The sequence below is a fragment of the Rhamphochromis longiceps genome, linkage group LG14, assembly GCF_057381845.1.
Source record: "Rhamphochromis longiceps isolate RC_006_pf linkage group LG14, R_longiceps_female_GT1.1, whole genome shotgun sequence".
NCBI classification, from domain to species: Eukaryota; Metazoa; Chordata; class Actinopteri; order Cichliformes; family Cichlidae; genus Rhamphochromis; species Rhamphochromis longiceps.
In genome coordinates this window covers 2,907,259-2,979,347 of record NC_140570.1, presented here as the reverse complement: position 1 = coordinate 2,979,347, position 72,089 = coordinate 2,907,259, and the positions used below count along the sequence as shown (strand labels likewise).

The 72,089-nt window shown below is 42.6% G+C and overlaps 1 protein-coding gene across 2 annotated transcripts; it reads right to left on the bottom strand.

Annotated features, from left to right (window-relative positions):
* Positions 1-26,702: 26,702 nt before the first annotated feature.
* On the bottom strand, positions 26,703-71,213 carry brip1 (BRCA1 interacting helicase 1). 2 transcript variants are annotated; one of them, XM_085379385.1, is made up of 20 exons: positions 71,125-71,213; positions 70,697-70,795; positions 69,813-69,924; positions 67,443-67,637; positions 65,416-65,558; positions 65,128-65,265; positions 58,399-58,671; positions 57,040-57,261; positions 56,404-56,603; positions 56,189-56,321; positions 55,889-56,043; positions 55,609-55,783; positions 55,307-55,447; positions 54,802-54,963; positions 40,588-40,750; positions 39,857-39,978; positions 29,900-30,012; positions 29,738-29,820; positions 29,315-29,632; positions 26,703-27,693 (listed from the first exon to the last, which is right to left on the bottom strand). In XM_085379385.1, exons 2-20 carry the CDS (start codon positions 70,787-70,789, stop codon positions 26,963-26,965), a joined length of 3,672 nt encoding a protein of 1,223 aa, XP_085235511.1. In that variant the 5' UTR covers positions 70,790-70,795; positions 71,125-71,213; the 3' UTR covers positions 26,703-26,962. The 2 variants fall into 2 exon arrangements, with proteins under 2 accessions (XP_085235511.1, XP_085235509.1); XM_085379383.1 differs by lacking the exon at positions 71,125-71,213 and adding an exon at positions 70,889-71,035.
* Between the last annotated feature and the right edge of the window lie 876 nt (positions 71,214-72,089).

Sequence of the window (72,089 nt, the reverse complement as noted above, 5' to 3'; positions counted from 1 at the left end):
CAAAAAAAGTAACACAGGGTAGATCGCAGTGTGTGTCTACGTGGAAAAAAAATACAAACTACTTGATTTGTATCCAGTAAGGATGCCCAATATAGCCTCAAAATTATGTCACAATATTTCAAGGAAATTTGTGATTTGTGATATTTCTAATAATCCAGAAAAAAACAACATTTGATCATTTTGTCAAATCTATCAGAGCAGTGAGTTAAATATAAGAACAAAAAAAGCCTAGGTAGCATTTTTCCTGTAACTTGTAAGTTAAAGTATAACATAACTCAGTGGTGTGCAGTGACTTTTACAGAAAGCCACTCTACCCGAAGCTCACAGCTGATCTCAGAGCAGTGAAAGCAGAGCCAGCGGCAGCTTGTCTACCACACTAATCTCCCATCAGTCTTCCGTCAAAGACAGGAGGGTTATCCGCTACGTGCATGCGGAAACAACCAGAAAAAGCTGCTGGCCTCTCAGCTTGACAAGCTCAAGTGATTGTTAATGGGAGACGGGCAGGCCTGTGACATTGAGTCACACTACAGTTTCCAAAGGGATCCAAGGCAAGCGCGTTTCCAGCTACAATAGCCAGTTATGGCCACAAGATGGCAGTAATCTAAGAAAAGACACAAACAGGTGAGAAGCTTAATGACCGAATACTGTCTGAGACAAAGGAGAGAGGTCGCTTTCACGTTTGTATCTTTTAATTAATAATAATAATAATAATGACTTTATTTATAAAGCGCTTTCAAACAAAGTGCTGTACAACTAAAGGGATAAATAAAATAAAAGCGATACATAGCAATACAGGTAAGAGACACAATACAAGTTAAAAACAATAAAAATGTAAAAACTAAAAGCCATAGAATTAAGACATATAGGATAAGGTGAACAAATGTGTCTTCAGCTTAGTTTTAAAAACCTCCACAGAGCAGCCTGCCGAATATCTTGAGGGAGGTTGTTCCACAGAAACGGGGCATGAAAAGAAAAAGCTCTCCAATTGTCTTTTTTCTGGCTCTAGGAACTTTTAGAAGGCCAGAGTCCTGAGATCGTAGAGCACGAGATGGAACATAAAGATGTAAAAGGTCGGAGAGGTATAAAGGTGCCAGTCCATTTAAAGCCTTGTAGGTGAGCAGCAGGACCTTAAAATCTGCTCGAAGCTGACAAGGTAGCCAATGCAGAGATCTCAGTACAGGGGTAATGTGCTCAAATTTCCAAGTTCTTGTTAAAATGCGAGCAGCTGCATTTTGCACCATCTGTAGACCTCTGAAACTTTTCTTTGGTAGGCCAGAAAGAAGAGCATTGCAATAATCAATGCAGGAAGACACAAATGCATGGCCAAGAACCTCTGCAGTGTCGCTTGACAAAACTTGTCTGGCTATGTTCCTCAAATGATAAAAGGCGGTCTTTGTTATCTCTTTTACATGAGATTCAAAGGAGAGCACCATGTCAAACCACACGCCCAAGGTTTTTACCTTGTTCCTGCAATTTATGACACTGTCATCAATTTTCAAGCTGAAATTTTGGGACAAGTGCTGAAATTTGTGTGGCCCAATGACCATCAACTCTGTCTTATCAGTATTTAGGAGCAAGAAATTATCCGATAACCAGCCCTTAATTGCAGATAGACAACATTCTAGTTTAGAGACTTCAGCACAATTTCCAATGGTTAAAGGAACATAAAGCTGCAGGTCATCAGCGTAACAATGAAAGGTTACATTAAAAGAACGTAAAAGAACACCAAGAGGCAGCAGCTACATAGAAAACAGCAATGGTCCAAGTACGGAGCCCTGAGGAACCCCATGCCTCACTGCACAGGTCTCAGAGAGATCATTTTTAAAACTAACAGTCTGAGACCTCCCAAGCAGGTAAGATCTCAGCCATGATAAAACATTTCCTGTAATTCCAATAAAATGTTCAAGCCTATCCAATAAAATGCAGTGATGCACAGTGTCAAACACAGCACTTAGATCCAGCAGTACCATGTTCTGACTGAGATATTTTTGAAACTAATTCAAACGTACAGCTCTGCTACCACTTCCAACATAAATGAAGACAGAAACTAAACAGCAGTGACGTTTGTAGGGTTACTGAAGTTGGACTACCTGGTGTATAATGTTGTGCTACGTGATTGCTAGCGACACAGCTATGTTAGCATAACATTAGCACAGTGAAGCTGGAGGATGAACGCCAACTTTTTTTCCACTCGATAAAAGTTAACGTGAGGGATTCTGGTGGTCAGGGACAAATGCAATCGCATAGCAGGATGCTGTACACGGGCCAAACTTCAGTCAGGAGAACAACTGACATTATTCATCCACAATATGAGGTTAGTTATTAATATACTGCAATAACATGGGAATAGAGCAGCTGCGAGAGAATTCAACATTAATGAATCAATGTTACGGAAGTGGAGGAAGCGCAGTTTTTGGCTTTCCCCATATTTCAAAAGTGCTTCATCTCTTTGCTATGACTGTCGCCCGCCATAATTTGCAGATGATAATGGTTGTAGCCGCTGCGATGCTTTCGACCAAAACAGACGCAGCTTGATGACATCATGTCTGTCGCGATAGAGCGATATAGTCAAAATCTCTATCGTTGGCCAAACCTTTCACGATTTTGAAGGACAAATAAAATGTTTGGGGAAACTTTGTAAAGGTTTTGGATCCATACGAAGTCAGTCTAAACAGTTTTCAAAATTCATTATGCAGTATTTTGAAATAAAACTGCTGCTGTAACATGACTTTTAAGACCCATCCAGACTGAATTTAACATAATTTAACACTTTCAAGCTCAGTTGGTGTGCCCGTGTCTGCTGCACTTAAATACTGTAGAGAAAATAGAAATCAGAACTCTACACACAATCTTAAATATGAATGTGAAGTGAAAGTATAAAACTGAACTACAGTAAGTTAAACCAACAAAAATAGGTCACAAAATGTACATTTTAATCATCAGTGAGGTTAAACTCCTAGACTTTAAAATACAGGAGCTCTAAAAACTATAGCCTCTGTGAACTGGAATCAATACTAATACTAATAAACAGTGTGACTGAGTGTCTGTAGCAGCTGAAATTGTACAGCATTTCCCTGTGACGGTGCTTCGGTGCAGGTAAAGAGAATAAAATAAATCACATACAGTGTCAAACTGTGCATGACTGCGAATCATCAGCAATCCCTTTGGTCATCCGAGCAAGCATCCCCTGTGGCTAGAAAGCAAAAACCCAAGCAGAGCAGTCAGAAGTTATGAGTCTTAGTAAGGAGCTGTGCTGATGTCATCTGCGTTGGCATTTTTCAAAATAAACTCTTCGTGGCTTCTCTTCACCTAGTGGCACCCCAAGCAAAACACACCAGTCTGGCTGCAATCTATCTCCGCATGTTTATGTGGCAAGCTAAAGCAGTGCCATAACAGTAAATGGTTTAGAACAACCCCAGGCTCACACGGAGCCATATTCTACAGATCGGCTGTGACCAGTTCTTTTTCCTGCTAGGTGGTGTTTTGAATGGCTCATCCCCGAGGACGCCGCTGTTTGTTTAAGCCCAGAAATGCTCTGCTTGTTTCATTATAGATGGCGTCTCAGCCTGGGACCCTTGACCGCCTCATCACTTTCTTTCATCATTTTTTCTCGCCCCTAATTTCAGTAACATTAAAACTGTTTGGACAGACTGGCAAAACAAAAGTGACAAGATGAACTGAACAATGGTGATGCCTTATCTTTCAGTAAGCCACTCACTTTAGGGAGCTTTATTGGGACAGCAAATGAGCAGAATTAGCTTAAGAAACAGATGTCTCTTTATTGCTGCTGACACAATAGACAACAGGGTAAAACCTAGCAACACAAGCCCAACGCTGAAGCCTTGGCGGCTACAGCTCTATCCACAACTTAATCAGGAGGGTCTCCTCAGGAAAAGTAGGAAAACAGTGCCCCTCTCTGTCCACACTGAGTTACACAAACAGGATAGGCCTGTTCTCTGCAGGGCAGCGTGTCAAGGGCAATAAGGCTTAAAGACTCAAGCAGAAGGTGGGCAAAGGAAAAGACAGTATGTCTGTAACACCTTCATGTCACAGAAAAGGGATTATTAGGTTGGCCTGTGATCAGTATACACAGACGCACGCACACAAAAATACAGACTGCCCATTAACTATAGACGTAGCTATTAAAAACACACCAGGGGTGCGAGGGGCTTTGTCCCGCAAAACTGGGTCAAGATTGAAAATCACAAGAGGGCGGAATAAAGGAAACTGCATACAAATGAGTGGTGTGGGGGTGGGCTTCTCTTCATGGTCTCTGACACCGTCACCTGCCTACCCTCTTTGCACATGGCTGAAATTTCACACAGCTGGGATGAGACTAGCTTAAACCTCCCTTTGTGTTTCTGTCAATAATCATGTTTGCACTCTCATGATCCTACGGCTTTAGCGCTGGTAAGTTATTTGCTGCTGCACCTCTACCACCTACATGACTGACTGATGTATGGCTTCTCCGGTGCACGAGGATCAACATAGCAGTTACTGACATGTTTTCTTTGCTTTGTTTCCTTTCATCTCTTCAGACTGCCCCCAGTTTTACAGAGTTTTGATCAAACAGTGTCTCAAAAAAAAACCTGAATAATAAAAGAAGAGCTTGGAAGTTCAAGTCAGGATCCTGAAAACACAGGCGCTTTGCTATTATAATCACATTAGGAAACCTGCGCTTGTTGTATAAAATGAGAGAGACTTAACTGTGGGAACTTCTCAGTCTAGTTTTAGCATGTTAAACTACTTGTTGTTAAAATGGTGCTACAAAGACAAAACTGCATTCCTCATCAGTGAAAGCAGACACAATGAAGGATGGTGCAGTGCTGACCAGCCATGTTTCAAAAGGTATAACGATGTAATAATCAGGAAAAAGATATATTTCTATGACACCATGTTCAAGGTATAAATACAGTGTTAGGAGCAAGAATGCTCTATACAGAATTAGAACCAAACAGAAAATCTTGATTTGGGTCACTTATTGGCTAACTTGTAAATTACAAACCATTAGCCAATTAGCATATTATGGATAATCCTTTTTGGGTGGTCAGGACCATAAACCGATCAGAAATGTTTTCCTACAGAATCTACAGAATGACAAAGACAGCTAATGCTATCAGGGTGGCTTTCAGATAGTAGATAATAATGTAGCTTTATGGAGGCTCCACACTGGCTTCATCTTCCTGACCTGGACGCTACATCCTAGTTTTACACTGTCTATGGTGAAGACGGAGAGTGAAGAGCTTGGATGAGCACTTTCCAGATAGCGAATTCATTTGCAAATGTAGTGTGGCTCAAAAGAAAAACTACAAATATCTGCAGCATTTGGACCAAACAAGAATTCCTACCTGTGCTTACAATTTGATATGAAGTGTCTACCAGAATTATTGGACACTGTTATGTTTTGAAAACTGAAAATTTGACATATTTAACAAATAATAGTAGCAAAGGCTGGTAGAAGACTGAAAACATTCAGAATCTGGACGGCAGTCTTAGGACGACTATTATTAATTATTGGGTCCGTTTTCTTTTTGTACCCGGGTTGCTTCCCACAGTCTAATTGAAATTGATTTAAAACCTAACTGCTTATTATGGCTGATGATACTTAAGATGGTTCTCAGGTAGGCTGTTCCAAGCATCATGGACAACTTGGCAAAGTTCTAGTGTGGATTTAGGCTATCTCAGGGTATCATCATGTAATCCAAGAATGACTTAATGATACCGAGATCCGTGCAGGCCAGACCATCTGTTGGTTGGATTCTGCTGTCTGACTCACTGTTCTTCTTGTGGCAGAAGATAGTGTTTATCAGCCTGGATGGATATTTTTGGCTCAATGTTCCACTTTAAAAGAAACTTGGGACTGATTAGACATCTGCTTGAGTTTACTGAGTTGAAGGTATTGGAAAGAATTTGAACATAGAAAGTGCCTTAAACCTTTGTGCAGCACTGCATATATAGAGAAACTGTGACGGAGTACAGGTCATCTAATAACAAAGCGTGTAAGTACAAGGTATATAGAGTAACAAAGACACTGATGAGAATCTACTAATCCTTTTAAGTGAAAGACAAAGCTGAAGGAAGTGAGGCTGGAGGAAAGCCAAGTGACCTGGTGCAAGGCTGATCCAAGGCACTCTTCTTGTAGTTCATGTGGTGTGCCAGGAGGGGCAGGCTACTTCTGTAAGCTCTTTCAGCTCTTAACAGAAGCCACAACGTGCAGTTTTTCTAAACTAGCATAGATCTGACCTTTATGAAAAGGTTCTGTCTTTGAAAGGGTTATGCATGTCTTTATCCTGTCTTCCTTCTCTCACCCCAACCAATCACAGCAGATGGCCCCGCCCCTCCCTGAGCCTGGTTCTGCCGGAGGTTTCTTTCTGTTAAAAGGGAGTTTTTCCTTCCCACTGTCGCCAAAGTGCTTGCTCATAGGGGGTCACATGATTGTTGGGTTTTTCTCTGTATCTTTGTTGTGATTTGGCGCTATATAAATAAAATTTAATTGAATTAAATTGAATTGAAAGGGTTAGTGGATGAAAACGACTTCTAACCAGAGTCTTTAAATCTTTTTGTAAATCTCTACTGGAGTCTTGTCTGCAGCAAGACAGTATAAAACTGTATGCTTTATCAGCAACAAGTAGTTTCAGAGACAAATAAGCTGAAATGGTACCCTGAATACTTTATAGGAAGTCGTTTTCTGATGGAATGAATCCAAAAGAAAAAATAAAAATAGAACGTGAGAACAGTTCACCACTCTGAGTACAGCAAACAAAAAGAATCTAACACTAGACGGGCAATGACAGGAGGTTATTTAGAAAACCTGACTCACTTTGTAGCTTGAGGACAGGAAGGAACAAGCTAAAACGAGCGCGTTGAACAGGCAGTAGTATGCTCTTTATTGTGGCCTTCTAATATTTAAAAGCACTAGTAGGAGAGCGCTGTCTCACAACAGATCAAACTAAACTGCATTATCAGTCTTTTGGATTACACGTGTTTTTGAGCTGGCTCTGTCAGGTTGTTCTGTCTCTGCTACCTACGCTCTCACTTTTTAACTACCTACAGTCAATATTGACTCACACTGCAGTCAAAAACTCATTTTTGCTCATGAAGACTTCTAACACATTAATACTGAACTGTTGCAGCCCTGATGACAGCTAGTTGTTTCCTCAAAGACAAGAATAGGTGCAAGACTTCTGTACCTTTCCAACTGTTTACAGCAGCAAAGAGCAACTAACATACTTCACCTATTTTGAGTTGAATGAAAAGTGTGTATAACTAGACATGTCATCATTTGTTGTTTTTTAGCTCCAATCCCTTTTTCACTGAAGTGGTTACGTTTAGAAAACCATTAGTGTTAATGACACAATTCAGCTGGACCCGACCAAAACAGTGACGAGACATCGCTGCACTGTAACGGTGGAGTGTTGCATGTGCTGTATGTCATCTGTCTTTAACCATGAATGAAAAACCTAAGACTTGACATTTACTTGATGAAGCTGCCTATCCTAGCTAGATACATGCTACCAAGCTAAGCTGCAGCTCGCCAGCTAACATGGGTAAAAACTACAGGAAGCCGCTTTACTCTTACTATTGTTTATGTGCTGCCTGAAATCAAAGTTAGCAGAAGATGAATCAACTAACATTTCCTGGTTCATTTTCCTCCATTTTCTCTCAGAATGCATGCTTTTATTTGAAAGACCAGTGTGGTATTGGTATACCAATGACCTTTGACATTCCAGCAACTTATATAAGAAAGCCATATTGAGACCAAAATGAACATTGCAACAAAAATTGCAAAGAGCTGATAATACAGAACACAAAGCAAAAGAAAAAAAGATTTGGAATCCACACGTATCCGCTGGTTGACAAAATCTGGAACAGTTATTGTGATCGTGCTTTTTGACCTAAGACAGATTTCTAGCATTTCAGCTGGTAAATGCGTCGCTTCGTGCACGACCAACTTTCCAACGTTGACTCTGTTTACACGTCACAAACAGTGCATTCATACAAATCTGTACCTAAACACAGTGTACTGCATTTTAGAACAAAACTGGGAATCATAAATGTTTTGTGCACAACTTCTCTGAACATGTGTCACGTACAAGTTATGAAGGCTGGTCTGTCTTAGAAAATGCAAACAATTCATTGCAGGAAAAACCCTCGCAGGACACAGTGGGACTGTTGGTGGGAGCACGCCAGTGCTCATAATGCTATGGAAAGGAGCACTGAGAACATTTAAACCAGGCTGTGAGTGTTTGCAACGGGTCTCTTAACAATAGGTCAACGGACATCTTGGAGTGGCAAAGACGGGCATGAATATTGATGCACTTTAGCTGGCCACTCATGTTCTGAAACTAAGGGTTTAGCATTTGGTGCACAAGGATTTAGGGGGCTTTTCCCTAAAATAAACAGAGATGGCTGCTGTTGCGGGAAGCGTAGTAATCGTGGACCTGTCACTATGTGCATACACATATATAATCTCTATTTGCAAGCATTTCATTCAGCGTTATTTGTAGATCATTTTATTAGTCACAGGACTTCATAGTGACATATTTAATCAGGAAAATCGGAGGAGATTTTTCTATATATTATTTCCATTCTGAAGATGATTTCAGGGACATTTAAACAAATATTTGTCTCACACCACAACGGAGTGTGCGAAGCAGGGTAGAGCCGTGTCATTTCTCACAGGAAGTAGTCGTGTCCCTTCATTAAAATAGCAGAACAAACACGAGCACAAACACAATTGCTCACTTACTAAGCCATGCTTTCATTGTAGCACACCGAATAAAAGGCTGTAGGTTTGCTGAGTGCATTTAGAGAAAGTTACCTACAAAGTCAGCCAGGAGGGCACTTCTACAAAGAGATGGGCTTTTGGAAACGAAGGGACAATGAATCAGACGACCAGCTTCAAGCGGCACCTGTTATGGAGCAGAAGGACCAGGGTGGAGGATTGGAAGGAACAAAGGCCGAGCATTATGCTGCCGTTGTAAAGAGCAGGTAAGCCTGTTTGCTTTAGAGGTGTTGTCCCAGTTGCCCCAGCAGCTATGAATTGCGGGGACGCCCGTGGCCTTTGTTTTCTGACACGAACAGGGGGTGTTGAGAGCAAGCTGCGGACACTGATGCGTGACTGAATTCCTATTAGACTGGTAAAACTGGGTGAGTCTTCAGAGAGCACATTAATGTCCCGCTCTTATATGGGCAAACACGCATCAATGCATCTGATGGAGCATCCCCGATAGAGGCTTCAGAGGACGAATCATGTCACTCGAGTGTTTTGGATGACATAACATTTCACCAAAATGACACGAGAACCGTGTGTGTTCGCCTTTTACTCTTCACAGGATAAAAGAAAACGAAATGTGTCCGTCGTACTGCCACCACGTCAGTCAGTAACGCTCTCTATCAGAACTCAGGTTAATTACTGAAATCTCAGAATGGAGCGACATGCCTCATCATAACAGGAAAAGAAACAGGAACAGGGAAACAATCAAGCAGATTCGAGTTAAGCCACCAGGCTATTGTAGAACGATATTGCACACTGCCCATACACGTCTAACACAAATTACAGAGCAGCTTCCTGCTGCAGCTTTCGTAGTAATCATAATAAAAACAAAAAGTTTATTAGTATGACATTTATAGCAGTGTATTTTACAAAAAGACACAACTGTAAGCAACTGATGTAGCAAGAGCAGTGTGACACATGCATGCTCAGTAGCCTGTGGTAGCTGGGATGATGTTTGCAACTATTACACATACATACAACGACGATCGCAGATATGCACATGTGGACGCTGCAACCTGACTCATGCATCTGTGAGTGTGAAAATGCCAAAAGATATTATTAATGATAAGTGCATGCTACCACGTCACTGCACATTATAAACCACCTTTTCACTGTTTGAAGCTCGTCCCTCCATCCACAGAAGCACCTTTTTCTACGTTTTAATCTAACGTTCACACACTCTCAGCCTGCCAGGCCATCAACAATAAAACACAAATCACCTGCACTTGAAAGAGAGCAGCAGGCGCTATCGGGACACAATTAGGACTTTATGTTTTTGAAGTCTGAGCTTACGCATTCAGCTAGGGTTCTATTATAACTGGGAAAAGCTGCTGAATACCCGACGCAGAGCCCAGAGAGAAAGTGGAATCAACCTGTTCAAACAGAGATGGGCTGAGAAGTGTCATTCCCACGACGAGGTGTGCCAGCAAGCTTTGAAAGTATAATGAGTCAGGGCAAGCTTTCAGGTATGTTGCCACAGAGTTAAACACCGAGTGTGTCCTGTTTGATTTGAAGAGCTCCTGTTCTTAAATAGTCTTGTCTGTCAGCACCAGCAGATTCCACTAAGAGGCCAGAACAAAGAACTTTCCCGTCATTACTGCTTTGGGATTTCTCTCAATGCTTTGAATGGCTGTGTGGTGAAAATAGGTGTGAGATAACTGGAACAAGGAGGATATAGCGTGTTGTCAAAAACAGCCGTAGAGGGGCAAATGTTGGGTCGAGTCCCGCAACTGTCGGGAGCTCCTCTTTTCTTTGAAGAGCCCACATGTTGCATTTGTGAATCCTGCGATTTATTATCAGTCCTCTTGAAGCTGCAACATGTTTTGACACAGTGTCCAAAGGCTTACTTAATGTACACAGGCCCGGACCACCAACAGCATAGCGCTTTTCACTCCTCCGTTTCTCAACACATTACCTTGTAAATCTGTTAGTCCCCAACACTCACTTAGCTTTCTGACAGCTGTTAATACCCCAGCATTCACCTGCACTTTGTCAAAAGAAAGGCAGTCCATCATTCGGAGCAGAGAAAAGCAGAGCATTTAGCAGGGGATGAGTGAGAAGTTACATGTTTGATCTGCTGAAATATTTGCAGAAGGATTCCCATATGTAGAGCCAATTATGTGTGTCTGAGGGAGTTTCCCCACACCTGCCCGATGTGAGCTCCAACAGACTGCACAAACTCCACCCTGCCAGCACAGCCGTACTCCAAACACTTATTTTATCTGGCTTTATCGCATTGTGCTGCGAGCCTTTTTGCCCGAAAGCATGCTTATCGTGGATGATTGCGCAGCTCCCTGCATTACTCTCAAACTAAACTGTGATCACAGTAACTAAACACCAAAAATTACACCAACGCAGCCCATCACAAATCAAAAGTCACATCATCATCATCATCAGTGTCGGTGCTTTTGAACTTTCTGCTTGCAAAAAGGCCAGACGTCCTTTAGCCTTTTAAGACTGCAGCACACGGAGTCCGTCGAGTTTTGACCGGTCACAGCACAACACCTCAGTCCATCTCACACGAGCTCACATAAAGATAATTATAGATAACTAAAGCTAAAACTTACTGTAGTCAGCTAAAAGTAAAAGTACACTTCTAGGGACCTGAAAACAAATAATTTCTCGTTTTAGGCTTTGGCGATTTGGTGATATTAGATTAGATTAGATTAGATTAGATTAGAATAGAATAGAGATTACGTAAATGAAACGAACCCGAATCCCTCGGGTGGGTTCCTCCTGGAAATTCAGTTTCCAGTAGCACAGCACCGACAGAAGTTGAATGTTACAGACACAATAAAGGGGAATGAGAGTATATAAGCATAAATACACCATATATACAAACAATACAGAATACATAATCTGGATGAATAGGATTGCACATTTGAGTGAGTGATTATTGCACCGTCGAATATAAGAAAAAAATATTGCAAATATTGCACAGTGAAAAAAAGCACTACAGCTCAGTGGTTCCCGCCCTCCCTTGCCCCCCTGTCTCCCCTCCCCCTCCCCTCCAGTGAGGAGTTAAACAGTCTGATGGCGTGTGGGACAAAGGAGGTTTTAAGTCTGTTGGTTCTTGACTTTGGGAAAAGCAACGTGTCGCTGAACAGGCTCCTCTGATTGTTTACGACCGTGTGCAGAGGATGCCCAGCATTGTCCATAATGTCCAGCAGTTTCTTCAGTGTCCTTTTCTCTGCCACTGCCACCAGAGTGTCCAGCTTCGTGCCGACCACAGAGCCCGGCTTCCTGATTAGTTTCTCCAGCCTGGATGAGTCCTTCTTTGCTGTGCTGCTCCCCCAGCACACCACATATTAGTCAACACATTAACCATGAGGAGGCTTTGTATGCTTGTATATGTGTGTAATACATGTTAACCCCCCCATGCTTCCTACTTCATCGTCATATGGAGTTATGCTTTACATCATTGCCTTGTCAGTCTTGCAGCATTCACATGGTTTATCATGGCGTCATAAAACGAGCACAGGAGTCATGTTTACTTTGGTTAATTAAAAATTATTAGTTCATGTTTAAATGAACCGAGCTATAATTTCTTTCACCAGAATGGAAAATTCAGATCATCTGTTTGAGCCCTTCAGAAGCCAATAACTACGTCCATTATGGTGTTTTCAGCAGGACTTCTCGCCAGTGCCTTAAAACAATACAGCCTCCCAACACGGCTACCTGCAGTGATTTAGTCCAGCACTGTTTTTGTTACAATCCCTCCAAAGTCAAAGAGCTTGAGTCTCCATTGTAACTGTGAGGACTGCTGGGTAATTTACCATCTAATGGCAAATGGAAACGCACTGTTAAATAACATCCAACTTCTGCTTCTCCAGTATAAAAGTCTGTGACTAAGTATTCACAAAGCCTTTGTGCTAATAATTCAGTGCATCATAGAGCAAGATCCCTTTCCTTTGTGAAGCATGCCAGGATAATGGAGCGCTGTTAAAAGCTCGACAGGTCATCCGCCCTGACCAAAACCTCAACTTGAACCTGAGTCCTGCTCCCAAATAAGAAGCAAATGTTTTTTCTGGACAGATTTATGAGATACTGTCATTTAATGTAATGCAAACTATGCAGCTCAGTAAAACATATGCCGACTAAAAGTAGGACGGCGGTGAAAACAGGGTTGATGCAACGACCCACTAATCAAGCTGTCACGGAGAAAAGCTGCCCATGATGGTAGAATTTACCGTGGCGTGCCTGTGTGCACAGTTTACCAGGTTAAAGCTTTGTCAAAGAAGAAGCCTTATGTGAGCATTACCCAGAAATGTTGCCTGTTGTCCAAAGCTCTTGTAAAATGAGTAGTGTAAAAATTCTCTTTGGAAAACATAAACAATGCTACAGAGGGACCGTCTGGCTCGTTATCAGGGCTCATTTCAAAAGTTTGTCTTATGATGTGGGAGTTTATTCATGCCTGTGGAACAGACACACCACCAGAGTGGAGATGCTTTACACAAAACATGCGTTCCCACCTGGATGATGTCTCTATAATGGAAGGCCTCTCAAATTTCAGTAAAACACGGATAAACTCCATACTGTAGTTTCACAACACGGCTTAATCGTAGACAAACCCAAACCTTTGCCACATCACCGAACAAAAAAACAAACCACAACAAAGAAGACTCGGGACAGTTAAACTGATATAATCCTGTATCAGACAAGAACGGTACAATATTCCTCTCCCAACAGTCCAACTGGTCTCCTCAGTTCCCGGGCATTTTAGGACGGTTGTTAAAAGAAGAGGGGATGCTGCCAGAATTACAAAATTGGGATCTTTGTCCAAATATCAATTGTTGTGAAAGAAATTCCTGACAATCCAATTAAAACTGGAGATATCTGAGAGATGGACTGACAAAGAGACTGAGAGACTATGATGGTTAAAAAAAACTGAATCTGGGGTAGATTAAAGCTCTTAGGCCCATCAAATTCTTCCTCTCTGTTCACAGCAGATCAATCAATGCTATCAATAGGTTTATGTGGCAGAGTGAAACCTCTTATTACACCTCTAAATGAAGAAGTTCAACTGTATTGATTGGAGAGGAGAAAGGATGAGAACAATGCTACTCCAAAATCAATACGGGATGAAGAACATGGAGCTAGATGATTGTAGATGTTGCCATGACATACACACACTCACAGGGTGAAAACACAACCAGCGGCTTGTAATCGTGCATTGAAAACAAACCCGGTGATCTCTCCATTAATTATGCGTGTAATCATCTACCATTTTAGCTACTTACGGTAGTTTTTAGGGGGTTTTGTCAACATGGTTAGACTGGAGAGTATGAAGTTATGTGCAACTAGACAACAACTACAAAAACACTTCAACGTGATACTGCACAAAGACATTAAGACGTTTAATGGATCAGAGTTTCTTATCTCTGTCAGTGATCTACCATAACTAGGGTAAGGCTGCATAAATGGCTAATTGCCAGTACTTAATGGTCTCCTGCTGAGACCCCTTTACAATGTGCGCAACTAAAAAGGCATCAGGACGTCAGTTGACAAATGGTTGCCACAATCACACTTATAGCATTAACTGGCTTATGGTGTAAGCGCACTAAGATGAGCCCTAACAAAGGATGTCTATATCAAGATTAGTCAACTTATTAAACCACATAGGCAGATTAGGTGTCTAATTCCACTGACCCTCTGAAATAAATCTGGATTTTTTTTCCGAGGAGCTCCAAACCTCTGACCGAAGCCAAGTTCTAACAGCTGCTGCAGTAGACAGACCGCTAAAGAGCCTCCACAAACAGATGATCCGGTCAAGCAATCCTCATCAGGCTGCGCTTAAAGAAATCAATTTCATTAGCTTTTTGCTCTACGTAACACACTGACTGATTCCCTTTATTTAAAAGGATGTGTCAGTGAGTTTAATTTGACTAAAAACACAAAAGTCACATAAATCTTTCTGTTCAGATTCCTACACGTTGTACACTTGCATGTTTTTATATTTTAGACTTCTAGTTTAAATATTACTGTGTAGTTAGTAAAAGGATTGACACCAGAAATATGAAATGTTATATTTAATATACCTTTTTACATTCTAAGAAAAAACTGAAGCGGCTGATGAAAGGTACAGACTTAAAATATAATAACTTTATTATAAGTCTGTTAGAATTAATGAGCATGTCGGTACTTTAAAAGAACTCAAATTGACGCATTTTACAGATTTACAGTTGTGGTAAAAACTTCAAAGTAGCTTCTGTAAAAAGACAGTCAAGGGCAACGTTGGTTGTGTGGCCATGTGTCTTAGATGGTTACATTTAAACAAGTAACAGTTAAATATGTCACTTATGAAACTAGAAACTTCAGTGATTTTATGTTCAAAGGGAAATACTGAACAGAATTCATTTTGTACAATAAAAAAAATCACTCACATGAAACTAATCACCTTTATCACCCACTGGGCCGTGAAGATTGGCTTTTATGAAAGGTCATGTGCTTGGGAGCCTCCATGTATTTCTGTAAGGAACATTAAAAAACGACTGTGATGCATGCAGTCACATATATACTGTATGTATATGAAATCAACTACAGAGAGAAACAGGTTTAGCAGGGATGTGCACACGACAAAGTGATAAATGATGAGAAGGGGAGGGGCGTGTTGTCACAACAATGGCAGATTGAGATGAACAAATCAAAATGACAATAGCCAATGATGATAATAAAGTTGTGGAGAGTGTGTCTCGCCCCACGCCAAGAGTGTTGGGCCAGTTAACTTGGCTGCAGGCTAACTGGAGTCTGGGTGTCTGGCCATTGCACCCAGACAGGCTCCAAAGCTTCACGTGCAATATGGTGTCTGTCAGTTTGAACATGAAATGTCTCGTGCAAGTGTTCAAAAAGCAGTGAAGGCCGGAGCAAAGTGTGCCCTAAACCCCCTGGTTGCAGAGGGGGGCGTTTGGCAGATGGGCTTAGTGAGATTCACACTGAGATCCAGATGGCCACCGCTCAAGCTCTTTTACAAAAAAACACCAATATTCGAAACTTTGAATAGATACGTACACACAAATTAGTCGTGCACAGCCGAGATTTAACGCAACCTTGTTTTCAAAACGAGTCACAGAGCAATGATGGCATGATATAAGTCAAATGTTGGAAGTGAAACATGCATTTTTTAAGTTTACATTGATTTGAATGCCGGCACATTTTTAAGTTGGGCCAAGGTATCTTTCATTGTACTAAGTAACCTGTTCCTTCTCCTCTTTAGACCAGAGATTTTCAACAATTCTGATTGGTCAGATCACAGCACAGGTTTCCAGTCCACCTTAACAAGCTTAAGGAAGCCAACAGTTTTTCTGGATCGTGTCTAAGTATATTTTTCTTTTTGTGAGGATTTAACTTAAAATGAACTGTCTTCACTGACTATGGTGTTCCTGAGCACACAATCATTTCTATGCATAATCATAACCATGTTCAGTGCTGACTGAACACCCAGCAACATGCTCGATGCACGCTCAGTCACCCAGGTAAGCAAATCTGGACGTTTTCAGTGGGGGACACGTTTCGTCATCCAGGTGACTTCTTCAGTCTCAGCTGACTGCAGGTTTCCAACCTTATAAACAGTGAATGAAGAATGGGCTGTGAGGTTCTTTCATTTAATAGTTGGAAAGAGGCACAAAGTTGATTTAAAATCAAGATGTTTGTGATTAAAGTGCAGTTTTAAAAACGTGTATTTGCTGGCTTGGTGGCAGCTGTCAGGGGGAAGGACAGGACACGCCCACACACAACACCTGCTGGAGGAACAGCGCGGTGTTAAATTATTTACTGTTTCATTCTGTTTGTACAAACCTGTTTGCTGTTTAATGACTAAAGTTGAACGCATTAACACTATAAATGACATTATTTATTATACATTATATTTGTTATTAGAATTATTTTCATGTTTTATTATATACAGATCGAATCGTGGGGAAAAGACTGGCGCAAGATGAGTATAAACCCAAAGATTTGAAAGTAGCAGAAACCTGAATTTTCTGGTGAGCTGGGGTTAATCTTTATAATCTCACAGGTCATAGTGTTAATCTGAGCAGCGTTCACATCATAAGATCTGCTGAAGCAAAAGGACTAAACAGACATGTCACATTTTTGGATGGTTTTCAATGAGACAAAGTGGTAGCAGTTAAATCGGTCATTAACCATAAAAAGCAGCCGATTGCATCAGAGTCACGCTTAAGTCTAACTGTTAACTATTAACTCATAGCATGTAGTGATCATTTTAAGAAACATTCATTTTTTTTATTTACTTATTTTTTACAATGCAGCAAAAAATAAAAATCTGCGTGTCTTATGGTTAATATCTGTATGAATGTAGCGCATAATGTAGCACGCTGTGCTTTATCTGTTTCCTTTTTCTGCTGTGAAGACAGCTCAGACTTTAAGTCCTGCTGACCGTTCAGTTGCATTTATAAATGTTTTGTGTGGTAAATGAGCCTCGGGTCACACAACAAACTGCCTGAGTTAACCATTAAGTATGAAACGAGTCGGTCTTATTCACACATTCACAAACAACAAGCTTTTTGCATAAATACTTAGAGTTTCTAAATGATGCCATGAACCCTTAACATCGCCTACATAACATTTTTATACTTCGAGGAAAATTGTTTTACTTTCATTAAACATGTTATATATGAGCCTTTTACACAGGACTGAACATTTAGATTGTTTTTTTTATAAATGACATACAAGGAAGGAGCAACGCTTTAAATAAATGATGAGTTAAGTACTAACTAATATTTAATGTGTAATTCTGTGTGGTTATAAACGTGTTACCAAAAACTGCACATACAGAACCTGTCACATTTATTGAAAAACAGTTTATAAAAAGAAAAAAAACATCAAAAGTATAAACTTATTTAAAACTAAAACTTTTATTGTTATTAAGCAAATAAACCGAAATCACATTTTTATACCCAAATTTGATCACAGTGTTCTTTGAAACGTCAGAAATGAATCAAGCATAACTTTAAGGCACTGAGACACTTTTCTCTGTTCAAGGATGCAAGTAAATACCTGTAATGTAGCATCATCTGAAAATGTATGGATAACAATAATGATCATATTTGAGCATTAACAGGTTTTGATGAAAGAGCTTGCACATAGAAGAAAAACTTATTAATATTTAGGGTAGCTGTGCATTAACTCTACATTTACTGTGGTCGAATAAACTTGTTATCGCTGTACATATGAAACTTTGTATAAGATTCTAAAATGTGCCACAAAAATACAAAAGAATACAGTGGCACAGTGTACCAGTAAATAAATTAAAAAAGTTTTTGAATGTCTAATATAGTCAGGACATAAAACCAAGACATGCTGTGAGCTGTTACAGATTACAGGGAGTGGGCGTGCTCATTGATTAAAACTGAGCTCCTGCAACAGCAGTGTTCACTTGGTGGTACAAGTCAAACAACAATGCTGTCACTACCCAGATTATTTTCTTATTAAATAACAGCGCTGTGCAGACTGTCACCATAACACTGAATTTGCAGCACATTTAAATATGGATCTCTCACTGCGTTGTTTTCCTTTCAGGAAACTGAAAGGAAAACTGTCCAATAAAATGATCTTTGTGTGTCTGTGTGGATAGGGGTGAAGGGCATGACTTGCTACACTGCTGCTGCTCTGCTAATATAAACATATTGGCACAGTAAGTCCCTAACACGCAGAAGCAAAAGACATCATATATCAGAAAGAAGAATTCGCCTGTAGAGCATCTAAAATGAGCAGACAGCTGACGGGTTTAACTCCAGTCTTTAAAGTAGAGAAGTAGCTCAAGTATCTGCCTCCAGCTCTACTTTAGAAAAGGAACCACGGGTGAGCCTGAAGTCAGAGAGCAAAGAGCTGTGTTAGTATTAATAAGGTTTATGGGGTCTTTCAGATATAGCAGGTCCTGATTATTCAAGATTGAGAAGCATTTTAAATTAAATTAAATAAACTAATATGTAGTCCCAGTCAATACTCTGACTGTAGTGTTCTGGATCATCTTTAGGGTTTTCAGGGAGCTTTTAGACTTAAACGTAGATTCTCCTGCACCGTTCGGCGCATTGGGTGGCAGATCTCTGTCGGCGCATTTGAAAGTCCTCCACCTTGTCGTGCAGGAGCAGCCTGGTTTGCGTCGTCCACGTGATGGTGATCTTGGGCAGTTGGTGCGTTTGTTGGTGTAGAATGTGACTTCCAGAGCGCATATGCCGCTCAGTCACTCTCAGTCATGGAGGGGTGTAAGGACGAGGACAGGGCCGCCTTGTTACAAGGGCAATGTGTGGCAGTCCAGAGGTGGACTTCTTCATTGGTGGCCTGGTCCCGGTAAGAGACCTGCAGGATAGTCTTGGCCATTGATGTTGGGCCACATGATGTTTTCCACGTCTCACAAGCTTTTAGAGTGACCTGATAGTACAAAGAACGATTGTCCAGCCAAGAACCAGCTTTACTCTGAAGTGGGCTGTTTCTAATTTTACTGATATTGTGGAACTGAATCAAGTCACACAAATGTATCTGTGTGATGCGCACGCTGAAGGACATATCCTAGTCTACAATAACTCCAGGATTTATCACAGTGTTAGTGGAGGCCGTTCATACTCTGCTTTTAACAGTCATAACTCAGTCACACGGTCAGTCCACCTGCCTGCTTCATTAGAACACATACAAACAAACAGATCTAGCATCATCCTGTAAAAATAATGTGTGTTAAGAACTGGGAGATGTGCCTGATCTCGAACCACATCCCTGTGGTGGTGCATCTCTAGAGAAGTAGCTTTTGCACTCCAGAAGCCTGGTGACAGAGTGGTCCTCAGGCACAGCATTATATGCTGTATGAATGAGAATGGGCAAATCATGTAACCGTGCTGACTTTAGAGGGGAGAAAACAGAGTGTTGACATGTTCACAGGAAATCTGAACTAAATCAGAGGCGACGTGTAAAGATGTGCGTTTACTTTCAACCCACCAGTTAAACTACTGCTGAGTCGGCCTGCAGAGCAGTCTGCAGGGCATTCACCGCTGAACGATTTACACTGCAAGCTTAAGTCTGCAGCTCGCACTTTCAGACAGCTGAAAGTCAAAGTTGTGCTGCACACAGACGTCAGTGCAGCAGGATGTATCCACCTCCTGTGAAAACATAGATGCTCTGATATACAAAGCATGCTGTACTGCACCTAAATTAAGACCGAAATAAAGAAACAAAGGGCTTGACTCATATTCTGCATCTGCGGTGAACAAACTGAAACTAAAGAGGAATTTCTCAGAAACCACCACGAGCCACAGGAAGTAGCTCCTTTTCACACACTGAATACTCGAGTCCTAAGAAGCTCAGATTTGTGTCTCTGGTGATGATGTGAGTAGAAAACTTTATTGTTGTTTTAAAGTTCTGACTATTAATCCAAAGCTTTGTCATGCATCCACAGCTTTACTTCTGCCAGGATTTAGCTAGTTATCAAATTTAAATTGTTTCAAAACATGAAGGATGTGAGGAGCTTTTCAGCATTCCAGCTTTTAGGGAATAAGGTTACAAATATCTAATCTGGCCGTGCAGTTGATTAGTTCTGGTTATGATAACAGCACAAAGCACTGAATCTCACACAGGATGTGAAATGTGCTGATATGACTCACCAGTGAGAAACCGTCCTTTCTCTGTGCTTGTGTGAAACATAAAATCTGTGTCGACTTAAGGCTCATGAAGAAATCACAACAACTTTTACTGTAGGTGGACGCCACACTCACAGGGCTCAAACGCTGCCTCCCATTTGATTGCAAACTTACTGCAAGGTGATAAGTTATGTTTCTGGTTATGGAGTTTGTGGAAGCTCAGCAAAAGCTTGCACAGCGAGACATCTGCTGTGGTTTGACTGGTCTGACATCAGAGTTTAAATGCAACATGATGGCAAAATCGACTGTTTGTGCCGTAGTTCACAGAAATCTGAACCAAATCAAGGCAAGCACAGCGCACAAACAGCAAGCTCATCTCTGCTGAATGCAGCTAAAACTTACCACTGCTAACTAGACATTTGTGTCAACCCTTGACAGAAGTGATGGAATCACCACATTTAAAAGCTTTTCATTCATCCTTTTTGTAACAAATATGACAATTTCCCATCCACCATAGGGCGAGAGGTGGGGTACACCCTGGACTCTCCACTAACTGCAAGTCTTTGGTCTGTGGGAGGAAGCTGGAGTACCTGGAGAGACCCCACACAGAAAGATCCCGGCCAGGAGGTGGAGTCAGACTCACGACCTTCTTGCTGTGAGGCAAAAGTGCTGAATTAAGTTGTTTTTATTAACTGTATATTTTTTGTAGATCAAGGAGAAGATAAAAAGACAGAATCATCATGTCATTTTCATTTCGGGGGGGAGGGCACCTGCACACATCCAAATATGTAAAATAGTTTGCCGTTACAAGAGAGTGTTTGCAGACCTTAACAAGCTGTTGCACCTGCCTGACTGACAGGAAGCATTGCAGCTATACAGGTGTTACATGAAACAGTGGCGAGGATTACACAACACCTCCAAGAAGGAGATCCAGCACACAGCACAGCAAAGGATGTTGGCTGTTCCCCCACAGCTGTAACTGGAGTAAGTGCAAACAATATGAGAAGGTCATAAAAGGAAAACATGCATGCAAGTATCAGAGCAACAGGACAGAAAACTCGAAGCAATACGCCCTGAAACTGGAAAACAAAAGGTTTGGTGTCTCTGCGGTTTGTTTATTAGGCACAAAGTAAAGAAAGCTGAATGAACATCCTTATTTCTGCCCTGGGTTGAGTTAAGCTCCCTGCACCATGTTTTAATCTCTTTACAGTAGAAACAAAATCCCAACCTGAGTAGAAAAATGTCTCACTGTGATTCGACACACACATACGAGTCAAAGATATCGATGCGTTACGTTTGGAAGACGAGACAGAGACAGAGTGCTTTCACTCTGACTCGCCTTCCTGTTGACGACATCCAGCCTGCTCTGGCATGCTCTCTACACTGTGAACAACAAAGTGAACAAGACAAACGGTCTGCTTGTAATTCGGATCTTTTTTGTAAGAAATCTGAATAAAAAACTTAACAGAGGCGACACAACACAAATGTTTCCTGATCATTTCCTTTTTTCCTTATTTATTCAGTAAGACTAAAATTCTTGAAATGCAAGCAAAGACTAAAAAGCCCATGCAAGCATTTGACCTGCAAACCTGGTAGGGGAGACCAGGGATAGTTGTAACGTGGGTCAGTTGTAACACTTCCAGTTTCTCCAATCAGGGCTAAGTTTCAAATGATGTGACTCATCCTGTGCATGCCCAACTCAGTTCTGCTATCACATGTGAAAAATCAGCACATTTCGTCAAACACAGACAATTTAACATGAAAAAAAGTAATTTGTATGCCAAAAAGTAAGTTTTTCTACTTTATTTCAATTTGTAATAGCATTATCTGCTTTGCAGTTAAACTCATCAAACTTAAATTGTGTTATTTGTATGTCTATGGGGATATATTCTGTGTAAGTCTTTAGTGCTAATGTTTTAGCCGTTGGCTGTAATGTTAGCGAGTTCATGGCTATAGGAGTCTGGGTTAGTTGTAACAATGATGCAGATGTTACAACTTACCACACTATTACTTTAACTTATATTAAACAAGTTGGGGCAACGGCATCAGCAGAGAGAGGTTCACTGGTCGCATTTGTATATGCGGTTAATGCCATTGGCAACACAATTCCTCCACTGTTTGTGTTCCCATACATACATTATGCAGACCACTGTGTCAGAGATGGACCAGTAGGAAGTACTGGTAGTGGAAATAAATCAGGATGGGTGCAAGAAACAGATTTCCTCATCTTTCTGAAGCACTTTGCAAACCACACCAAGGTAAGCCATGATAAAAAGTAATGGAATTGCGATGCTGGTGAACAAATACATTTTTAGGCTTCATTGTTATGTTCAAAGTTGGTGCAAGAGTTGTCGGTTATAATGCCCACTGAGCCAATGAGGCCAAACTCAAGGAAGACCAACCAAAATTAATGAAATATTCAGTTGCAGAAAATTCCATAATTTGTCTTTTTTGGGGGGTTGGAATATGTTCAAAAGTTCGATTTCTGTATTCTGACACACACACACACACACACACACACACACACACACACACACACACACACACACACACACACACACACACACACACACACACACACACACACAGCTACATAAATGGATGTAAGTGCATTCATGTGTTGAATAAACAAAGATTACATGTTAATGTTTTGTTAGTACCCTTATTTCATTGTGTTACATTTCACCCCAGGATATGTTACAACTAACCCAGAATAGCTGACCTATTTAATAGCAGAGACATGTAAATACTTTGCATTACATTTTGAATCCACTACCTTAAAAGAGCTCCAATTTACAGACAGAAATGTCAAAAATGTTACAACTATCCCCGGTCTCCCCTACTAAACTGGTGGTGGGAGGTAACAAATATCTGTATGGTTTAAGCACAGTGGTGCACACAGAAGGGCCGAATGCTACCACAGGGCGAGAGGCAGGGTACGCCTGGGACGGGTTTCCAGTCTGTCGCAGGGCTAACACACAGAGACGGACGGACAACCATTCGCACTCAGATTCACACCTAAGGGAAGTTTAGAACGGCCAATTCAAACGGCGACTAACTGCATGTCTTTAGTCTGTGGGAGGAAGCCAGAGTAGCTGGAGAGAACCACACAGACTTGGGGAGAACATGCACAGAAAGCCAGGTGGTGGAATCAAACTCAGGACCTTCTTGCTGTGAGGCGACAGTGCTGATGCAAAAAGCCCACATTAAATACCCACAGTTGTCTTCAGCAGGGCAAACATTTGGACAAAAACCATTCTGAATCCTACAAACTGCAGACAAAATGTGACATGCAGGAGAGCCAAGCAGCGTGTTGATAGATGAAGGGGCTCTGTTGCTATAAAACTGCACTATAAAAATGAGACTGTTGGCATTGATGGCTTTACCGAGTCAGAGCGCTCGTCTTTCTCACAGGCGCGCGAGTGAGGCGAAATAAAAAGCACAAACAGGCAGCGTCTGCTTGGAGTTCTGTGCCTTTACTTTGTGTTTTTCAGTTTCTATGTTTTTGATATTGAGATATTTTATGCTCTATTTACACCTTATGGAAGAAAGAACTACATGCTATCTAAATAAAGTGATTTGACTTCACCCAAGCTTTGCTTTGAACACACATCCAGAGCTTTGAGATCAGTGGCTCAACAAGGGAACGTAAGGAGCTCTGGCATGAAGTCCCTGAGCGTTTGAAAACAAGCATTTAGTTCCACTTTCTCTCACTTGGTGTGAAACCAGATGACCAAAAAGTTAGCTCAGCATTGATCATCTAACAGGTTATAATTGTTCTTTTAGATGTATTTCTTAATAAATAACTTTTCGGACGTATTTGATGTATGGGACTTGGTATCTGAGTTATTAGATCACATTTGTTCCTTAATAATAGGATTTTATGCTTTTTCATTGGTTCCTTCACCCATCCAGGCAGTGCAGATGCAAATTAGCTAAATCTTACATGCATCACTTCTCTGAGGACATTAATGTTCTACATGACTCCTGACAGCCTACCCACCCTTTGCTGGCAGCAGTCGCGACAAGGCGCTTTAACTTCTAAAGCACGTTGCTGCAGTATTAAAAAGAACGCTCACACGATCCCATACAAACAAGCACCTGATGAGAATGGGACAGAAAGAGGAAAAGAGCTCAGGGAGGGCGAGTGAAGAAGCGCTCAGAGCGTCCCGTGAAGACCCTCAGCAGGGTGACCTTACCCAGCGCTGCTATGAGCTTCATCAAAAAGTTTTATGCTTAATTTAAAAGCAGGGTCCAAACTGGGGGTAATGACTGTTTGCACTTTGCTTCACCATCACAATAATTAATGACTTCAGTCTAAAAAAGTGTGGAACGAGCAGAAAGAGCACGTTATTGAAAACCTCTGATGGCACAGACCATTTCCAGCACCAAAATTGAATTTAGGCAAGCAGCAAAAATCTGTAAAATTACTGTTTTTTCTGTTGCATTTCCAATTTGTGACTTTGGCTCCAGTGTGTGTCTCTTAAATAAAAATGTTTTATAGTGTAACTTTAATGACTTGGTTAGGGAAAAGGCTGAATTAGGTTAATGGCAAAGAACACAGTCATCCACAGCCATTACTGGGCCTTCCTGTAATGCGGGTTCCCTATTAAGTGCTTTTAACACACATTCGCCGGCCTCTCCGCGCTCCGAGTTTTGATTATGTTAACGAGTGGTCATGCACGATTACATGTACAAGGGTCTTGGGTAGGCAGCTGACGAGCAAAGAAAGGCTTTAATGGAACACTTGTCGACTCTGCTCGTCTGTGCAAATCACACATTGGTGAAGCTCATCCCGTAATGAGACGAATCACATCAGCGTAATCACGTTTAATGTCATCGTTCTGCCTCCTTTCAACTCGGCCCGTTTGATGATTCTGTATTTAGCATTGGTTTGATTAAACGACATGCCCTCTTTTGACACAAACACTCAAGTCTGACCTTTACACTGATTACACACAGTCTGCTATGCACACGCACGAGCCACAAATACCAATTGTTCCTCTACAACTGGAGGATGACGGCAGGAGTTACCGTCAAACTGCGAGTCAGTCACACAGAAGTGAAATCAAATCTATGGAAATGATCGTGTCAATAACTAGTGAACCACAGCAGGGATGGGACAACAAATTCACTCTTTATCGACTTCCTTCTGAAGGTTACCGGCTGTACTTGCTGTTGTTGAATAGTGCGCGTTGCCGGAAAAGTGGGACAATGCCAGCCTCATCTGGATGAGCGGTTCGGATGTTTTGGCAGGGACGTCGAGCAGCCCTGGGCCTGGTGGCCATGCTGACTTGTCACTTCAGTCCAGTAGATTGTTTTCCGTAGATGAAGTTATTAATTACTCCATTTTTTCAATAAATTGTGTTCTGGTCACTACTGTGGTGATACCAGCACTACACAGATGTGCAGACGTCTAAAAACTATTTCTATCTGTAGAGAATCTGCTTGAATCACAAAGATTTAAAAAACTACAATATGCAGAAGAGCATCTCTGAACACAGCAGCTGTTACTCCTGGAGTCTGAGGCTACAAATGATGTGTTGCTGCATCATCCGATGGTGGGCTCAGACTTTACAACATGGATCCATTGTGCCTTGTGTCAGTGGGTCAGGTTGGTTGTGGTTTAAGGTGTAGAGGATACACTTTGGGCCCGTTAGTACAAATTGAGCATCGTTTAAATACCACAGCTTATCTGAGTGCTTTTGCAGACCACATCCATCCCTTTACGACTACAGCGTAACCAGCTTTTGTGGCTGCGTTCAGCAGGATAAGGCGCCACGTTACGAAGCTCAAATCATCTGAAAGTGTTTTCTCAACATAACATTAAGTCCACTGGACTCAAATGGCAGCGCCGCAGGAACGAACCGTGGAACAAGAGACGCCGAGGCTGTGCAGTCGGCATGTTTGTAAAATCTCAGAGCAGTTTTCAGCGCCTTGCTGGATCCACGCCATGAAGGCTTATCAGTTCTGACGCCAGCAGGGGTCCAACATGGCGCTGCAAAGGCGAAACCTTGTGGCTGTTAGTTTTGCTGATCTGGCCCAGTTGAGATCAAACTGGTTTCTACGTCGCTCGTGAGCTGACATGACTCTAACTCGCCTGCCTGGACTGATGGCTGCTCAGCCATGTTGAAGAGGACAACTATTGACATTAATATTAGTTTAAGTTCAAATTAGTGACAAACTGACAGCTGTTTATGTTTTTATTTCAAATAACCAGCTTTACTCAGCTATGATAAACACACAACCTACCTGCTGCCAGCGGCGTAAGACTCATATCTGTTTGAAACAGACACAAAAACATCAAACTAAAAGAAATTGTCACAAAATCACCACAGGAATAGAGATGAACAATTTTATTGTGAACTAACAAAGTTTATGCAAATATTTGTACTTACTGCACAACAAATAATTACATGGTTGTAAATGAGACTGAAAAAAGGCCCGTCTTTGGTTCACTCAGACATCTAAAACATTCCCCTTCCTCACCCATAATCTACAAACACATCATTAAACAGGACTAAATGATGAACTGAATGTAGGGCTTTCTATTGCACCTCAGCTGATTTTAACATGAATCTGGTTTCCATATTTTGAATGTTTATTGTAGTGTAGGACCTTCTGCCTCGTCTTGCTGAGCAGTAGTTAGACCTGTTTGAGTGGAGGAAACGTTCTGTCTGGACCTGGACAGCCTGCTGCTTCTCTGTCTACCCTCTCCCTCCTCATACTGCTTCTGTCCTCTGACTTCTTCCTTCCCCTGCGACAGTCCTGCGCTCTGCTCACTGACTGAAACAGCACTCTGTCCATCCAGAGCCGAGGCGAGCCCTCGCACGTGGGTCTGCTCAGAGCTGAGGAGCTCTTCGGTCACCGAGGCTGTGCTCGTTGCTCCTTGGACCGACTCTGGAAGTGACTCTGCCTTCGTCTCCTCCTGTGCACCGCCTTCATCTCCTTCACCCTCAAAAAGTTCTGGAGTAAAAAACACAGTCTGGTCCTTTTCGTCTTCGTCTGAACTGCCTGCTGCAGGTGGTTCGTTTTCACAGCTGGGCGGGGCCGTTACTGGAGCGGGCTCTGGAGCCAGACTGGTTTGGTCTCCTCTGGCTTCATCTGAACCATTAGTCTTCAGTGATGCAGAGGCGATCTGCTGGTTTTCTTTGTCGTCACAACAATTGGACGTTTCCTGGCCAGGACTACTCGGTGCACTTCTTTTAAAAATGGGCTTCCTGAAGGTGTGGTTGGTGGGGCTGGAGGTGAAAATGGAGAACAGAGGCAGCGCTGCTCTTTTTTGAAGTGGGAGAGGCTCTTCTGAGGGACGGTGCTGCTTCTTCAACTGGTCTGCATCATGGAAAGAAAATGACATAATTTAACATTCACAAGGACACTTTTTCTCCTTAAAGCAGCTCGAAACTGACAGAACACACGTTTATACTGACAAGGTTTTGAGACTGTCAGCAGTGTGTGCTAGGAGGTCAGTTTATAAAGAAAGATATAGCAAACGTGAGCATACGCTCAATAGAGCCCGAACAAAGGTTAAGAGGATTTAATTAAAAGCAACAGTCCAACATCTGCTCATCAGCTCGCTCCAGCGCCACTCAGGCATGCAAAAGACCTTACAGTAATGAGGCAAGCCACTCAACTGATCCCATGGCCCCCCGCCCCCAACGTCCACTCCCAACTATGACGGGTGGGGGGGGCTACTGCTCCTCTACCACTCTATCCACCACACTGAACTCAAACAGACTAACAGCTCAACCTCGTCATGACCCCAAAGACAATGGGCGTCGCCAAGGCGATGTGCAAACACGTCACCTCGGCGTATTTCCTCCGCGTGATGTCATGCTCCGGCACACCCTTGACAAAAACGATACGCACCTTTTGATCCCCGTCTTTCAAAAGCGTCTGTGCATAAAAGGTCACGATTCATGAAAAATTAAGTTGGACTTGCCTCACACCGTGCAAATCTAACATTACCTCCTTCCACACATCTGCTGAAGGAAAAAGACGTCTGAAAGCGGTAGAAATCTCTCTATTTTCTGACCTTTATTTACACAATTTGAAACACAAGTGAGGACATTCAGCCAACCGGAATTCAAATCAGGGAGTCTGTGTGATACGCAACAACCTGACTACCAGGTCACCCAAGATTGTTGGACACAGATGTGAAAGACTGAACTGTGAAACGAACCCACTCTGTCTCAGTGGAGCTCTATAGCCACGGTTCGGTACGCGTCTGCTGCCTGTACGGTAACGAAGCCCCTTCTCCGTGTTTTTTTCTACATATGCATGAGAGTCCACGGACATCACGGCTACTTCACTGATCTTTTTAAAGGCGTCGTAAGTGCCGGTAAAAGAGACGCATTAAAGCAACATGAATTTGATTGGCACGTGTTCTTACTGCTGTACAGCCTATTGGTCAAATTTAGTATGCTTTTACACAATGCAGCACACCACAGTCAGGTCTGATAACGTAAAGCGTTGCCACTGATTTAGCAGAACGCTTTTAAAAATCCACATAATAACTTTTGTGATTCTTTGAAGGTTTTTGACATTTTTAATGAAAAATAAGTCCTGAGCTGGAATACATCTTCATGTCACTGGTGGCAAAGTATCTGGGCACAGACAAAAATAAACAAATCAAGAAAAATCAGGACTGTATCAAACATTTTCCCAAGTGCAGAAGAAGAAAGAAGAGGATGATATGCACAAGAAAAGGGTGGAAACACTATGGGTGCCTCCATTGCTACTTGGCCCTCAGTTACTTCATCGTTACTGCTCATGTAAACCTCTCGGTACCATTCAAGGCAGCATTATTGGACAGGCCTTAACAGAGAGGACAGAGCCCAGCTTTGATGATCCGAGATCTATACCTGCTGTATTTTTTAGGTCCTTCAATAAGACTTTAAAGAGATATTGATCTTCCCGAAAATTCGTCTCTCAACAGATCCATCAATCTCACCTGCTTTTTCTTTCTGTTCAGCTTTCAACTGTGTATGGGAACAAACGAGGTCGGCTGAGGGGCTTGAGTGCTGCTGGGGTTCAGGTAGTCTGACACATGAGATAGGTATCTGAGGTTCTGAAGCCTCAGGCAGACTATGTCCCTCTGCAGCGGCTGCTAGGTGGCTGCTGGGAGACGAGACAGTAGAGCTGATGGCCTGCCTGTCAGCAGGAGCCCCATCCATCTTCTTCTGCACCTGAGAGAATGCAACCAAAGACTGCATTGCGTCGCTGAAGGTGCTGTGATGCTGGACAAGCTGGCGGACCCATTTAGACAGACCTGAGATTACAGACACACAACAGAGACAAGTGCTAGCAAACATCTTGCAGTGGATAACCAGTGCCATCTAGTGGTAAAAGTGGGCGGCTGAATAGTGCAGAGTACCTGTGATGTACTTATTAGGATTATTCCTGTACCGATCATCCACCAGAATTAGAGCTCCCCAGTCATTCCTGTGGCGAATGCACCTGTAAAATCAAGTGTGGAGTTTTCATTTAGAAGTGCAAAAGGCTCAGTTTTAAATCTGAAGCAGCTGCAGAGGTTTACCTCCCCAGGGCCTGGTTCAGGGCTCTGTAGGCCTGAATCTCATACCAGCGACTGCCTGGGAGAAGACCTCTGGACTTAGAGTGCAGGTCATTGTACTTCATCTTCAGTTCCACCTGAAACACAAACAGAACAACTTTTAAATGTCTGTAAGTCACTTGTGTTGATGGAGAATATTTACAAACAACAGGAATAAAAAAATACAAAAACATTTCATCGAGGCTAAAATGAAAAACAAGAAGCGGTGAAAGCAAAACATCAGGGCAACACGACAGTCACATGCCTTTAGGCAGTGAGTGTCGGGTTCAATTCCCGGCCAGCCCAGGGCTCAACGGCAGAGTTCACCAAAAGAGTCGGGGAGGTAAGTCAGTAAAGCACAGCTTGAGTTAATGAATCAAAATGACTCCATACGGGTCCGTCGAGGGCTTGTTAATGAAGCTCAGTGGTGCTGCAGCTAACTTCTGTGGGGTTTATAAGGAAAGGGTGTGCTCGTATTAATCGCAGTTGTGTTGTTTTGTTAATTTTTGTTTGTTTGTTTTCTTTTCCTTTACTTATGTTCTAACATGAGAAGCTTTTTTCTATTCAATGTAACCAGTTTTTGTTTCCCTTTTTTCTTTTCTTTTCGTAAACTGTATTCATAATAACTCAATAAAAATATTTGGAGTAAAAACTCAGAGGGCTCCTCAAACTAAACTGAAAACGAGTGAAGACGGCTCGTCTTTCAGTCGCCGGTGGTGCGGCAGGTGTCTCTGTTGAGTGTCCCGGGACGCTCAACAGAGAAAGACTGAGATGCAACCAGCAAAGTATGGAGTTGGAGGTCTACGACCCATGATGGCAGCAATTTGCATCAAATTTTGGTTATTGTTGCTCTTTGTTTTGATTTTTTTTGCCCCATATTCATTTTACTGATTCAGTTTTTAAAACACCCAAAAATATAAAGAATGGTAACAAATAAAAACAACAAGCTACAAACGGCTGGTTTCTTCAGACCCAGAGTACAAAGTCAGGGAGTTTACGATGTGTGTGGAGGAGCTGTAAACTGAAAATGTCTAGATTTTTGTTTTTACTGGATGTCTGAAATGATCATTTCTTTACAAAACTAACTAAATATCTGGGTTATAAATCACAGCTTGGTCACGAAAGGGTTTCTGATTTGACTACAGCCAAACATAATACCCTGCCATACATATAACTGTATGGCAACACCTTTGGTAACAAGGATTCATGCACAGTTAATAATTAAGAACAAATTGAATTAAAACAGACTATGAAGGAGAACATCAACTGGGTAAACCTTCCCCCGAAATATGAGTAAGCTTGAAGCCTGAAGTGGTGAGGTATTGCCCGTCTGCACAGACAGATGTATTCTGAAAGGGTAACAGAGGGGCTAACGAGAGGCCATGACAGAGTAGAGCGGAGGTAGGAGGGGGCAGACAAGGTGGTCGAGGCGACATGAAGCATCCCTGCGCAGAAATGCCAGGAAAGCATCCATCCATTTGCATCTGTCGCTGCTGATTTTAGCGCTAACCTTTCAGAATTGACAAGTGAAAAGTTCAGCTGGCGTCTGACGGGATGCCGTGCAGGGCAGGCTGCTGAACGGGGCTCTAACTGCTTTTGACAGGTACCGTGTGTTTGCCCAGAGCCACCAAACACGGGGCCATGACAGGTACGGGCTGTTCCCTCACGCCAATCACGCAATGCCACTGTGGCCTTCCCGGGCTTGTGTGCGTAAACAAACAAGCAGAGTCACAGGAAATCCTAAATGTCACCCTAAACTTGGTTTGTGACTAATCACACCTCACCCAACAAGCATGCAAACATGCGTGCAACACCTGCTGCTGCCTTGGAACACACTAAAACCAATAAAAAGGTTTTTATAGGTTGAAGACTGCAAGCCGACGCTTATCAAGAGATTTAAAACAATAACAGAGGTTTTCAGTAGGAGGGACGTCCGTGTGGCCGTATCGCAGGAAGTCTCGAAAACGCTGCCGGGTTCACGGTGAGAGGTTTGCCAACATGTGAGACACCAAAGCAGTTAAAGAATCTACTTCTAGAGCCCGAGAAAGGCCGGTAGCCTCGAGCCGGTGGTGTCATCTAAATCCAATCACAGTCCGTTTCAGTGTTCCAGCCATCACATCCCTGGTCTGTCCCATGTCATCGTCCAATCTGACATGACAGGTTGCATATGTGAAAAAGCCAATCCTGGCTGCTAGCAAATCTAACAAATGTGCAAGAAACCACAAGCTAGAAGGGATTAGTTAAAATGTCAAGAGATCGCTCGCTTGCCTTCGCCTTGTCCTCTACAGCAACCTGTTCATCCCTAAAAACATATATTTGACCACTAGGCATGATTCGCATCCGTTTGAGCTACATTTTACGCAGGGCGTGTGCATGCACGTCAGTGTCAGCGTGCACGCCCCTGGCAGTCCGGGACATCTTGTGCCTGTCACTGAGATTGCTGAGCGCCTCATCTGCCACATGTGGCCGAGCTGACAGCTGAGCGGCTCGTCTCCGACAGCCTCCGTGTGTGTGTGTGTGCTCACACTCAGGACATCAGACTAGGACATCAGGCTATCGCACTCCAATCTGCTCATGGATCAGCTCACACTAGAGCTTCATACAGACCTACTTATTCTTTAATTGTTCCTCTCAAAGGAAATATCCATGACTAGTATATGGGCTCAAATTGTGGTCATAAATATTTTGTACTTGTAACTCAAATGCGTAGTTGTGAGCTGGATTTTGTAACCTTGTAACCAAAAATATCAGAAAATGTTGTTTGTGCATCCACAGATGAGACTTTGTTACAAACTGTTTTTGTTAAGGTCTGCTCACAGATACATTTATGCTGTGTGAGTTTCAACTTACAAGTACGAATTTTTCTTGCTTTCAGCTGATTGGTCAATCACAAATTTAACAATCCAATCAGAGAACAGATGGGTTTGGCTGTCGGTGGGGTGCTTTACTGAGCTTCAGGTCCTCCAGCTTCAAACTGTATTTCCAGGTAACGCAGTTTGAAGCTGGAGGACCTCTATAGGAATATCCCATAGGGGTCATACAAGCTAGGTCCCTTAACCTTCGGTAGCTGTTGAAAGGATAAAGTTGAAATACCATTATTACTTTAACACACAGTCAGGGCTGACCCGGGACCACTGCTGCGAGTCACACTGTGCAGCATAAAGGCCCTTTCGCAACAGACGCACTCACCGCTGACTAAGAGCTAAGGATCCAAAACTTGTTGCGCTGGCCGCTGTGCTCTGTCGTGTACTAGATGCACCTGATCCTTGTCGTTCCAAAGCATGTATCTCTCTGTCTTTATGTCCTCTACAAGAGTTTGTGTTGTATTATCTTCAAACGTTCAATAAAAACGTATGGCTCATTCATAACGAAGAAAGCTTTGTAACTATCACAACTAGTGAAGAGTGTGTCATTTCCACAACAATGCTTCCCCCCCCCCCCCCCCCCCCCCCCGAGGTCCACAGAGCCGCTGAAAAGGCTCCGGAGGTCCCTGTGTGAGCACGTAAACCTGCAACAACAATTCACCAAACTCGGACACGCACAGAATGTTTTCCTTGTGCTGATGAAGGAAAACGCCGGCATGTGAAAGGGCATTTCCCCTTCCAGGACCTGAAGCTCAGTATAGCATCACTGACAGCCAAACCCATCTGTTCTCTGATTGGATTGTTACATTTGTGACTGACATGACATTGGCCAATCAGCTGAAAGGAAGAAAAATTGGGTCAAAATTTGTACTTGTAAGTTGAAAGTCACACAGCCACGGTGTGCGAGTGCAGAGTTTTACACGTCGTTCTTTGCTTCGTGTCTGTAAGCAGACCTTAACAAAAACATTCTCACGAACAAATTCTCATCTAAAGATGCACAAACATAACATTTTCAGATATTTTGGTTTACAAGGTTACAAACTACTCACAAACTCACAACTACACATTTGATTTACAAGTACAAAATATTTTAGTGCTGTCAGCGTTAATCTCGTTAAAATGGCATTAAAGCCATAACCGCATCAACGAGGCAAATCTCCGTTAGCAAGGATCGCCCCGTGCGTGGGGCTGGACCGCGGTGCGAGTTAACCGCGCTAAAATATTTATGACCAGTTTGAGCCCATACTAGTAAAGTCAGGCTGCGGGACTGAGCGTAAGGTTGAAGCTTGCTGATCTGACGCTTAAGTTCAAGTTGGCAGTGAATGGTAAACCACATCAAAAAGAACGTAGAAGCTGAACTTCTGCTTCAAAGTCGTCTTTGTTTCACAAGTTTTCTTGGTAAAAATCAGCTCGACTCTAGTGTAGGCATTAACTAAAGGTCTCGAGTCCTCTTTAAATTTCATTTTGGTCTTTGTCTTAAGTCAGTCTTGATTTAGCCACGATTACCACCTTTGATTACCAGATCTCAAAGCTGCTTGGATTAAAGGACACGCACGGCACCTACAAGGAGTAGCAGACGCGTGAGGGTGGAATTGGCGAGCTGCAATGTAATTGAAGAAACATGTTTTTGAGGTGCGGATATGTATTTAGTAAAAAAATTGGGTGAAAGGAAGCTACTCTAGCTAATGACATCACGATGACATATTGAAAAAAAAAGAAAGTGACAGTATGTTGGACCTGGAGACAGCTCCTCAGTGATATTACCCTAAAAAACATATTTAGAAGAATATCCTATGATTGTGGGGTGCGGACAGGTGGGTGTGGGTTCGCTGAGCTGCACAAAATGCAAAGCAGACAGCAGACCCCGAGCTGCTGCAGGGTTGGAGGTTTCGGGGGGGCTGACTATCTATCCACCCCCAGGACTGCATGCTGTGTGTCAAAGCTGGACCAGCTGTGCGTAGGTGCAGCTATCACACTTCAGCCGCGCTCCCAGGACTTTTCCAGGCTCTTTTTAAATGTGCTAACAGAGTTAACAGTAACAGAAGGGCAACTGCATACATTACGATAACACCTTCAGCTAACAACAACATGCTAAAACACAAAGCTGTCTCAACCTTAAACACATGCGTCTGTAACGTGCAACCATGCAAATCTTTTAAAGTGTAAACTTTAGCGTTTATGTTGAAATGGTTCATCCTTCTGTAGATGATAAATCATCTTCAACCTGTGTGGATTATTTAGGACCAATATTTAAATAGCTCTTGTGAAAAAAACAAAACATAGTCACCACCAGGACAGCTTTTAATGAATCCCTGGTTAGACTCATTTGATCACATGGTCACGGTTGCTTGTTTTTAGCATTAGACGTCTGAGAGCTGCTTTAACAACACGGACAGTTGGTTGGTGTTGTTTCTCTGAGAGAATAAACAGAGTTTTAGACACTACTGAATAATATCACGAGAATGCACTAACAAAAGAAGAACGAGGATTAAACAAAGGATACTCATGTGTTATGTAGAAGTACTTCAGCTACTGATGACAAAGCCACATGTACAGTGGCTTGAGCGTGCCTGGAGCATCCATCAGCACCTATTCTTGAGGAGTTCCATGAACTCTCCAACATTCTGCTAAAATCCCCGTTATCCATTCGTTTTAAAAGCTTACAGGCAAATGCTCTCGTGTCTCTAATAAAGGGCAACCACAAAGGTTGGCTGTGTTCTTCATTAAACTGAGAGAGATGCCTTATCAGTTGTAAGTGTCTTTTTATTGCTTGTTAAACCTACTTATTGTTTGACTTACTCACGCAGGACGTGACTGTTCACTGTAAAAACATGCCATTGGAAAAACTCAACATAAATGTAATACCACCTTTGGCAAGGCTTTCTCTGCAGAGGACTTTTCAAGTTCAACCTTTGATCTTTGTCACAATAACACAACAGGCCAGTAAAATGCTACGTGCTCCAGCGTCTACAGGTTATGCCCGTCTGGGAATGCAGGCCGCGCAGGCATCGAGAGCGCTGGAGTAGTTTAAATGGAGAGAACAGGGCTTACACCTCTTATCCTAGCAATGGGGTGCTGTCGTATAACAGCAGAATGAATGCGTTAATGTGTCTGGGTCCATTTGTGCTCTCAGGAGAATGCACAGGTTAGCACTAGTGCATGGAAGTGACTATGTAAGGATATGTCACATATGTGTGTGTGAGCCTGTATGCATTAAAGGAATGTCACTGTGAGACATGCGGAGTAAACGTGATAGCGTGCTAATACATGAAAGGTGTGCACAAACCCAGACACACTAAGACTGCTGGGAGAAAGCAGCATTACTCCTGGGAATTAAAGGCAGGAAAATCAGTGAGTAAAGAAAACGTTTTAATATGAGAAAGAAGAGGTCACATGATCAGCTCGTGAGGCACTTATTCGATCGTCATCTACACGTCAGAATTATCAGTGCATCTGTGTATTGGGTCGCTATGACCGGGGACAGAAGAGGCTGGCTTCAGGACACACACTCTGTGTAATGAGCAGAACTGCACCATGACAAAGATCACACTTCTTTGTAGCTGTTTCAGAAACAACATTAGTACAACTACAGGTAAGTTCTGTAACAGCTTTGGCTGCGTGCTGGTCTGGAGTACAGAGCCGTGTGTTCTCACAATGCTACAATCTTCCCAGGAGTGGATGTACCAGCAAATTCATCATAAGGTCCACCTGATGTTCAGAGCAACATCTCAGACTCTACGGGCCTCAATTGGCATGTAAAATTTAAACGTTTACCAGAGTGCACTAAGAACTGTCAGGAGACAGCACGTAGCAGCTCAGCTTAGGTTTGCAAACCTCGTGACTTCTGGAACAACGGCCTTTTGACAGATGCAAAGCACCACGTTTGACAAAAACCAAACTGTCAGCACGGTGGCAATGGGATAATGATTTGGGCTCGTTTAGCAGCCACTGGACCTAATAGAGAAAGCTTGGGCAAAATAGGGTCATACAAACTGGACAGTGATATCGAGCACATCAGCAAATCTACAACCGAATGGCTGAAAAATAAAGAATCAAGGTGCTTCATACATTCTGCACAGAACCCCATGAAAACTTTATTTTGTCATATCTACAAATATTGACTGATCTGTTAATGGCTACATTATTATAACTTTTGTTTGTTTGAACTTTTCTGTCCCTTAAAGCAGCTGTTATGTGTCTGACAGAGGTCTGTGTGCTAGTTTAGCATGTTATGGGAGCTAGCTACATAGGCTCAGAGTCATTAGTGTCAATGTCCTCTTCCTCTCAACAGTGTAATGGGGTTAGCTCAGAGACCTTTAGAGCTCCCAGTAGAGCTGGGCGATATATCGAGTTTTTAAAAAATATCGATATATTTTTATACGAGATATAAGATGTGACAATATCCTTTATATCGATATAGTCTATGTTACGTTATAATTATACTTGTGGAGCCGCAGGTTTGCCTCTCTTTCGTCCACTTTCGTCTTTACGCAACGTTACTCGGCCTCGCCCCTCCTTCACTGAACACAACTCCTCGTCCCCCATCGCTTCACCTGCAGGAAGCGACAAGACGGACACGGCAAATCTCCGTTAACGAGTTACTGCGCATCGCCCCGTGCGTGGGGCTGGACGGCGTCAACGTGTTAGCTAGCTAACCACGCTAACGAGCTAACCACGCTAACGCCATGCAGCCCAGAGGTGCTGCACGGACTAAAATCCTTTCATTCTCTCAAAAGTTGACAGCGCGCCTTATGTATGAATTCTGGTTGTGCTTGATGGCCGCGAACCGATTTTATGTGGAACACGGCACTCAGCAATCTGTCACAAAATGTTTTAGTACGACTTTGGTAAGCTACGGAGCTGCACCGCTTGATGGATTGTCGGAGCATTACGGCTGAGCCTCGCGGAGTGATACGTACTGTGCTTCAACGTAATATTACCCTACTGTGTATAAGGACCATAAATGGCACCTGTTAAGAGACGTGGTTGCGAAGCGGATTTCAAACTCCAGGCTGTCAGTCACGCAGTACAAGTTGGGAACAGAGCAGCTGTGAAATCTGTCTTTGTTATAGTGCTCAGCGTCTATTAGTTTACATTTTGACTGCACAATTGTGAGCTTTTTGTTATGCACAAAAACAACATTGTTTTCTTTTATTTATGGAGCATTATTATTTAATAAATGCTCATAATTTATTTTTGAGTAAATTTTATGTACATCTGCTCTATGTTAATAAAAGTGCCTGTGTGACATCTGGGACACAGCTTTGACTAAGAACTCTCTTTTTGTTCTTACTTTATGGCTTTAAAAAAATATATCGAGATATATATCTTATATCGCCATCCGGCTAAAAAATATCGAGATATGAATTTTGGGTCATATCGCCCAGCCCTAGCTCCCAGGGCTTCTCTGGGGGCTGCCTCTGTGGCTGAAAGAGAAGATAAGAAGAGGACGGAAACACGACTAGAGTGCAGTACAAAAAAGATGGAAAGACAATGTGAAAGTCAGGTTTCAAAGTGATGATGAAAACAAGCAGACCGTTATGGATTCCAACACATTCAGTCCACAGTAAACAGAACGTTTGACAGCCAGTCTTTTCAAATATAAATGACATTTTTATGACTTCTGTCAGACTGCATCCAAATGCATTGTGTCACATTGCTGTATAAAGCTGAGACTAATAAAAATGAACTAGCTCCTTCTGCTACAATGGAAGCTAGCAATGCTGGTATAAACATAAGTGATATAGATGGGTCTAACGTGACTACAGTTCTGACACTGGGGAAAACTACGCTAACAACTGTGTTCTTGTTGTGTAACTAAGGAGGCAAAAATGAAGGACAGTCACAGTGAGAAGCAGGAGTGTCAGCAGGCCACCTGGTCACGCAGCAGCGATCTGTCTGTGGAGCTCTGCGCATGTTGCAAATAAACAAAGGCTGTTGATGCACAGTGTGTCATTAGAAATGCAGCATCTTCATGCTTGGTCAGCTCCACGTCCCCCTTAACTAGCTTTAGCTTCCTCAATCCTCCCCCCGGTGTTATGTTCCTGTTTCCTGTCTGAAACATCGCTTTCAACATACTGTGAGTCGGCTTTTATTGTATTTATTCCATAAATTTGTCAGCCGAATGAATAAATAACACCATATAATTCAGTACAACCAAAAACCAAACCACAGCAAAACTGTACAAAAGAGCCAAACCTCCTCTCACACTAACACTGGCACAAAACTGTGAACTGGGAGCTTGGACAGCTCTTGGACCCACTTCTTCAACGCTAAAACCAAGAACACCCCCCAAAAATCAAACAAATAAAGAAAAATCAGCAAAATTGAAGACATGCCCTGAGAGCTGACAGAGGTGAAACTGACAGCTGAGGTGAAAAGCAAAGGTGAAAGGACCGAGGAAGCCTCAATCAGCCACACATCTTTCTACCCTGACAGAAAAGGTTAGTGAAAGCTTCATTGTGCTCTGACAGCAGGATCAGAAGGAGTCAAGGGGAGGAAAGTGGGAGGCAGGAGGGGAGGAAGGGACTCAAACTTAAAGGTCAACTTTATCTGCTAAGGACAGGCCAGACACGGCAACATCGCTTTGGGATTCTTTTTCATGGATCACCTAAAAGGGATGCTCTTATTTGGTGTGTGTTTGTGTGAGCGTGCACGTTCATGTCTGTGAGTTATCGTGTTCAAAGTGTTCAATACCAGAGGCAAAGAGAAAAAACTGAAGAGCAAAGAAGGAGATGCTTACAAACTAAACAGGCCCAACCTACACTGTGCTGCCAAAGCCACCCTTTCTTTACAAACAACTGCTTTACAGGTTTTGCACAGGCACTGTTAAAGGTGGATGACGCTGTGTCAGTGATAAACAGGTGGAGAGCTGCAGATGTTACATATACTGTTACATGTCTAACACTTTTTAAAAAAAATGATTTCTATCACATCACACTTCATGTTTTGCCTAATTATGTAAAAATGATTCACATTTTGGATTTTATAACATTAAAATCTTACAACATTTTTATAGCCTGAGTTCCTGCAGCCCTGAAGCACACGCCCCACAGCTTGTTGTTGGGATTCTACTTGCCTGGAGGTCTTTAATGTTGGGGAAGGGAATTCCAACGGCGACTACTGCCCTGGCGTTGTCGTCCGTAAAATCAAGCCCTTCGCTCACTTTACCCCTACACACAGCAATCAGCAGTGCACCATCTGTATCAAACAAACACACGCCATGAGCCGTGAACATGACGTGGGAGAAGGCGTGTATGTGGTGCGCAACTATGTTCGAGTGGTACGACTCATTGAAATGGATGCTGGGCAGATCTAGCATCCATTTGAAGGATTCATTATCCAAGTTTTTGGATAGTAAAACAATTTCTGTCATTTACTTTTTTAGCCTCTAAACACAGATGTAACAAAGAAAGCAGAGAAATCCCCAACAATCATATGACCCCCTATGCCTCCCATTCGACTTTTAAATACTCTAGGAACAACAAGTAGGCCTGCAGTGTGAGAGCGAAGTGCTCTAATGGGATGATATGGTACTACAAGGTCATTAAGATAACCTTAATGAGCTTATAGATCCTCGTATAAGAATAATATTAAATCACAGCCATTGACAAGCCCCTTTCCAAAGAGTGTGTCATTGGTCATTGACCAGTTTCTTATTAAGATTGCTTCTAACAGAGGCACACAAACTTTGTGACAATAACAATAACCTGCTGAATTCTGGATTATTCAGCTGTGGATTATGCACATTGAATCACTAGTAAACAGCAGCTGTTCCAGAGTCAGCATAACAATGTGTATCAGTCTCACCTTTTTCTTCACAGTATTTGATGGCACTGTAGTACGTGTGAAGCAGCTCATCAAAGTCTCCCTTGCCTCCACCACCACGGGGCTCTGTGATCACCGTTTTCTGTTGCTCTAGCTTGTCCCAGAGACCAGTTTTGGTCCATCGGTCTCTCAGTTTATCCAGCATCTGATTAGAAAACAGGAAATACATCACCACAGAGGATTTTAGCAAGCAGAATGTCCATCCATCCATCTTCTTCCGAACCACCTCACTGACTCCTTTCGATGTGGAGGAGCAGTGGCTCTGCTCTGAGCCCCTCCCGAATGGCTGAACCTCTCACCCTATCTCTAGGGGAGAGGCCAGCCACCCTTCGGAGGAAACTCATTTCCACCGCTTGTATTTGCGATCACTACCCACAGCTCGTGACCATAGGTGAGGGTAGGGACGTAGATCGGTAAATTGAGAGCTTCGCTTTTACACTCAGCTCTCTCTTCATCACAACAGACCGGTACAGGGTCTGCATTACTGCAGCCGCTGCACCAATCCGTCTGTCGCTCCCTTCTCCCATCACTCGTGAACAAGACCCCGAGATACTTAAACTCCTCCACTTGGGGCAGGGTCTCATCTCTGACCCGGAGTGGGCACTCCAGCCTTTTCCAGCTGAGGACCATGGCTTCAGATTTGAAGGTGCTGATTCTCATTCCCACTGCTTTACACTCGGCTGCGAACCGTTCCAAGGCGAGCTGGAGGCCCTCACCCGATGAAGCCAACAGAACCACATCATCTGCGAAAAGCAGAGATGTGATCCTGAGACCACCAAAGTGAAAGCCTTCCACCTCTTGGCTACGCCTAGAAATTCTGTCCATAAAAATTATGAACAGAATCGGTGACAAAGGGCAGCCCTGGTGGAGCCCATCACCCACCAGGAACAAGTCCGACTTATTGCCGGCTATGCAAACCAAGCTCTTGCAACGGGGAATCACACTCCTCAGCCTCCCTGGGAAAGTCTATGCCAGGGTGCTGGAGAGGAGAGTTCGTCCGTTAGTCGAACCTCGGATACAGGAGGAACAATGCGGTTTTCGTCCTGGTCGCAGAACACAGCTCTATCCTCTCGAGGATACTTGAGGGTGCATGGGAGTTTGCCCAACCAGTCTACATGTGTTTTGTGGACTTGGAGAAGGCATTCGACCGTGTCGCTCGGGGGAGTCCTGTGGGGGGTGCTCTGGGAGTATGGGGTGCCTGGCCCATTGCTACGGGCCATTCAGTCCTTATACAACCGTATTTCACAGGCAGGTGTGGGCAATTCCTTCGTTATGTCATTATCAATTAAGCAGACAAAAGGCCTGGAGTTGATCTGAGGTGTGGTGCTTGCATTTGGAAAATGTTACTGTGGACAGAAAACATGTGGTCAAAGGAGCGCTCCATGCAGGTGAAACAAGCCATCCTTATGCTGCGAAAATAGAAAACAAACATCCGAGAAAGTGGCACAATATTAGAAGTGGCAAAATCTTCAGTTTGGTACATCCTGAGAAAGAAAGAAAGTACTGGTGAACTCAGCAATGCAAAAACACCTGGAAGTCCACGGAACATAATAGCAGTGTATGATCGCAGAATCATTTCCATCTCTTCACAGCAGCCAGTTACAACACTGTCCAGGAGGTCAGCGTATCGATATTCAAGTCTACCATAAAGAGAAGACTGCGTGAAAGTAAATACTCAGGGTTCAGGCTGTTAGCCACTCATAATCCTCAAGAATAGAAAGGCTAGATTGGACTTGGCTAAAAAAAAGCAGCACAGTTCTGGAAAATCATTGTTGGACAGAGTAAACTAAGATCAACCTCTAACAGAATGATGGCAAGAAAAAAGTAAATGTACTGATTCTTTTATAGCGCTTTTCTACTCTCCTGGAGTACTCAAAGCGCTCTCTACAACACGCCACATTCACCCCATACACACCCATTCACACAAGCACTATTATCTATACTGTGAGTGCTTTCTAACTATTATTCAAACGCATTCATACTCCGATGGATGCATCGGAGAGCAAGTTGGGGTAAGTATCTTGCCCAAGGATATTTGCCATGCAAACTGGGGGAGCCAGGGATCGAACCACCAACCTTCCGATCAGCAGCTGACCTGCTGGAAGAGGAATATCCTTGAATGGTCAAGCCAGTCCCTGATATTAGCCCAACTGAACCTGCATTATACTTGTTGAAGACTAAACTTTGGACAGACCGGCCTACAAAGCAACAGCAACTGAAAGCCGCTGCATCCAAAAGGAGGAAACCAGTATCTGGTGACGTCCACCAGTTCAAGACTTCAGGCTGTCACTGGCAGCAGACGGTCTTCAGCCAAGTATTAGAAATGGACATTTCCTTTTCAGTTTTAATTTGTCCAACTGCTTTAGTTCCTCTTTCTGTTCAACCCACTGAATTAAAGTTGAAAGTTGTTTCATTTAAATTTCATTGTGTGATGCACAGAACCAAAATTAGTCCAAATATTTATGGGCCTAACTGTATATCTGCAAATAAGTAACCCACCATCTTCAGACAGTGTCAATCTGTACCCTGTGCAAGGTACCACACTGTGAAATATTAATACACCTTCGAAGTCTAAAACAACCTTGCAACAAGAAAAGCAATTATGTTTGCTCCTGTGTCCTCACACTGCTTGGATTTCTTCTCTCGACTTTAACTTGGCAGAGAGCTGATGTATTCAAACCTCCTCTGCAATAAAAATCACTGTTGCTGTACTATTGTTAGCGCAAAAAGTCAGCAGCTCTCCGGGGAGGCACATTGATCTAAAAGCCCTCATCCAAGCCCCACTCGTGTTGGTCCTGTGCAGATTACATCCTTGAATAAGCATGGCTTCACAACCAGAAAGAGGCTTCACTGGCGTGGAAATGTGTTAGAAGGGTCAAATAAAAGTTCTTCTCATAGTCAGCAGAAAACTTCTTAATGGGTTAATAGTGTCAAACTGTCGATCGTAAGCTAGCTGCAGGTGAGACCTTCGGCTGGGAGGAATGCAGAGGATATTTGCACACTTGTAAACCTATTGCGTTCACCTGTGTTGCAACCAAAACACCACAAACCAGCAGACCTCAAACAGCACAGAAGTTTACTTTTTGGGTTTTGTGCAGTACTGAGGAAAACAACAGAAGCAAATGGGACAGCAGGGGAGCGCTGATATATTTTTGCAATCCAGTGTGACGGCCCCACACCGATCAAACGAAGCGTGGGAAAGATTTCATCAGGTTGGTGCCTACTAAAGCAAGCGAGGTCAGAATGTTTGCATCAATAAAACATGACTCACTCACTAAATATGCAGCATTACATCAACAAGGACCCCCCTTACGTGCATCTTCAACTCAGCAAACTGTTTGCCCTGCAATTGCTTTGCAGTGCAGTCTTAAGCGAGAGATGAATAATTCAGGTTATGTACTTTAGGCTGATCTACCACTAAACAAAACAGCCATTATCTGCCAGGCTGCGCTTGGAAAGGAGGTGATTCCACATGGAGATGAGTATGGAGACAAAATGTTCCTACTGATAAAACTGATGTGACGGAGTCTGACGGTGTTTTATACTCACTACACAAAAGGTCGGGGTTTGTATTTTTAGCAATGAATAACACAAAGGGCCTTTCAAAATAAAGGTTTGTGGTGAACACTTTAGTCGCGGATCAGTTTGGGCAATCTAACGTCTGTAATCTGATTGGTCTCTGTATTGATCACCTAAAGATGATGACGATCGTCACAGTTCATCAGAAGATCATGGGGTTTTTAAAGGGATAATAGTCTCCTAATGCACAGACAGGAGACCAGTCTCGACTACAAACTGATCGCCTGGGCAAAAAGGCTAAAGTCCTGCAGAGAAATTAAACACAGAGGCCTTGGTAACCGCACTAGAATCACCATCTGGCAGTTAGATAAGCCCTTTTCCCACCTGATTGGCCGAGACATGGAAGTACAACATTGGTCCAATAGAGCAGCGGTCCCCAACCCCCGGGCCTCGGACCGGTACCGGTCCGTGAGTCGTTTGGTACCGGGCCGCGAGAGTTGAGGCTCAGGTGTGAAATGTCTGGTTTTCAGGGTTTTTATCGGTTTTCAGCGTTATTTTGTTATCGTTTTTATCGTTTACTCGGTTTTCCTGGGTCTTTTCACGTGCGTTATGAATAAATTTTCTTTTTTTCGGTACCGGTACTGGTTTTATTTTGTTGTGTTTATCCGCGACACCTTAAAGGCCGGTCCATGAAAATACTGTCGGGCATAAACCGGTCCGTGGCGCAAAAAAGGTTGGAGACCGCTGCAATAGAGGACTGCGGTGGCGTTTTTAAACCTGTCGACTGCAGCCCCAAAAGGATTTGCGTCCTCCTGTCATGTCATTTTCGCGATTTCTTTTTAAATTTTGGTAAAGATTGTACAGCATACATCATTAATGCGTTAAAAATAATGAAACGAAACAAGAATTGGGTGCTTGATATTTAATATAATTCTGCCTGAATACTTCACTCTTCTTGGCAGAATTAATACAGTTCATATAGACTGGTTGTTTTCCCGGCACAGACCCGGCATGGTCCATAGCGTCTGACCACAGCAGCAGACCTGACCCTGGCTTTCAAACCTTGTGTTACTCGTGTGTGGTTCCTCACATTTACAGAGTTGTTTGTATATAGTGTGTAAATTAGTTGACTTGTAAATAGACACTGAAACAGAAGGGCTGAGCTGATTTATTATTTTCTTGTACTGTTTCCTCCTGTTTAGGGAGTTAGGTGTAGCACGTGTCTTTTGTTTGGTTTTTGTTTCACACCTCCTTTCCTGACTTAGCTTGTTTTTGTTTGTTATTTTGTCCTTTGTTCACCCCAGGCTTCAGTTTTCAGTGTAGACACAAATAAACCACCGTTCACTTCAAAGGTTGGCTTCTGGGTATGGTTCACTTCCTTTCTACCCCTTATGTTATGTTCCTGTACCCCTAGACTGGGGCGTAACATATGGGATCATTTTCCTGTTGGATCACAAAATTGTGTCCAAGTTTCAACCATCTAGTGGTTGATCTGAGGTAAAGTTAAAGAATTTGGAGCTAGTCCTCCTTCATTGTTCTACTTTATGAAATGTGTTGGGGTGTCGAACTCCAGGCCTCGAGGGCCGGTGTCCTGCAGGTTTTAGATATCACCGTGGGTCAACACACCTGAATGAAATGATTAGTTCATTACCAGGCTTCTGGAGAACTTCATGACATGTTGAGGAGGTCATTTAGCCATTTAAATCAGCTGTGTTGGATCAAGGACACGTCTAAAACCTGCAGGACACCAGCCCTCGAGGCCTGGAGTTCGACACCTGTATGTTAGTCAGTCTATGACTGCTGTCAAACAAATCCTTTTATACTAGCAAACAAAAAATACCGGTTGCAGTTAATTATGTCCACTGGGAAGAAGTTAAAACGGCTTCGGCAAGTTACTGTAGAACCTGCAGCATTATTTTTTAAAAGATTTAAGTGATTTTATGTATTTTTCACTCTGTGTGGATTAAACGAAATCTAAAATCAATTCAAACTTCTGCAACATCTGTCCTGTACAAACAGTCAGATTTACCAAAGTTGGAATCGCCAAATTACCACGACATTCACACAAGGACTGCGGATTTTTCTTATTTTTTAAACACAATCACATTTTATCAGCTTATATCCTTATACATGCTGTCTTTGTACTATTCCACTCTCTTCATTTACATTTACATTTCTCAAATTCTTTAGAATTGTGGAATAATTTGGAATTTAAACCACCCAGTGGGGGTGCCATAGGAATACTTGTCTGCATTTCTTTAACATATCTGTAAATGGGTTAGTATGGAATAAAAGGTGTGATGCTATCAAGATGCATGGCTGCATGTGTGAAAGTGACCATTGTACAGTCAAACAAATCTTCAACACCTTCAACAAACACTTTCAACCAGGAGTGTGAGACACTCAACACAGAAACTGCAGCCACCAAAATGACAGACATGAGCAGCATCATGAATAATTCAGGGGCATCATCTGAAGACCTGCTGTTTAGATGTCGGACCTTGGTTATAAAATGTTAATCTAACGAATAAAACAGAAAATTCTCCCATCCAGAATTTTATCATCAACTTAATTTAAGAAAAATAAAACAAGTGAGGCTTACCAATTCAACACCATGGAGACTATACTCGGTAAAACTGCTCATTTTTATATTTGTATAGGTATATATTGGTTAAAAAAACCTCTAATTATAATTATGTTTCACTGCACATCCAGGAGAAAAGCATTTATTGAACTTGCTTCTAAAAAGCAGCAAAGCTGTCATTTAAAAGTGAATTTATCTGTGAACCACCATGTTTAGACTTCAGCAGGGATCTCACAGCAGCAACGTTATGATGCCCGTACAACATGAATGGGAATGAGCAGTATTTAGCACATAGGAGAGCACAACAGTGTTAATAATGCATTGCCCTTTCTAGGCATGGTAGGTGCAACGCTCAGCCTCTGCCGTTGACGCAGTAAAGTGGGCCAGATCCTTCTGCCAACTGGGACGGGGTGGTGAAACAACGCGGCGGAAGCAGTGAACTGTAGTCTTTCTCGCACTTTTACACTTCCCCTCTCTTTCTCCCCTTACTATCGCTCCATCTTTCACCTCCTCTGCATCTAGCCTCACTCTATCTCCTTTCCCAGATCCCCTGTGTCAGTGAGCTACGTGGCGACACATCAGAGCTCCTCTAGTGCCTGCTGAATTATGGAAAGGGATAGGAGGCAACGGCATTAATGAAACATGCTGCTAGGAGCCACATTTCGCAGTGGTGAGGGGAGACGTGTTGTTGCGGCTTAAATTATTCACCCTCAAAATATCACAGCAACCATCACGCCAAGACTGGTGGCGAGAAGCCACCTGCCACCTCTGAGATGCCGCTCTTCCCTCGTCGTCTGCCCGGCCACATCGGCGGTGACAACAGAACGCTGCAAAAACGCTGCATGCTGCCCAAAGAGGAGGACGTCGTCTGCTACGACATCATCTAATTTTCATAAGAATAAATGTCAACTTAAGTGTTTTGAAGCATTATTCAGTTATCTTTCATTTCATTATAAAATGAGTTATGGTCGTAATCTCCACTTCGATGCGGTGGATCCGCTCAAAACTCGAACCTTTACTTCATCAAATGCCTTCCAAGGTGATTATAAAATAAAGTCCAGATAATAAGAAGTATCCACCTGCACCAATCACAGCCTGCCAGGCCTTTACTATCATCTCGTTCTCTTTATTGAATAAATCTGAAGATTTTTCTCCTCACAACTCCTGAGGTGTCTACTAGAGATGGCACGATACCACTTTTTTATGTCCGATACCGATATCATAAATTTGGATATCTGCCGATACCGATATGAATCCGATATAGTGTTTTTTAATCAACAAAACTGTTTTTTAAAATATCTTGCTGCATTTTGTATAAGTTCATACTCAAGTTTAAAACAACAACTACACTAAAGCTATTCTGTTATACCTGTATGCAAAAAAAACATTTCATAGTTCAGCAATACTGATCAATCTAATAAACTTAAACCTACACCATCCTCCCTATTCTGGTATTTTAAAGAGTACTTAGCGTAAATATTAAGCAACCTAACTAATAGGGTTCCAACTCCCAGCAACAACAAAAATAAATAAATAAAAAATAAGGAACCACCCCTCACGCTCCACCTCATGATGCTTAATCGACGTAATCAACCTTAATTTGATGCAGTGTGAAAAAAAATGCACAGAAATCAATTATTTTTCAAGAAATATTAAATAGATTCAACATCTTTCTTCAACAAAATTGCAGACTGCACAGATGGTACCTTCCCAAAGGAAAAAGTACTATAGCTTACTAGGGTCTATATATTAGACTTAATAGTCACTATATACAGTAATTGACTTCTATTCATTTTACATCAAATTAAAACTTTGGGTGTCAGATAATTATTTATTAAAAGCTCGACATTTTAAATGAGAATAAGAAAGAAAAGTATGTCTTTGTGCCCCCTTTTCCCTGTTCATGCCCTATCGGCCCCCCTGGCTAAACTTTGCTAGATCCGCCCCTGCACAGTTACCAGCCGTCAGCTACGTAGAAAAAGATCCTGGAGTAGAAAGTAATATTAAATAAATTCTAACAACAGCTTATCAAGCTTAAACGTGCTGCTGTTGTTCAGCCGCTGGTTTCCTCTTTCTGGTGCAAAGTGGACCAAAAACAAACAAGAGACACGGACTCGCGACAGAAAAGCCGATCAGCTGATCATTTAAGCAGTTTCATGATTGAAGTAGCAGCAGGAGAGGCAGTCGCTCGTTAAGCTTAACGCAGGAATGCTTTACAAACATTCAGAGATGGACTTACACACTTGCTTTACTTCTCTCGGGGATAACTTTGTCGGAGATGAAATGCCAGGTTGCTAGCGAAGCTCCACATGCTATCCAGACCACCGACAGGTCCGGCATGCCACAGCCGCTCTATCACGTGATGCATACTGCTCCGACGTGCTAACGTTCTGAGGCGAGTTACGGCGTGTTGCAAGTTTTGTGAGGTGCTTTCGTGATATTTAATGGATCGGATTACATTTTTTATTTTTCTCCGATATCCGATCCAGTAATTTAGGTCAGTATCGGACCGATACCGATACGTAATATCGGATCGGTCCATCTCTAGTGTCTACCACAGTTTGGCCTAGTTTCATAGACCCATAAGAACTCTATAGGATTAAAACCAATGAATGCATTGGCAGATTATCATCTGAAAGTTCCAATCAAACAGCATCTTCAGGTCGTGTCATTGGACTACAAAAATGTACAAAAAGCATTTTCTCCATCCAACAGCTTTACATTTGTTCCGAACTCTCGAAGATCTCATTTAAAACCAAAGTGAACAAGAGTTCAGTGAAACATTGTTACAATGTTTGTGTCTCTGAGCCCAGCTTTTCTACTTTGTTCATATTTAAAGATGCGTTTAAATATGAACAAAGACATAAATGTTTAAAAACATATTTTAATTTCAAAATGTTGCTTTCTTTTTAAAAGGCATCACCACACAGATCACATGTTGTATTCAGACAGAAAGGAATAGCTACATTTTTACTGCACTGCTGGAATCACAATATAAGAGACGCTGTTAGAGTTTTCCTAATCATAAAAAGCTGTTGGGGGTTTTACACACACATACTCACAGTGCATAAAGAAAGACGAGGCTGTGCAACATTTTTGCCATCTGGTAAGCAAAAATGTACTTCATGCTTGAGTAAATTAAACGTCTTAACCAAACCAAGCAAAACCAAAGATCTTATATGAAGGAAGGTCAAGGAAGGAATTTCGGGGGCACCAAAATTATTAGTTTATTTTATATGTAGGAAAAACCGTGACAGTGTGGAAGTAAAATGACATAACGCTGTGTGCATATACACATTAGATGTGTTAGAGACTCCCATCTTCGGTTTTGGAGTTAAACTGTTGGTTTGACAAAACAAGCAATTGGAAAATTCCATCTTGAGACTCGGAAAACTGTGACGGTCGTGCTCATTATCCAAAATGCAAAGCAGCACTGCCCTATATTTGTTTTTACATGATCTGCATATGTATACTTTATTCCATTTCATTTATTTCAGTCGCGGTGACACGAACAAATCTTTGCTACAGTAGATTAGGCAACAAAGAGATGACTCGCGCACCATTTAATATGTGCTTTTTAACTCTGAAAATATGAGCCTTCCCGAAAAGAAGCCCCAGCTTAGTCAGACAGCCGTAACGCTGAAGTTTCCACTGTAAAAACTCAAATAAAACATCTCGGCTCTAAAACAGCCAGGAGGGATATGCTACACTGACCCACGCTCCCTAAAACAGACAGCGGCAGCCCCACACGTGGAGCTGTGATTGGTGCTGCTGAGGACAGTGGTGTTGCTGGGTGTTTGCTCTGTAGTCCGCTTTGACTTTGATTTGACACAAACTCGGCAGAGCCAAGGCGCCGGCGCTGGGTGCGTCTTCGCGCAGACAGGGAGGCGACATCACCTAATGGCCCTTATCTCAGTCTCCTTTAAAAGCATCTTTTATTCCCCACCATCTTTTCACCTCAGCAAAGCTCTGCTTTTTTCTTTTAATAAACCATCAGTCTCCCACGGAGCATCGGTCTCTTCCCTTGGCGGCTGAGACCAGACGGCAAAGCCTGCTGTGGTTTTAATGGGCATTAACTGGGGGACAGTTGAAGCCTAAGTGTTAAAAAACCCACAGCGTCTAAGGGAAACTGTGATTATGGGCTTACATGTTTCTTTATAAAACTAATGCTAATGTCCGCTATAATTCCAAGTCATTTTTTTCTAGTAAAACACTTAAAACTGCACCAATGCAACCTGTGTACTGTTGACTCGTATGTGTTTATGTGTGTGAATGTGAGGGCAGCAGCGTCTCGAGGGACACTTCTTTGGCACACTCGCCTCACTGCTCTCTCCGTCTATCGCAGAAGCAGCTTTGCACGAGGGGTTGATAGGCATCACCTAGACACACTGAACAGGGATGTCTGAAGATGACCTTTCTGTTGACTATGCGCACATAAAACGTGCACATCGCAGGCCAGACGGGACTCAGCGGCACCAACGAGGCCTCCGCGGACTCCAATTAATACCCCAGCCCTTCATATCCCCTCATCTCCTCATCTTTAAGAGCTGACTGCAGATTAAATATTTATGCATCAGCACAGAGAGAGAGATAGAAGACTCCTACACGGCTATCAATAATAAAAAAACATCCCACAGCTCATAGTCGCTGCTCGGTTGGCATCAGAGGCTGACAAAAAGGAAGGTAAAATGAGAAAACAACAAGGCTCAGAGTCTTAGCTTTCCCTTACAGTTTGCAAGCTGGTGTCATCGGCTCTTTAAGAGTGCAACTGGATAGCGAGCCAACAAGGACTGCAGAGAAATCAAATCAGCGATCACTGCGTGGGACATGCTGAAATTTAAGTCCAACATGGACCGCGCACACGTGCCAAAGGCAAAAGACAGAAATCCCAAAGGCAAAGCACAGCTGTGAAAGTCCTCTGTTTGACTCATCCCAGCAAAACAAGACATCAGTGACGGCTGGCTTTCACGACAGTGCGCCTTTCCATTTCAAACAGGAAGTGAGTGGAGAAGATAACAGCACGAGTGGTGGCCCACAGATGAGTGGGACACTGGCTGAATAAGTAAGATTTAGGTTATAAAAGATAAAGCTGATGATGTATTCATCAAAATGATTGCGTGCGATTTGAGGCAAGCAAAAAGTTAACATAACGCGGTTTCTTTTTCTCTTTGCAGGTTGCACGCTAAAAAGCACAACATGCATCGTATCATTGCTCCAAATGTGTCTGACGTGACTGACAGTCAAGGATTTAAACATTTTCCTGCTGCGTGGACGAGCCTGCATGCTGACTCTGTGCTCACACAGAGACAACCATACAAGGATATCCGGTCTCAGTGACAAACAATATACAGAACCAAGAACAGAAAATATCTCTTTGGCTTTAACCTTTAACACACAGGGATTGTGCACATGTTGTGCTGCATATTCACTTCTGACCTTTTAGCCATATGTAACATGAACATGTACCACTGGAACGCTACATATGACTGAAAATAAGAAAAAAGCTCCACCTTGAGTGGTTCAGAGTGCCAAAAGATCAAATTGTTGGATGGTTGGACTTTATTCGAAAATAAATATTTCAGGTTACTTAAAAACATTTAGAGTGACTTTTATAGGGTTTCCTGCAGTTACATGTAACACTTTGGACAAGCACCCACGATGTCGTACGAAATCCACTCGGCTCTCTGTAAGCTAATGTGACAACTGAGCTACGGTGGACATGAATGATTCACAGCCAAAAATGAATGACAAACGTAGGGGGGACAAAGCCTCTATGAGCGCGCTCTCAGAAGCAGCATCATTAACTGAAAGAGAACACACTTCTGTGAGGATGACGCCATTTTTCCTTACAAGCTCCTCCATTGATCAGTGGAGATCTGTTGTAACATGCGATACGGCAGCATCTTCACAGTGGGAGTGGAAGGAATGCCGTCCCTTAAAGAGGTACTTTGTCTGTCACATGTTCTTATACATGCCAAAGCATTGCATGTTACCTAAATCTATGGTCTCTAGCGCCTCCCAGTGTTAAGCTACAGCACTACGACTCATTTTCAGTGTGAATTTAACATCATGCAGAGGATGCCTCCACACAAAACAGATCGTTTGCTTGTAATTGAAAGTAAAAAGACAACAACAGTTTTATTTTCATTTATACTGCATTTGTTTGTGTTTTTAGGGGACTATTCCTTTGAGCTTAATAAATAATGTTTAATAGTAAGAAGAAATAAAAATGCCTACATTAAGTCATTTCTAGAATCTATTCTATTATGCACAGGAGCCAGAAGCACGACTGCAGATTATAATCGAGTCGAGTCCTGAAGCACCAACAAAAAATGCTAACTGGTTACTTTTACACACTAAGCTGTCTACACATTGGTAAATAGGCTGTTTCTCTCACAAATAAAAACAGCTTTATATTGTAAGGTTACAATCCTACAATAATTCAAAGAGAACCCCAACAATCGGATGCTTCCTATGAGCAAGCACTTGGCGACAGTGGGAAGGAAAAACTCCCTTTTGCATCATGGGAGTCCCCCAGCAGCCTATTGCAGCATAGTGAGGATTCAGGGTCACCTGATCCATCCCTAACTATATGCTTTAGCAAAAAGGAAAGTTTTAAATATAATCTTAAAAGGTGGGGGCTGGTTCTGCACAAGAGGGGTGTGGAAGCTGAAGGCTCCGCCTCCCATTCTACTTTTAAATACAGTGGAACCCCGGGCTTACGAAGACCCCATTTAGTTACGAAGGCACTTAACGGCAATATTTCTGCCCCTGGTACGGCAAAATGCCCACGTAAGGTAAAGCCATACCTCCCGGCTAACGTCTTTGAGCGTGTTATTCACCTTTTTCTTACTTGCAGATTGGACTACTGCAATTCATTGTATTATGGTCTAGATCAGGCCACCATCCATCGTCTTCAGATGGTTCAAAATGCAGCTGCTCGCCTGCTAACTGGTACCAAACGGAGAGAGCATATAACCCCAGTTTTAGCTTCTTTACACTGGCTTCCTGTCTCCTACAGGATCCAATTTAAACTTCTACTTTTTGTTTTTAAGTCACTTAATGCCCGAGCCCCTCCTTACCTGTCTGAGCTCCTCTCTGCCTATGCTAGCTCAAAACTAATGCTGTCCATCCCACGGACTAACCTCAAATCCCGTGGTGATAGATCCTTTTCTGTGGCAGGTCCCAGACTTTGGAATAGTCTCCCCTTAAATATTAGATCTGCACAAACACTTGAGCAATTTAAATCTTTACTAAAGACACATTTCTATGCCCTGGCTTTTAACACACTATGACCCAAGCATTCTGGTCTTATTTGAATTAGTTTAGTTATTGTTTTAATTCTTTTACTGTCCTATTATTGTTTTTTTACTGTTATTATTGTATTACATTGTTGCTTTTTAATACCATTTTTATATTGTTAAGCACTTTGTGGAGCATCGGCTGTTTGAAATCTGCTATATAAATAAATTTGACCTTAACGAAATAGATAAAATAGAAAATGTCAAAAAATTAAATAAAATTCCATAATGTTATGTACATGTACACATACGTATGCTTTCTTCAACTCCGCCACCTCTTCCTCCACCAAGAACTTCGTCTTCAGCCAGCATTGCATAACTCAAAAGGCGATGGAAAAAGGTGCTTCTACTTACGAAAATTTTAACTTACGAAAGACCCTCTGGAACGAATTAATTTCGTAAGTCGTTGTTCCACTGTACTCTAGGAACCACGAGTAAACCTGCAGCGTGAGAGCGGAGTGCTCTGTTGGGGTGATACGGTTTTAAGATGTCTTTAAGCTGGAGCCTGATTATTCAAGACTGTGTATGTGCAGAGAAAGACTTTCTGGATTTAACAGGGAGCCAGTGAAGAGAGTAAAAGGAATTACTAGTAACTAATAAAACTACTAACCAGATAATCGACCCCTGTGGGAGTTTACAATTATTTTAATTATTAAAATATTAAGTTCATAAACTATTTTATGAAAAAAATTGTGAAGGCATTGTAAAGAAGCGTTACAAATGTACAAACGCTAAAAGGTGATATTTACTAACTGCATGTTTGGGAGGAGAAGGTTTAAACGGCACATTTACCTTGTAGGAAGGCAAAAAGCAGAGCACACCCTTGGCCATGACCTGGCAGACGTGGAGCAGCAGGCCACCCACTTCATCCTGGAAGGCATACGTCTCTGCGTTCTGAAAGGTGGCACAGAGCTTCCTGCCTTGAGGTCCTGTGCCAACAGTGCCCACCCAAACCTGCAGAGATCAGACATATTTCTTATCAGAGACACAAACGTGACGCACTGTTCCACTCTCATGTGTGCTGCTTGATTAGTCTGCTAAGTTATCAAAGGTCAGCTTGTCAGCATTCCCTGTAATCGTATTAAGAAGATCCACAATAAATCAACTGTGCTCCAATTTGTTAGGTTACGCTGACATCTGCTGGACAAAAGTGGAACAGCGGAAGTGGAGAAAAGACATGTAAAGTCTTGTTTAGTCGTAGCATGCTATCATTAAATTAGAGCTGAGGTCAGAAAGCCTTGTGGAGCCTCTCACTACATATTTTTTCATAATGAGGTTTATGGGTAAACCCACTCACCTGAGACTTATTGATCACATGGTTGGCCTCCAGCTGGATGGAGAATTTCACACCAAGTTCAGAGGAAAAGGAGTCCATGGGTGACAGGGTTCCAGAGGTCAACACAATGCTGTGCACAGACCCACTCAGGTCAGAAAAAGCCTTGGAGGTTCAAACACAGAGAGAGATCATGTATGCACGGCCAAAACACCTGATGTGATGGACAAACTGCTAATCCTTCTTTCATTAAAGTTACGGCTTTTTCCTGTGTGTAGCCTCAGTAATCAGTTATCAATCTAAGTCAGCCAAGTCGACCGTCTCACCACAGCAGGGTTAAGGCACCAGAAGCTCAGCGTCAGGACTTCAGCCTTGACCCGGACAGTCTGGCGTCTATTACGTGGCCGAACTATAAAGCCCTGGGCGTCGGGGACATCGGGGGGAGCCTGGTTTGTCCAAGCATAGCTCTTCTGCAGAGCAACACGATAGTCGTCAGCAAATCTACAAACACACACAGAACAAGCGATTAAACCGTTAAACCAGAACAAGAAGGATTCATCTATGGCAGCGGCATCACTTAGCTCACATCCAGAGCGTGTGTCTGACCTGCAGCTGTCTCTGAAGAGGAAGTCGAGCACCATGAAGAGGTTTTTGAGCACAGTTGCAGTAGGTGGGCTGATGGTTGGAATCTGCACCACGTCTTCTCTCCCATTAACGACTCCAACACGCTCCTCCTTCTCCAAGACTGCTGCCAGGTTTTGCTGTCACACAGAAAACGCAAGAACGGAACAGTGTTGTCCACACGACAGCCTGGCAATGTTAGCGTCGCCATGATTACAGGATGTTCTATGTTAGAATGAATGAACCGTTTGGTGCTGCCCATTCTGGTCGATATGCTGTGCGTACCTTCAGAATGTTGAAGGTGTCTGCAGTGATGCCCAAAGTGTGAAAGATGCCCACTATATCCTTCCCACTCCAGACTTTACCAGCAGTCTCATAGCCGCGCTCAGACATCAGGCTTTGGCTCTCCTGGATCCAGCTGGAGTGACAATCAAAAGACATCCTGAGTGCGCGTGCTCGCTCGCATTAGGATGCGCAGAGAGACAAATGCAGTCACTGACTTGATCAGACTGTAGCAGAAGCCCCTGAGCAGCTCGTGTTTGGAACGTCGGATGTTGTTGTTGACCATGCTGTCCAGCTCGTCTCTGGACATCAGCAGACTCTTGTAGTCCAGTGTGTAGCTGGCGCTCTCCCTCGCACAGTCCTCAATGTTGTGGGCCTCATCCAGTACCAATATCTGGCCTTCCAGGTCAATCTCCATCTGGTGGAGATGGAAAGTAAGACAGAATCAGTGGCCTGCGATCTGGTTTGTTGGTGAGAGAAATTTACTCAAATCTATTTGTACAGTTTGAAATGTACACATTCAAAGTGGTTCACAGGCAAATATCAGGGAAAACGGAACATGGCGATCAGATATAGTAACAGTAGAAACTACAACAATGGTGTCATAGCTCTTTAATGTGGATTCATTAACATGCTGTAAAATTAAGTTGACTTTTGCCTCGTTTCCGTGGTTTTACATACGGAGTTTGCAACGCCACCACAGCCTGTAAAGCTTTTAAATGAAGGGGACAGGTTTCACCATCTTACGTCTACAAATCTGAGTTTGGACGTGGTCATACTGATGAAGTTACTTGAACAAATATTTTTGCTGACAGTCCAGAGCTGCTCCTCCCGCTCTTCCAAACTCTACTCACGCTTTCTCTGATCATTGGGTCCAGCAGGTAGTTATACGGACAGAAGATGATCCAGGCGCTCTGCATGAGCTCACGGGCAGCAAAGTAGGAGCACGAGCGAAGCCGTTTGCCCAGAGTCACCAGCTCCTCAATGTCCCAGGCTGCCCGCAACCCATGGACATGTTGTAGAGTGTTCTGGTCCCGCATCCTCTGCACACCGTGGTAGTAGCGGCAGGACCTTCCCTGCAACGCATGCACAGTGTTACAACAAGGTGTAACATCTCCTATATGTTACCAATTCAAAGGTTCATTTCTAAAACTGGGACTGTAAGATTTCGTAAAACATTGAAAAAACAGTCTTGATTTTTCTGAAACTCAAAGTTTGAAGCTTTTCTATTGAAATTCATCGTCCGAGCCACAGCCCCTGGCAACGTACTGGGATCACTGGCTTTGTTTCCAACATGTGACACAAAACTGTAAAAACTAGTAAAAAATAAATAAAAATCTGATTTGAACTTGATTCTAATGCTTTTACTTTTTCACAGCTACTCCACATGGTTACAATATCTAACATTTGTTGCATTTCTGTGTTGCTGTTCAGTCTCAAGTTTCCACTCTGTCCAGAGGTGACATACAGAACTTCAGAGGCTGCCTCTGATCAGGTGTTGCAGCAGCTTAAATGTCCTCACTCATACAGTGAATGTAAGCGGCGTGTAAAGAAGCGCCATCTCATGTACCAGCCCTCAGTTACTCTGTCAGCGAAGCTTTCGACGTCCCACCCTGTCCTTGGTGAATTTGCAAAGGTAACCTCTGACACAATAATAAAATAATCTCTGGATGAAACGGCGCGGTGCTACGCTCGACACTCTGCTGACACTGAGGCCTGTCTGCTGAAGGCGAGTTGGAGGATTAATGACCTCTCGAGCAGTCGGAGGGCGTTATGACTAACGATGGCATTAGCTGAACCATGAATCTCTGAGCGTGTGCAACATGGTAACCAGAGCCGACCCTGAGGTGATGAAGACACATTGTATGATTGACACACAGTAAGGGGTTAAGGCTGGGACAGTCATTTCATATGGGAAGCAAACACCTGCAACGACACTGTGATTGACTCCTTACAGCAGGCGCCTAAACTCTGCCCAGTTTAGGAGACTACAAGCGTCTCATGCCTCTAAAAAGCATTTTCCTCAGTGGCTCTGACAGAGTGTTAAAGTGTGTTCTTGCTGCTCCTCTGGGTCGATACTGATGGCAATTACAAACAGGCATGGGCAGTGAGCTGCTAGCTTGTTGGAGCAACGAGTGAATCTGCCTAACACATGTTGCAGGACAGATTCACTGCGAGAGTCTGCGTGTGTGTGTGTCAGTGTTCATCCTCACATCCTTGGCCTCCAGCAGATCCTTGCAGCGTTCATTGCGGTTTGCGTGAGGCACCACGTCTGGGTTGACACAGGTGTGGTCTCTGCTGGATAAGATGGTCATAGGCACGCCGCAGTAAAGGGTGCGCTTCAGCTCATGGGTGATCTGAGTTATCTGTTTATGTGTGCGAGTGCCAAAGAAGATCTTTGGAATCTTTCTTCTGCCATCTTTCTCTTTATCCTTCACGCCATCCTCGGTTGAAGCGCACGGGCACTGCGAGCAGGGTTCAGGAGCCTAGTGGGAGAAAATCATATAAATACTAATACTTGGCACTTTTGTTTAACAGCATGAACCAGATGTTGCTTCAGGAACTGAAAAACATGCCAATGCCAACTGTTGCTTTATGATAAATATCACTGGTCCACAGCAGAAATCAAAGGCCACTAGTATCGCAGTCTTAAATCTCATTTTCTTGCCTTAATTCTGGATTTTCTGGAATAAATAAGACACATTTTCTTCTCCATCACTGCTTGCTTTGGCCTAATATTATGTATGTGAACATTTTCAATGAATTATGAGGAATATCACAACCACCTCGACACCGTTTTGCTCCTTTGATAAACACACAGGCAAGCATAAAGAATTTGCATCCATACACAAGGTGTCCCGTCACTTTTCACCAGGTGACCTTCTCTCTCTCTGAAAGATGATAGGTCACCATTGTGGTGGCTGAAAAAAATCTAATTGGCTGTCCGGCGGCGCGGTGGATCCTTTTTTCCTCCGGGTCACAGGTGAAGTGCAGCCGGCATGGCTTATGAAACTGATCCTCTTTATGTGTTCGGCCGGTTTTTGTTCTGTTTTAAGTCATCTGATCTTTGATCACTCGCACATATAATGTAAAACCATTGGCTTCTCCAGCCAGGAGAGTACAAATCATTATCAGTGTTATCAGCCTTTAATATTAATCTAGTCTCTCGGAGAATAAAGTTAAATGTATCCCAGCGAACTGATGAAAAGCTGATTTACAAAAACATTTATATATTCACTTAAATTCATTTATTTCTACCAGACTTTTTTCTTTAATAACATTTTGTAGTAGAAACATTTTCTGTGCTACATTTATTTTGAAACACCCCAGCTGAACACGCAGGTTATGGAGATTATTAACATTATATTTTATTTATGTAGCAAAAGTTCAAAAGAAGCAGCATCTCTTATTATAATTATGGGAGAGCCATTAGGTATTCATGTGTCATCTACACGGCTCTCCACCATCATCCACCCTGAAACCATCAAACACATCTTTGTTCACTTCAGCAACATCAGAGGTGTTTCTGCTGGTCTTTCAAACGTCTTATAGAGGATATGCAAAGTCTAAATTATATAAATTCATTAGTGCTAAAATGCTGAATGGTCTCATGCTCTGATCACCTGATCTGATTTGCAGCAGACGTCACAGTTGCTTAATATATATAAAATGCTACGATCTAGAAATCTAGCTCATTTCCATCTCCGTGGTCATTTCCTGGGCCCTACTAGAGTAGCTTTGCATTTTTTTTCCAGCATCATAATAAACCCTATTTATCTTATACTAAGCCTGGGTGCTCCTTCCATTCACCCTTAGTCTTTTAAACTTGTCTTCTTTTTTGCTGTAGTTCACAAACAAGGTTAGAACAGCAGCGTGCAGGGCAGTCTGAAGCTTTTCTCAAACATGCTGTGTTTGATGTGAGCAGCCACTATTCTAATAATACACATAGTACATGAGAAAAAACAAAGAGAAGCAGAGCCTGCAGTCCAGGGGAAGAGTATTTTATCCCTTCAATTCAGAATTAACAGAGGATGAAAAGCTCCGCGTTCACTGATTTCACACTGTGTTAATGAAGAAAGCTGTTTAAGGGCAGCAGAGATCTTTACTGACATGACAGCCTTTAAATTGTTAACCAGCTAACAGTATAAGACCAAAAGGTCATCGCTGATACAGACACCTTATCCACTACATGATATCATACTTTCCGTTAGCACAAAATAAATGAGGGCTAACGTGTTTAAGTCAGAGTTCTGTGCAAATTATATGAAGGATCCACGTAAGAATGACTGGTATGTGATGTCATGCGTTGCAGCTTATCACGAGGATGAGGAGGTAGCACTTCTGACGACAGACGAGCGGCTCCAGTTACCCGGTGGCTCAGATTTTCCTAACGTGTTTGCCCATCAAATATTACAATGTGTGTTGGAGTGCAGGCCAAAGAAAGCCCTGAGAGAGCCGCCTCTCAGAGTTAAGAGGGATAACGAGCCCTGAGCCCATGTGAAAAATAAACAGAGGTGCTGCGGGGCCCCAACACCAGTTCGAGTTACCTTTCTCTGCTGAAACAGTTACGCTCCACAGTCTGGGCCCCGGGCCCGATCACCTTACCTGCTGCTGCCACGTTAAATAGAGCCATCCAAATATCCTGCCCCAAGATGGCCAATAATTACTTATTCATTGGCAGGTGGGGGGAGGAGGGGTGGGCTGGAGCAGTGCAGAAGGGCTGGCTGATGAATAGAGGCCCTTGTGAAAAGCTGCAGCAGGAAACAGCTGACACAAGAGTATCCTTTTACGCGGCTGCCTCCTGAGATGCCAGGACAACAAGGCTTCGAGCCTGGCCCCACAGCCCAGAGCAGACACCCCCTAGAAAGGAATGCAGATAACTGGCAAAAAGGCCAAGAGGGGCACAACCCTGCTCAGCAACAACAGCATAGTCCTGAACATGGTTCTCTTCTGAACCTGGAGCAGCTCCGTTGGTGTTACTCTGAGTGTGCAGCTACCTGCGGGAATACCCTCATGCTCATCAATGCTCTTACTAACATTGCATTTACAGGTCCACTGCATGGCACAGAGGTACTTTCAGCTGCTTTGCTACACTAAGCCTGCAGGGCACACCTACTCTGCCAGGTGTAAGCGCACGCAGCAGCGAGAGCTCTGGAACTGACAGAACAGAGGTCAGCAGAGTTACCGAACACCTCCGAATATTCACAGGTAGGCTACTGTTGCTCTGCTCCCTGCCAACACCTGAGAGATGGAAATCTCACACTCCGGGGGGCCAGTCGGAGGGCACACAGGGGCTGCAGGCAGTTGATCACTGAGGTATCACTGGCGCCTCTCGCTGGACGCCAATTTGCTCCTCATTCCACAGCTTTCGAGAGGCCTGGAATTCATTCCAGTAAGGGTGGTCTTCAATAGCAAATAACTCTGAAGACATGACACCCAACACCCCCGCCTCCCGATATGGCCACAGCGTGCAGGTAGGGGCCCTGGCAAATACCTGCCCTCCAAAGCACCTGTTTATCCCTCGGGCGCAGTAACCAGCAGGTGAACCCCATTCAATATTTATCCCCGTGGCTTTCACAGATCAGCAGCCCAGGCGAGGCAAACCCTCTTAATTAAAACTGGAGCTTGCTTCAAAGGGCCCCATTCAGGCCGTCAGTCAGCGCTCACAGGACAAAAGAGCCCGGGTCACGTAGCTGCAGGGAAACCAGAGAAGGACGCACTTCTTCGTCTTCACTTTCCCTCCTCCTCTTTTTCCACCTCCCACCATCTGATCCCAGCCACACACCTGCGGCAGGTTACGATGAAGTTGTGAGAGTGTAACCACCTCTGCAAGCTGTGCTGCAGCATCCTAAAGCCAAGCACGCCTCAATCATTAGGAGCAACTTGGTAGTCTGTCCAGAGAGAACCTCCAGATATCCACTATTGATCACTTTTGTTTTTGCCCGTCCCGTTCACAATTATTGTCTGAAGGCCAAGAAAAATGCCCAACGGATTTGTTTTCCCAAGTGGATCATTATGGCTTTGCCAGACTGGTCCACCTGATTCATCTTTATTATTTATTTATTTTTTACTTTGAAGTTATTACAATCTGAACAGTTATGACCGAGGGATGGGAAAGATGTAGACAAAAGAAGGGCAAGAAGAGGAGAGGGAAAGAAAAACAGAGGGGAAGAGGGACAGAGAGAAAAGACGGGAAAAATCCACTGCTGCAAAAAAGAAGAAGAAAACAAACAAAAAAAGAGAAGAAGACGGTAGGAGAACCGCAGCAATAAGCAAGATGAGCATAAGTATAGAGGCAGCAGCCAGGCAATATAGTGTGTCTGTGAACACCTGTGCGCTTGTGCTCCAAAGGTTTCTACATGTAACGATCTAACAGTAGGTGTGGGGAGCCACAGCCCTGCCAGCAGGCATGGAGGAGATCTACTGATCACTAACGGTGCCGTGAGACCTTTGAGAACATGCTGTGACTGGTTCTGCTTCACACAGGACAGCGAGTAAAACTTCTCATTTGCAGGAGACGTCAGAACTGCTGACTCATAAGAAATGCTCTGCATGGAGAAACTTGTTCTATCTTATTCTTCAAAAAATTCAACACATTTTGAATATTCTCAGTAGAAGCAGCTAAAAGAAGCAGTCAGCTTATTAATCAAAGTAAATGAATCAGCTACTATTTTAATAATCGTCTCAAAACTGTTTGGTTTTTTTGCATCTTTTGCAACACAGTAGCTTGTTACATTTTTTACTAATATGACTTCACATACAGTAAAACTCCCCAAAATATATACCAACAAATATGACACAGGAGTGATGGTGTTGCTAGTTGTTCAACTTCTGTTTGAACAGGTTGTTTCCCTTTCCAGCAGTTTGAACTGAACGTTGGCCGTCTGACATGACAGCACTGATTTCCCTCATATTGTAAAACTGCAGACTTTTACAGACTCAACAACATGAAGGTAAACCAACAATGACGGCCTGTAATATTAATTATTCAGTCTGTTTATCCTTAATAGACCAAAGAAATAATACTACATGATGCTAAATACTACTGTTTCCTAGAGGGGTGTCACCATAACAATCACTAGGATCACGTCAACAACCCACCTATGATAACGCTGTAAATTCTAATTTTGTGAAGTCATTCGATTCAGACTCGGCGCCACGCACTTTCATTTTCATGTTAACAGAAAAGATAAATACAACCAGATTTCTGATGAATTTGACTCGTGACTTTTTTGCCATTACTTTGTTGTTTTGTAATGTTTCAGTAGTATTGTATAGATATTACAAGTGTTTGGCCCATTTTAGTCTCTGTTATAAAACGTTACATAAAAGGATCAGCGTAGTCTTGTATGTGCATGGATTCCTTACTCAGCTTTTCTGATAACTGCACTGCTGCAACACTGTTCAGACAAGTTCAACAGGTTATTTGTGATACTATCTATATATTACATTCCATAATACTGACAGATTTTCTTTCATTAATTAATTATGTTAGAGTCATTTTGTAGGGCTGACTGCTGATTACTAACTTTGTGTCTTTGAAAACATTAGACATTTATTATGTTCAAATTCCTTTTTTTTGTGACACAAAAAGTTGATGGCACTCATATCCTTCCTCATGATTTCAATTCTTTTAAAGCCATTTGAAATAAAAACACATTTTATGGTGAAAGACATGAAAACAGCAGTGAAAAGTACAGCGCACACGCTGTTACATTTTCAGTTAGGCCGAAACAAGTTCGAGCCTCTGACCACAGTCTCTATCAATCTGGTGGAGTATACCGCCACCCAGTGGTGATGCTGATTATCTGAAAACCTCTAATATGATCGAAGCGAGAAAATCCACCATAAGAGGGTCAGCCCGTGGCACCGTGTAGCAAACCTTTAAAGCACAACTAACACCAGTGTAACGATGTCTCAGTGAGCCAGCACACAGGCTGGATCTGTCTCACACACAGCATTTTCACAAAGCCTCTGCAACAGAACATCTCAACTATCAGGCTCTGGTACGGTTGTCACGATACGGGAATTTCAAACAGAAGAAAACCACGGGGAAGATCGTGACCCCATCCTGGAACAACAAAAGCTGAAGAAGTCATATCCTGACTTGTTAACCTGTTAATTTTCAACAGATTTTCTAAACTCAAACAACTAATATTGGATTTAACAAAATAGGTATTTGAGATCAAGCTTGGGGGGTTTATTGATTTACAAATTGTTTAAATCATTTCATTACACATGGTGAAGTTAATTACTGTTTAAGTTACTGTAGAATTCAAAAGAAGAGCATTCATGACATTTGGATGAAGACCGGTATTATAAATAAAGAAGCTATAATAAGCAGAGCGCTCACTGACAGACTGCAGCGATCACAGGCTGCATTGTAAAAATGACCTCACAGGTGGCTACAACAAAACAGGAAACACACTTTAATAAATGAATGTAAAAGCAGAAAAATTAGAGTTTGTCATGCTGTCTACATCCACCTGTCCCACTGCTGCGCCTCAGTCCTCAGCTCTGCTTTTGCTCTGATTGGTTCTCCACACTCTGAACTCTGATCAGCTTCACTTCCCCTGCTGCTCTGCACAGCCAGCAACCCTCTGCTTCTCCACGTGTCCGTGATCCGCTCTGTCACAGCTCAATATTCCATCTGCCAGTCGTGCAGTTTGCAATAATTATTAATCTTTTACCTGACTAGCGGCTATGTTAATAATAACAGATGGCTAATGTGGCTATCGGGTAATTGCTAATAGTTAAACAGCTAACGTTAACCCGTGTGCTGGTCAGGTTACCATTGATGATAACTGTTTAATATTTTAATGTGGTTGAAATGGGAGCTGATCTCTGAAATTCCTCCTAAAGTGGTGTTCAGTGTTATGAACTTTAACTACTTCAGCTATTAGTGAGGAGAGGACCTGTGAGCCTGTCTGGATCGTACTCACGCAGGAAGTAGAGGAACAACCGGGAGCTTGGTGTTTCGTCTCGGCATTCCAACTCTGAGGTCCCGCTGGCTGGTTTTCCAGCTCCGGCTCATCGTCTGTGAACACGACTCCCTTCTCCAGTCGCTGCCTTTTACGGCTCTGAGAAGCAAACACAGGAAACTTTACTGATCTGTGCATTTCTTATTCTAATGAAACCAGCACAGAAGCTGCTAATGCTGCATACGATCACTGTTTAAATGTAACGCAGAGTAAATCTGGTGTTAGTGAACAACAGGCATCGGTGCCTACCGTGTTCTCTGCAGTGCGGATGCGTTTCCTGTCTTGCTGGAAGTCATCATCTTTCACACAGTCGGAGCTGAGAGATGCCTGGAACTTCTCTGACAGTCGAGAGGCTAGAGACTGTTTTCTTCCTTCTTCTTCTGGGAGAAGCACTAAAACACAGAAACAACACATGCAAATGGATGTTTTATATACAGTTAGTAAGATAATCTTCTACACTGGTTTAATGAAATGCTTTAAGTGTCACAAGCCTCTGTGATGAGTCCTTTAACAACTGTGCCGTTGTTGGGAGGCACCTGTTGCTCCAAAACACTGGTGTTGGTTTTTAAGAGCTTAAATAATTTAACTAAATTAAATTGATGTAATTCGGACGCCAATCTCCTGGTTAAAAATGTGTGAATTTCCTTTAAGTCCACCAAAAGGATTCTAAAGAACGTATTACTTTATAACCGAGCTAATGAGGATACACAGGGTCGACTGACTATATAACAAAAACATTGTAACTGTGAGTCGTTGTCATTCTAATGCCAAAGTGAAAGTTATGCCGAGGTTAGCTGGTCGTTGTTGTAGTTTTTCTCTGTATGTTCTGCTGCTGCATTTCCAGATGACTTCATATAAAAACTAAAGTTAAGACACAAATCTGGACTAATGGTCCCAGGGGGGGTTTTGAGTATCGATTTTCCGATTAAAATCGATTCTAGCTTGAAATGTGATATCAATTCATTAAAATCCTGAATCGAGTTTTAAATATACATTTATTTAGCCTGAAACGCCAGAATCTCAGGTTAAACCTCACAAGCTTTCGACAGACACCAAACAGCTAAAGTGAGAGCAGGCACAGGGATTCTGCACAAAGACAAACGCAAAGCGCGGACCCGCCAACGCATCATGAGGTGTCGGCTTTCCCGACGGCGTGTCCGACCGTGGACGTGCCGTCGAGGCTGAAAGCCGACAGCTCACAGATTCTGATGCGTCTGATTGCGTTTACATCTTTTTTTGCGTTAGATTCTGAGTGGCAGGTTTTGTCTCTCCAACCATCCCCCTGACTTTTCCTGTTTTGCTTCCACCACGGTGAAAATCGCACTTCCTGCAGAGCTCTCTGTCTCTCTGTGTACTTCGAGAACAGTTTCCCATCTAAAAATCTCTGTTTTCTGCATTATTCGCTTGCTTGTTACGCACCAGTCTACCGTTATGTACAGCGCTGTCGGCCAGTTTTTCTTTTTTTAATTTAACTGACTTCCAACAAGAAAGTCGTAATAAAATAACTTTGCACTTCTGTGTTTTATCCTCAGTTACTTTGACACAAAGGCATCTGCTGTGATGCTCACACCTCTGATGACGTCTCACAAGTGTCAGCTGTCTTTTTATAGATATAAAAATATAGAGATGTGCTGATAAATGCTCAGAATTATAATATTTCTGACTGTCTGAGGCAAAATTTTCCCGATTCAAATCAAATCAAATCGTGGATCGAACCGAATCGATCCTAGAAATCAGTGGCGACACCCAGCCCTAAATGGCAGTAAGTGAAAGGGTGATTTAATTAAGGACATGTTCAAATATCAGTCATCCTTGGAACTGTTGTGATTGATTGGATAGTCCGTGCAAGGAGAGACATACCCATTCTCCCTCCTATTTAATTATTCTGCCCACAGAAATAACATTACTAATGCCAGAATTTCAGATTTGCTCGTCTGAATTTCTACTCGGATGCCCCTTAAAGACGGACTTTAAGTCAGAGCAGCCCAACCAGCCCCAATTTAACAATCAAAGATAGTGGCAGTGGACATAAACACCAGTAAAACTGTGAACCGTATCTGTGCTGACACAAATAAGCCATACACAGAGCACTGACCGGGTTCTGCAACGTTTTTAAGGACAAAAACCAAACGCTGCACTGTGTAACATAAAACTGCAGGTGATCAACAGCTAACTACGAGTTAATCGAGTGACTAGTGGCTGCAGGTACCATTGTAACAACAGGAGTACAGGTTCAGGTACTGTATGTTTCACAACTAAAACCCAGGTCTACTTACTGGGTTCTTGTGCTGAAGTCGACGGCTGAGCCGTGTCTTTAGAGGGTGACACAGTGAGGTCCACAACAGCATGTTTGTCTGCTGCTGTTGCCTTGTTCCTGCTGGATTTGCTGTGACACCCACACTTGCAAGACGTGGGGGAGTCGGACTTGTGGCTCTTGTCTGGACCGGTGCTTCCTCCTTCCTGCAGTTTGGCTATAATCCGATAGTGAAACAGAGAACTGTCAGTAACATTGACCCTGAGTGGCTATTAGTTTTTTGTGTATAAGAAAAAATGAAATTATACTTACAAGAAAACAGTAAGAACAAAAGAAATGAGTCAGTGGTTAAACTAAAGTCTTAATTTACCCATTTTGCTCAATATTTTTATCACATGAATCATAATTTAAAATAATCCGTACTGATCTTAATCCATTGTTTGAAATAAGTCATTTTAGCTCCCTCATCATTACCTTTAATCTAATATTGTTTTAATAGGCTGCCAATCATAAACAAGAGGTACAGTGGGGCAAAAAAGTATTTAGTCAGCCACCGATTGTGCAAGTTCCCCCACCTAAAATGATGACAGAGGTCAGTAATTTGCACCAGAGGTACACTTCAACTGTGAGAGACCGAATGTGAAAAAAAAATCCATGAATCCACATGGTAGGATTTGTAAAGAATTTATTCGTAAATCAGGGTGGAAAATAAGTATTTGGTCAATAACAAAAATACAACTCAATACTTTGTAACATAACCTTTGTTGGCAATAACAGAGGTCAAACGTTTACTATAGGTCTTTACCAGGTTTGCACACACAGTAGCTGGTATTTTGGCCCATTCCTCCATGCAGATCTTCTCGAGAGCAGTGATGTTTTGGGCCTGTCGCCGAGCAACACGGACTTTCAACTTCCGCCACAGATTTTCTATGGGGTTGAGGTCTGGAGACTGGCTAGGCCACTCCAGGACTTTCAAATGCTTCTTACGGAGCCACTCCTTTGTTGCCCGGGCGGTGTGTTTTGGATCATTGTCATGTTGGAAGACCCAGCCTCGTTTCATCTTCAAAGTTCTCACTGATGGAAGGAGGTTTTGGCTCAAAATCTCACGATACATGGCCCCATTCATTCTGTCCTTAACACGGATCAGTCGTCCTGTCCCCTTGGCAGAAAAACAGCCCCATAGCATGATGTTTCCACCCCCATGCTTCACAGTAGGTATGGTGTTCTTGGGATGCAACTCAGTATTCTTCTTCCTCCAAACACGACGAGTTGAGTTTATACCAAAAAGTTCTACTTTGGTTTCATCTGACCACATGACATTCTCCCAATCCTCTGCTGTATCATCCATGTGCTCTCTGGCAAACTTCAGACGGGCCTGGACATGCACTGGCTTCAGCAGCGGAACACGTCTGGCACTGCGGGATTTGATTCCCTGCCGTTGTAGTGTGTTACTGATGGTGACCTTTGTTACTTTGGTCCCAGCTCTCTGCAGGTCATTCACCAGGTCCCCCCGTGTGGTTCTGGGATCTTTGCTCACCGTTCTCATGATCATTTTGACCCCACGGGATGAGATCTTGCGTGGAGCCCCAGATCGAGGGAGATTATCAGTGGTCTTGTATGTCTTCCATTTTCTGATGATTGCTCCCACAGTTGATTTTTTCACACCAAGCTGCTTGCCTATTGTAGATTCACTCTTCCCAGTCTGGTGCAGGTCTACAATACTTTTCCTGGTGTCCTTCGAAAGCTCTTTGGTCTTGGCCATGGCGGAGTTTGGAGTCTGACTGTTTGAGGCTGTGGACAGGTGTCTTTTATACAGATGATGAGTTCAAACAGGTGCCATTCATACAGGTAACGAGTGGGGGACAGAAAAGCTTCTTACAGAAGACGTTACAGGTCTGTGAGAGCCAGAGATTTTCCTTGTTTGAGGTGACCAAATACTTATTTTCCACCCTGATTTACGAATAAATTCTTTACAAATCCTACCATGTGGATTCATGGATTTTTTTTTCACATTCTGTCTCTCACAGTTGAAGTGTACCTCTGGTGCAAATTACTGACCTCTGTCATCATTTTAGGTGGGGGAACTTGCACAATCGGTGGCTGACTAAATACTTTTTTGCCCCACTGTATAAACACCAAATCGGTGGGGCTTCTATACTCACAGCCAGAGCTATGAGCGGCTCTGGCACCATAAAGAGCAGAAAAACTTTAAGACCTGGTTTTAGACTCACAGGGAGTCTTCGTCCATATGCTAAGCTAAACAGTTTTATGAGTATCCACTGGAGCAGTTTAAATGTGACAGAAAAAGCAGATTTCATTGTATAGATAAAGTGCAAGTATATCATCCAACTTGAATTTTACATGTACATGCACTCAGTCATACCAGGCTTACCAAACTGTGCATGCTGCCAACCCAGGGCTGAACAAAGCAACGCCAAGCTCTTTCCACTTCCAGTTGGAGACTCTAGTAAACAGTACTGCCCTGTGTTCAAACCTCGTACAATCTACAAAACAACAGAGAAGAGCTAAGTTAAAACATACAACGCTGAAGTGAAAAACAATGAAATGTCCACTACAGCCACGGTTTATGCTCCACATTATAATGTTCAGGGTGATTTTTGTTTTAACTAGTTATCACGTTCCCTGCGAGCTAATGTGAATGTGAGATTAGGATCTTGGAGGACTGTACAGGAGTATGTCTAGGATGGGTGAAAACCTCCCTTCGCCTATCTCAAGGGAAACATGTTATTAAGCTTGCAGGTGTAGCAGTCTGTTTGCTTTGTGCAAAGGGTACATGTGACTGTGCAACCATACCAAACTTTATGAAGAACTTAGGGAGAAGACCCAAACTTACATTTTCAAAATGCAAATACATGCATAAGTCAGACAAAGGAACAGCGAGGTTTGCAGGATCGTAGTAGAAACTATGCTATGATTGCATGTTGTGTATTTAGCTTATAATAAAGTGGTTTTCCTGTAAAAATTGTTTTGATATCCAAACTTAAAAAAAAAAAATCAAGAAAAAAAAACACATTACTAAATAATAATGTATAATGAACGGTACTAGTAGTGAGTCAGATCACAGCAGACTGTTGTTTTTTTTGGTAAAATATTTTAATAATGTAGTGAAGCAGTGCATCAGGAGGTGAGCGTCATTTAATCAGCATTAAGTGTGGTTTTGAGTTTTTTCATGACCAGAGACATTGAAAGAAAGACACGTGTAGCCTGGCACAGCCTCTGTCACTGCACAAGCAAGCACAGATGGATGCGACTCACTAAATTCATCATAGCCAGCTGGGACGGGTAAGCCTTGCAGGGGAAGTGGATCTTCACCCCTCCAATGGTGTACTCCACTGGTGATGAAGTCATGCTCGCCTGTCCCGACAAAAGTTCAGAGTAACACGAGTTAGGTGTGTAAGGTACAGTAACATACAACTAACGCACTACGAAGTAGCCTGCAGTAGTTACACTATTTCTTCTGTCTGAAGACGTCACCCAGATAGGTAAAGCTGGAGAAAGTGATGCGTTAGCTTGAACGTTTTTGCTCGAATACCAAGCAAGAGCTAATACTACGAGCTGCACCATTACTGTACTACTAGAGTATCCCATGGTTACACTGGTCACGCCTGTCACTAAAGACATATATTTGCATATTTGTAAACAAAACAGCAAAATATACAGCTGTTTACATCTTCTTTACTTACTGTGATTCTTCCCGCTCTCACAAATCACGCTAAGGATCCGGACAGGAAGTCGGCTACATTGCACATTAAAACTTCACGCGAAAGCTTTCAAAATAAAACTGGTATTGGAAAAGATCACGAAACATGTTGTACGTTAAAGGCCCATTTGCTCTATATTCTTTTGACATGTTAACTTATACAATTCTCAGAAGTTAGGCAACGTTAAAAATACGTGTGCAATAGTGTGTACAATAATGTAAATTCATCCCGCTATTTTACGCTTTTATTATGAATAGTTAGCGCTGACCAGTGACTGCAACTTATGTGGCTACAAAACGCCGGAAATTACGTCAGTAAACATTAGCGCCGTTGACTGGAGAGTCACGTTGTTATTCCCGGAAGTTTAGCGGGCAATTGGAAAAAGTGAAAGGAGGCCGACGGTGCTGCATTTCAGTAGTGATCAATAAATGCATTGATCTGCAATAACTTGTATACCAGAGTGGAGTACATGTAGTTAAATCTATGTATATCTAACTATTATATAATATTCAATAATCAGTGATAGCTTCTTGACATATTTAAGCTTTCATTACCACATTTCTTTTACCATACTTATTTTATTTATTATTTTTTTAAACATTGCATGCTAACCAGCAGCAGTCACAACTTAATATTTATTGTTGTCATTTTGATTGAATAGAATAAAGTTGGCTAATATTTCACTCGATAATGTTTCCATGTTTTTAAGAGTTTTTTTTCTTACAAAGTAGCATCAGGGCCCCATTAATAAATATAGGTATAAATTAGGGGTGCAACGATATTCGTATCGATATTGAACCGTTCGATACAGTGCTTTCGGTTCGGTACGCATATGTATCGAACAATACAACATTTGTAATTTATTTTATCAACTTTCCTTCTGACGATGCTGTCTGTGTTGAGCGCTCAGTGAATCTGCGTTCAACTACTCCGCCTAGGCTGCACTG

Coding starts and splice junctions, on each gene's coding strand:
- brip1 (XM_085379383.1), bottom strand. CDS start 71,029: ATGGGATACTCTAGTAGTACAGTAATGGTGCAGCTCGTAGTATTAGCT. Junction 40,751..54,801: donor GCTTTTTGCCTTCCTACAAG/GTAAATGTGCCG, acceptor TTTTCTAATCAG/ATGCTGGATAAACTGAGAGA. Junction 30,013..39,856: donor CCAACATTAAAGACCTCCAG/GCAAGTAGAATC, acceptor TTTGTGTTTCAG/GTGGAACTGAAGATGAAGTA.